The 72,089-nt window shown below is 36.6% G+C and overlaps 2 protein-coding genes across 4 annotated transcripts in view; both read right to left on the bottom strand.

Moving 5' to 3' along the window:
- Window positions 1–14,377: 14,377 nt before the first annotated feature.
- Window positions 14,378–58,986, bottom strand: LOC122014778 (serine/threonine-protein kinase BLUS1-like). Of its 3 annotated transcripts, none has more exons than XM_042571199.1 (22): window positions 58,353–58,986; window positions 58,198–58,278; window positions 57,931–57,993; window positions 52,359–52,566; window positions 42,068–42,322; window positions 40,991–41,115; window positions 40,808–40,852; window positions 40,624–40,705; window positions 40,478–40,546; window positions 40,222–40,392; window positions 40,110–40,151; window positions 29,174–29,242; window positions 28,931–29,065; window positions 28,769–28,845; window positions 27,803–28,063; window positions 26,024–26,112; window positions 25,782–25,864; window positions 23,479–23,574; window positions 23,295–23,393; window positions 15,361–15,530; window positions 15,234–15,285; window positions 14,378–14,767 (listed from the first exon to the last, which is right to left on the bottom strand). In XM_042571199.1, exons 4-22 carry the CDS (start codon window positions 52,524–52,526, stop codon window positions 14,708–14,710), a joined length of 2,148 nt encoding a protein of 715 aa, XP_042427133.1. In that variant the 5' UTR covers window positions 52,527–52,566; window positions 57,931–57,993; window positions 58,198–58,278; window positions 58,353–58,986; the 3' UTR covers window positions 14,378–14,707. The 3 variants fall into 3 exon arrangements, with proteins under 3 accessions (XP_042427133.1, XP_042427132.1, XP_042427134.1); XM_042571198.1 differs by having other exon boundaries at window positions 58,400–58,986; XM_042571200.1 differs by having other exon boundaries at window positions 15,361–15,422; window positions 58,400–58,985.
- Window positions 58,987–65,570: 6,584 nt separating this feature from the next.
- Window positions 65,571–72,089, bottom strand: part of LOC122017100 (structural maintenance of chromosomes protein 3) — a 60,855-nt gene continuing 54,336 nt past the window's right edge. The window contains exons 25-30 of the mRNA XM_042574598.1: window positions 71,755–71,923; window positions 71,524–71,670; window positions 67,076–67,162; window positions 66,383–66,557; window positions 66,078–66,271; window positions 65,571–66,009 (exon numbers count right to left, since the gene is read on the bottom strand). Of these exons, the coding sequence (XP_042430532.1) occupies window positions 66,081–66,271; window positions 66,383–66,557; window positions 67,076–67,162; window positions 71,524–71,670; window positions 71,755–71,923 (769 nt within the window). The 3' untranslated portion in view covers window positions 65,571–66,009; window positions 66,078–66,080. The remainder of the gene's footprint in view (window positions 66,010–66,077; window positions 66,272–66,382; window positions 66,558–67,075; window positions 67,163–71,523; window positions 71,671–71,754; window positions 71,924–72,089) is intronic.

Raw genomic sequence — 72,089 nt, 5'->3', positions numbered from 1 at the left:
TATGCGGTAAGTCTTGGCGGGTCGAACCTTCAGGCAAAAATCCTAAGGGGTGGTAACCCTAGGTTAAAATCCTGGTGTCGCGAACCGGGTAGAAGTCTGGAAGGGTCGAGGACCAGACGTCCAGCATGAAGACCGGAAGCAACGGGCGCTGAGCAAAAGTCCAGTCGATTTAGAGGACCGAACTGGCAAAAGGTAAATCTCCTGAGTGGAGTAGGTGAGGACGCGTTCCCCGTAGAGGGAACAGTAGGCGTCGGGTCGACCTAGGATTTCCGGAGGGAAACCCGAAGTTAGACTCGGACAGTCCGGAGACTGTCAAACTTTCACTTTTATACTATCACTTATGTGTTATGAGCTAACTTTGTGCTGCAGGGTATTTTTGTGTTTAACATATCTTGCAGGGACCAAAGTGCAAAATTGGCCTCGAATGAACAGTACCGAGGCGCCTCCATGGAGCTTGGAGGCGCCTCGGGTGCAAAACCTGAGCTGGCTGCGAAGCAAGCTTGGAGGCGCCTTGAAGGAAGCCAAGGCGCCTTGGACAACTTGATGAAGGTGCCTTGGAGAGGCTGAAGGCGTCTTGAACCTGATAAGGTTCGACCAGTTCAACCCTTATCTCCGCGGCTGACTCGGCTCATTCAAGGCGCCTTGGTGAATAGTAGAAGACGCCTTGAACACCCTTTATAAGGGGTCTCGACCTGCAGCTCATGACAGAGAAATTCCAAGCAAACTTTCTGCTACAAGCTGCCTACGAGACGATCCCGAAGTGCTGCAATGACACCCCAACAACCCGGAGCTTCATATTTAGTCTTTTGTTGTCGGTATAATCTTTTTACTGCTTTGAATTGTAATTAGTTTGTAATAGTTTTTACGAGCTTATAGTTGTTGCCCACGGAAAGCGATCAAGGATCGCGGGCCTTCGAGTAGGAGTCGATCAAGGCTCCGAACGAAGTAAATCCTCCTGTCTCTGTGTGCTTGTTTTCTTTATTTCGTTGTATTTTTACTCGAGTGTTTTACGAATCGAACGAAATAGCCGTGAGCGCTATTCACCCCTCTCTAGCGCTTCTCGATCCAACAGTATCTAATGTGTACTAAAACACATACAAGTCACCTTATAGTTCTTTGTGAGATGTCAATTTTGATTTTACCCTAAACTAAGGGATCATGCATATCTATCTAGGCATTATAAACCTTATGATCATCCACCTAGGATGTCATTTTGTATAATCCCACTTGTAGAGATATTTACCATTTATATTAAATGCCTTTTGTTCTTAATGATAAGGAAGTTAACATTATGCATGATGCTACATGGCATACATCAAAATAAGTAATTTTCAAAAGAAAAGCATGCTATAGCTAGATGATATATGTATGACATGACATAGTATTTTTGTATTTTTTATAATAAAAATGAATGTAACACATGATGTCATGACATATGATAGGCAATCAATCATGACATTTTAGCATAAACAAAATATACCTAGATAATCTAACTAAGTATTCTTAATCCTTAGCTAAGCCTTAAATTTAATCCTAGATTGCCTATGCCTCCCTTAAGAGAATGTCAAAACCCAACTTGACATTTCTTTCCTTTCTCTATATGTGCCAATTTTAAAATTAAAATTGAATCCTCGAATTTTACTTGGCACATTTTACTACTTTTAAGGATTAATCTTTGAGACTCAATTTTGCTCTTACATCCTTAAGAACATATTGAGATCTCAACTAGCCATTCCTTATCCTTCTTCCAAGTGTGCCAACTTACATTAAATGTGATTCCTCAAAGTTTGGCATAACCTACTCTTCCAAGGAGTAATTATTTAGAATTAAGGCTTAAACATATCGTAATTCCCTTAAGAAGATACCAAAATCCTAACTTGGTATTCCTTCTCCTTTTTCCATATGTGCCAATTTAGACTAACATCAATTCCTCAAACTTGGGCACATTTTACTCTTTCTAAGAGTAACAATTTTGGATTAAGGCTTATATTTTCCTTAATTCCATGAGAAAATGTCAAATTCCCAATTTGACCTTTCTTTTGCTTCTCCAAGTGTGCCAATTAATTTCTAATTTCAATTCTCAATACTTGACACCTTTTTGCTCTTTAAGGCTTAATTGCACTTGATTAAGGCTTGGGTCTTCTCCTCATTTCTTAAGAAAGTGTCAAAATTCTAACTTGATTTTTCTTATGACTTTCTTAAGTGTGCCAATTTAGATTAAGTTCATCTTTTCAAGTTTTGGCACATATACTACTCTTTCCAAGAGTAACCCAATAATCCTTTTCATTTTCAAAGGTTAACAATAGCCTTGAAAATGTTCTTAAGTGTCAACTTTAATAAGGTTGGGTTAACTACCCTTCCAACCTGAGTTGACACTTTCTAAACCCATCTAGGGTGTAGAGAATATGCTCCTAGGAACTCAAAATCTATTGATGCTCCTTGGGTGCTCTAGGTACTCACTAGGGATGACTTCCCTAGATACCTTCCTAAGGACCTTTCTAGGCTTCTTAAAAGCCTTGGTCACTTTTACTAGGTCACTTCTAGGGATAACTTCCCTTGTAACCTTGTTTGTGACTTTGTTTGGCCTTTTTGAAGCCTTAGTCGCTTTTGCTAGGTCAACCTTAGGGATAGCCTCCCTTGTGACCTTCTTTGTGACTTTGTTAGACTTCTTAGAAGTCTTAGTCATATTTGTCTTGCCAAGGATACTTTTAGGGATTCCTTCCCTAGAGTTTTTGGCTTGACCTCTAAACCTAGGGTTGACCCCATAACTATATGGAACTCTATGAAAAGAAGTCACATCCTTCGTGGCTTTAGGTTTGTATCCCAAACCTCTATAGCCATTGGATGACTCTTGTCTAGCTTTTCCTAGGTTATGCTCATTTTGACCATTTAGAAGATTTTCCATTCTTGCTAGGGTTCTTTCAAAGTTATCAAGTCTTGACCTCAAGACTTGGTTTTCCACTCTTAAATCCATAGATTTGGATTTTTCTTGATTCTTATGAGCATTCCTAATTTTAGGCATGTATCTAACGTCCTTTATGTTACTATCTACCTTCCTAAACTTAGTTGTGGTAGTTCTAGCATGAGGAGGAATGTATTTTTCCTTAACACTATCATGCTTCCTACTTTCATGATAATTTACATTAAAATGATGAGTGCTATTCCTAACATGCATTTCATCATGACTAAAAGGAATTGCACTATTAAAGGTTACCTTGGGTTTGCTTTTAGAAGCTCCCCCTTGATTTGTGCTTCCTCCTTTAACTTTGATTGACTTCTTCCCTTTAGGACATTGACTTCTATAATGTCCTCTTTGATTGCACAAGAAACACACAATGTGTTCCTTGCTTCTCTTTGTTGTGGGAATTGTCTCTTTGGGCTTCTCCATGCCCTTAGATATTACTTGGCCCTTCTTCTTGACCAATTTGGGGCACTTACTCTTGTAGTGCCCATGCTCCCTTGAGGTCGGAGGCATTTACCCTTCTTGTCCTTTGGAACTTCAAATGGGTCTTCCAAGACCACCCATTGGTTCCAATCCATTTGGAACCAAGTCTCCAACCGATTCCTCCAAAAATTGAATTCTTCTTTGTCGTATGGAGGTGGAATCCGGATATCCCATCCAAGTGGACCTCCCAAGTCCATCTTCTTCCTCTAGCTTCTTGCTCTCTTGGCGGTTAGTCCGTAGAAGAGCGACCTTGCTCTGATACCAATTGTAGGGACCTTTGTGTCCGCTAGAGGGGGGGGGTGAATAGCGTTTCATCGCGCTTGCTCGTTCTTGCTTCGTCTTGATAATGTGTAGTGGAATACAAAGACATAACAAAACAAAACACTCACAACGCTAACACCTAGGATTTACTTGATATCCACCTCAAGATGAGGTGACTAATCCAAGGATCCACACGACACGCCTATCTCCACTATGAAAACCTCCTTCTCGATCGCAGCCGGAGGCGGAGAAGCCTTGTACAACACTCACACACAACACAACACAGATACAACAAGAAGAAACAAAAATACAACTCAATACACTCTTCTTCTTGCTTACTTGTTGCTTGTGGTGGTCTCTTGAACCTTGGGGATGCATCCCAAGAGCCTTCAAGAACTGGCGGAGAAGCTCGAAGAAAATCGCTGTAGATCGCAGTAAGCGCGCGCAAGAAAGTTCGCAAAGAACTACTGAGAAAACGCTCCGCAACGACTATATACAGTGCCTCTAATCGATCCAAAACAGCTCCAATCGATTGCCACGTTAGCTCCGCACAATCCTAGCCGTCCATCGCCTACAACCTACGCAACGGTCGAATTCCCAATTGATCGACAGATCGATTAAGACCATCTGAATCGATCGGCCGATCGATTCAGACCCATTCTGTGCTCTCTGGAAATGGCTGGATCGATCGGTCGATCGATCCAGTTGTTCTCGCGACTCCTCGCACGAGAACTCTAGGTCCCAATCGATCCACCGATCGATTAGGACTCCCAATCGATCCCCCGATCGATTGGGATGCCTTCTGTTCTCGCAAGTGATGCTTCCAATCGATCGACCGATCGATTGGAGCCATTCTACACTCGCAACACACTCCAATCGATCGACCGATCGATTGGAGCCTTGTTCAATCGATCGCCCGATCGATTGAACAACCTGGACTTGACTCAAACTCAAGTCCAAACTCTCCAACCCAACTCTCGGTCAACCGTGACCTGTTGGGTCTTCATGCCTAACATTTTTCCACACCCGACCAACCTCGAACTAGCCTTCTAGCCTCCTCCATCAGCCTTGCATCTCTCGGATATCTCCCATCCTTGACGCCTTGCCTTCAGGAGCTTCCTTCGACCTCATCCTAGTTGTCGGATTATACACCACACTCAATCAACCTCGAACTAGCCTTCTAGCCTCCTCCATCAGCCTTGCGTCCCTCGGATATCTACCCATCCTTCACGCCTTACCTTTGGGAGCTTCCTTCAGCCTCATCCTAGTTATCGAGTTCTCCTTGCCAAGTCACACTAAGACTTACCTTGCCAAGACCACATGCTTGTACTTCCCAATTGCCTAGCTCCTTACCAGGGCTTTCTCCTTTGCCAAGATCACACTTGGACTTTCAACCTGTGTCAAGATCACACTTGAACTTTCCAAATGCCTGGCTCCTCACCAGAACTTTCCTTTTGCCAAGATCACACTTGGACTTTCCAATTGCCTGACTCCTCACCAGGACTTTCCCTTTGCCTAGCCATACTAGGACTTTCCAATTGCCTAATCTCACTTATCAGGACTTTCACCACAAAGTCTGGTCAACACTGACCTACTTGGATTTTCACTCTTGCCAACCTTCCTGTTGGACTTACCTTTGCCTAATCTCCAATTACGACTTTCCCAGTCAAGTCTCCTGTCAACCTTAACCTACTTGACTTCTCTCTTGCCTAACCTCCAGTTAGGACTTTCCCATTGCCTAAACTCCAGTTAGGACTTACCCGGTCAAGTCTCCGGTCAACACTAACTCACTTGACTTGTCTTCTCATCAACCTGGTCAATCCCTTAACCATCTCCATAATCGGACGATTGCTCCAGCAATCTCCATATATTGTCAAACGAACGATTGCCCTAGCAATCTCCATATATTGTTAAACATCAAAACTCAAATTCTGACTCAAGCTTGACCCAACTCAAGGTTAGTCAAACTGGTCAAACTTAACCTAGGGAAATTGTCCCAACAAATTATTCATCAAAAAAGGTTTGACATTGAGAATGAGACATTAATGATTCTCCCAGTTAACGATGAGGAATCTAAAACGATTGAGGAAACAATGAGATGTTCAGTAAGAGAAAAATGAAAAAATATAATGGATAAGGAAATAAAGTCTATAAGAAAGAATCAAGTTTGAGATTTAGTCAATCTTTCTTGAGCTGAAGGGATATTGAAAATAAGTGGATTCTCAAAATTAAGAAGAAAGCAGATAGATCAATTAATTGACACAAAGATCAACTAGTTTCAAAAGGATATAACCAAATAGAGAGTATTGATTTTGAAGAGACATTCTCTGCAATTATGAAGTTTGTGTCAATACGCGTTATCCTAACTATAGTAGCATATTTTGACATTGCATTACATCAAATGGATGTAAAAAATGACTTTCTTTAATGATATTCTTGATGAGGAAATCTATATAACACAGTTAGAAGATTACATTGTTGAAGGCCAAGAGAATAGAGTATGTAGACTTAGAAAGTTTATATATGGGCTAAAGCAAGCGGCAAGACAATAAAACATAAAATTTAATTTCGAAAAGATCAATGAGGATCATTATATTTACCTAGGAAAAGAAAAAAAGAAAAGTTTGTCATTTTATCATTATATGTTGATGATATGCTAATAGCTGGAAGTGACATAAATTTATAATAGAAGTCAAATCATTGCTTTCATCACAATTTGACATAATAGATATGGGAGAAGCTGAGTACATTTTGGAAGTAAAGATCATTAGAGATCGATCAAAAAGCCTTTTGGGTTTGTCTTGAAAGACTTATGTCACTAAGATGCTACAACACTATAATATGTCAAATTATAACATTGAATAAACACCTACAATGAGAGATACTGTTCTAAGCAAGAGTATATATCTCAAGACTCTTAAAGAAATAATTGAAATAAAGAAAAAAAAATCATATGCTAGTGTGATTGGTAGTCTAATGTACATTATATTGTGTACTTGTCCTAATATAAGCTATGTTGTTGACTTAGTTAGTTATTTCTAATCAAACTTAAGATCAAGACACTGAAAGCAGTAAAGAGGATATTAGATATCTCAAAAAGATATAGATAATTGTCTCTATTTTTAAGGATCAAATATGAGTTTGAAGGGCTACATAGATACAGATTGGGTGGGAGACCTTGATGATAAAAAATCCACATCTGACTATACCGTCTTGTTGAATGGTGGCATTATCTCATGGAACAACAAGAAACATGTTTGTGTAGTGCTTCAATAATGGAAACTGAGTATGTGGCTTGTGCAGCGACTGTAGAAGAAGCTGTCTGGTTGAGAAGATTCTTGAAGTATCTAAAGATTGTTGAGGACAATGAGAGTTCTATTATAGTGTACTATGACAGTCAAACTGCTATAACTATTTCTAAGGATTCTAAATATCATAGCAAGGGCAAGCATAAAGAAATTAAGTATAATTTTATAAGAAATATTATTAACAAGAAAAAATTAATTCTTGAGTATATCCCTATACGTGCTATGTTTGTAGATTCTTTTACTAAGTCATTGACTAAAGAGTCATTTTAAAAATATATGAAGTCTTTGGGACTTCGTAAAATGTAATATATTATTAATGTCATAATATATTCAGTGTATATATTCTTGTTACATTTTGGATAAAAATCTCGGTGAGCATGTTGGCAGATTAGATTAATCTATTCATATAGACAACATCTATATTTGTTAAGTATAAATAGAGACAGGACTATTATTTATGGGACAACTTATGTAATTGTAAATAGAGATATACCCATAAGTTGGGGTCAACTTGATAATTATGTTAAGATGAGATCATTTATATATGTTGGAGTACATGAACCCACTATTTATTGAATTTGCTAAAGGTCATATTGGAATTTATAAGTTAAATTTAGGATGAGATATTAGGTATGTCTAGATCAAATTCTGTACAATGTTAAATTTTGAGAAAAATATGCACTCTTTATTGGTAAAGAGAAAAATATCATAACATGTTATTCATACCGCATATACTATGATGACAATAAGGGTAGTAGGAGAATATATTCTTGCTTCTCTACTATGTGAAACCTTTGAGATTATAAGTTAATTTCAATTTTATGCTAAGTAACTATTTAGTTGTCTACTTAAAATTCTAATAATGTCTGCTAATTTATCATATATCCTATTAACTATGGATGATTCATTTTTTGGAGCATAACTAGGAAAATGACTTATTAGAATGAATAGATTCTAATTAAAAATGGAAATTAAAATTGATTTATACCTTTGACATTTATTCACTAGTCGACCAGTTATATTTTTTATTGAGTACTTAAAATGTGATTGTGAATAATTGTATTGATTAAAGATAATTAATATGCTCTCGACATACTAGTCACTATGAGGGATTAGAGATGCTCATATTGATGTAAATAATTTAATCTGGGGTAACGATAAGTTATTGATGTCTCTGATTCATTTGATAGAGCAGCTAAGTTAAGTGTAACAACTTTCTTAACAGTAATTGTTCAGTGTGCTTACTGTTGTATGAATAATTTTTCCTAAATTATGAATTGAATGTTCTTACATGGTCTTTATGACTAAATGACCTTTATACATTAACTTGAATGAATGAGAGATGTTGGGTGTTATTCATCGAGTGGGTGTTACTTGCCCACTCATCTTCCTCTATTAAGAAGGTATGAAAAGAGACCATTTTCTCATCTTCCTCTATTAAGAAGGTTGGGGAAGAGACCATCTTCTACTCCTATAAGTTCGTCCAAGGAATTTATAGAAGGGTGGTGAAAAGAACATCAAGAAGACATTAGGGATTTGGTTCGTGACCATTGAAGAACTGATTGATTATGTGATTGCTCTTCTGATAACAAGTAAGAAGAACAAGATCTGTTATATATCGATCACGGTAAGTGTTTACTATTTTGATCTTGTTAATGTTGGTCCCTTGATGGCTGGCAAGAGGGGGTCCGGGCACTCGGACCCACAAAGTCAACATGGTTGACTTTTTTGATCCGGGCCCTCTGCTCCGGTTCTGCTCGCCTTGGTCCGAGTCTTTCATTCTGGTTCAGCTTGCTTGGGTGATTTTGGACATCCGGAATATGGCTCACCCGAACCCAACTCCCGGCCTTCTCGAGCAACCTTACGCTCTGGCTCCTCGTCCCTTGGAAACGTCGCGCGCCTCCATCTCGCTCGCCCGCGTACTCTTCTGCAGCACCTCGTCCCTTAGACGCACCGAGCTCGTCAGCTCTCTCCCGTGTCGTCTTTCACGCTAGCTACGTCTTTTGCTCGAATTTTTGTACTTCTAAGTTCCGACACACTTAGACACAAGATATCAAACAACAACAGGACCTAACTTGACTCGGTTGATCATATCAAAACCTCCACGGGGTACTTATAATCTCCTCCTTTTTGATGTGAATCAACCCTAGTTAAGTTAAAGTAAAATAAGATATGAAATTAAAGACATGAAATAAATATTCAAATTTTAAGACTTTTAGATATAAATATGTAATAGTTTGAAAAATATACCTCCCTCTTAAACTTAACTTCTAATTCTCCCCCTTTGATCATATTCAAAATAGGGGTAAGCTTAAAATGATTAAGAAAATTTACAAGAAAGTCATAGTTGGTGAAAAATTCAATTAATTATGAGAATGATTAATCAGAGTCATTCAAACATAGAGATAAAATTTGCACGAGAACATAAAATAAATTTAAGTGGTAAAAAAAACTTGGAGGTTTAAATAAATTTTTAGGTAAAAAAATTAAGTTAAATTAATTTTTAAGTTAAAATAAATTTAAGTAGTCGTGCAGAAAAATTAAACTTTCAGAAGCTTAGTGATCGAGAATTTTAAAAATTAAAAATTGGCATGGGTATAAATAATTCACAAAATTTTGCAATTATTTTTCTTGGAACAAAAACAATGAATTTTGCAAAAGAAAAATATTTTTAAATTAAAAAAATTGTTTTTTTTTAGAAATTCATAGAAAAAGTAAACAAAAACAACTTTAACTTTTGTTGATGCTGTGTAATGAAATCTTATTTCTCAGAAAGTTAAATTCTAACAGAACACATGCTAAGAAATTTATTTGACACTATTAAAAAAAATTAGAGCATGCGAATAATTTAATTTAGGCATAATTTCAGAACCCAATATAGGTTTCTACCTACTTGGTTAATTAAGTATTTTCTAGGGATATAAGTTTTTGTCACTTTTCTGATTTGACCTTTGTGAAATCTATAGTACCAGTTTAATCCTTTATAGTTTCTAGCATTTAAAACAAAAACATTTGAACATGCAGAATTTTTTAAGTTTTCTATTTGTTCCTTTAATTTAGCATTTTCAAGTTTTACTTTTTCAAAATCTTCTATTAGACATGATTTTGCTAAAATTCTTTTTATTTCTAAGTTTTCATTTTTACTTTTTAACTTGCACATTAATTTTACCATAGATTTAATACCAAAATAGAGTTGATCGGGAGGTAAGAGGCATACCTCACTTACCATATTAGACTTGAAGCATGACTCTCCCCCTGCTTCGTTGTATTCATCTGAAGTCGCTCCCCCTTTATCGATGCTGGCTTCTGAGGTTGCTTTGTTCTTCATGGCTCATGGCTCGCCATCAGTGCTACTCCGACATATTCTTCTATTTCTGACTCAGATGATGAGCTTTCATTCTTGCCTTTTTTTCCTTTTTGAGTTCTATACAGTCCTCTTTTATGTGTCCTTCTTTTTGACACTGGTAGCATCGAATCCTTCTTCTATTTCTTTGATTTTTTCTATTCTGCATTTCTTTAAATTTGTTAGATCTAAAAAATTTCCTGAATTTCCTTACCATGTAAGCTTCTTGATCTTCTTCTGAGTCCGACAAGGGTTCATCCTTCTTGGTTGCATTTAGCGCTAGAATCTGTCTTGACTCTTTTATTGTACCTGCACATCTGGTTTCATGTAATTCTAAAGTAGACAAAAGTTCTTCTAGGGTACTTACCTCTAGGTCATTTGAGATGTAGTAGGTGTCGATTATCGATGTTCATTCTGGAGTCCTGGGAAAGACATTGAGTGCGTAGCGTATCGAGTCCTGATTGGTTACCATTTCACCGAAGTTTTCGAGTCCGGTGATTAGTTCTTTTACCTTCGTGTGTAGGTCGGCTACCTTCGCACCTCTTTCCAGATGAATATTCGTTAGTTTGTTCCAAAATATGTCTCATCTTATGAGTTTGGCTTTGGATGTGCCTTCGTGGAGTTCTAGGAATTTTTCCCAGAGTTCTTTAGCCGACGTGTAGCTCCCGATTCAGTTGACTTCTTGAGGCGGCATCACACTCAGCAAGTGATATTCCGCTCTGTTATTTGCTACGGAATCATTTTATTCTTTCTTCGTCCAATGACTCTCCTCCTCTCCATTTTGATTCATAGGAACTACAAAACCATACTTGATTATTAAACGAATCTCAAAGTCAATTTTTAGAAATACCTCCATTCGACATTTCCAGTGTACGAATTCTCTCTCGAATTTTGGTGGAACGATGCTTGGTCCGACCATTTCTTCTTTTGCTTCGGTCGTCGGTTAGTCCTTCTGAAGCGCCCTCACTCTGATACCAATTGTTGGTCCCTTGATGACCGACAAGAGGGAGGATGGGGGTGAATTGTTTTGCACAAACAAACTCAACCCTTTCTCGACTTATAGCTTAATTATGAACACTTGTATTAAAAAATAAGAGACTAATTAAAAAGACAGAGACACAAAGAGAATTACTTGATTTGCAATCAGAAGATTGCTAATCCAAAAAAAATGAAGCACACTTATGAAGATCTCCTTCAGGCGGAGTAGTCTCTTACAACATTAATAGCTCACAATCAAAAGTAGAACAGAAAGAGAATGATTTACAAGTTGTTGTCTAAAGTACTGAAATCAAGGTTATATTTATAGCTGTTCCAGGCGCCTGGAAGGATTTCAGGCGCCTAGAGTGGGATAGAATTCTATCCCTGTCGCATCGGTCAATGTCTAAATTGATCATGATAAGATTCGGGTTCCTGGCGCTCAGACTCCGGGCGCTCGGAATGGGTCTGGGCGCCCGGACCCACAAAGTCAACATGGTTGACTTTTTTGGTTCGGACCCTCTGCTCCGGTTTTGCTCGCTTCGGCCTAGGTCTTCAGCTCCAACTCCGCTCCCTTGGGTGATTTTAGTCATCCGGAATAGGGCTCACCCGAACCCAACTTCCGACCTTCTCGAGCAACCTTCCGCTCCGGCTCCTCGTCCCTTGGGAACGCCGCACGTCTCCTTCTCGTCCGTCCGTGTACTCTTCTGCAGCACCTCGTCCCTCAGACGCACCGAGCCCGTCGGCTCTCTCCCGTGCCGTCTTTCACGCTAGCTGCGTCTTTTACTCGACTTCTTGTGCTCCTAAGTTCCTGCACACTTAGACACAAGGCATCAAACAACAATAGAACCTAACTTGTCTTGGTTGATCATATCAAAACCTCCACGGGGTACTTACAATTAGGAGCTTCCTTCTTGAGTCAGCTCTTATCCGATTGGTAGTTAACTGGGTTCGATGAGTGATTAGACTGCTTTTGGGTTGGGCAATGAGAACCAAGAGATGTTCGTTCTAAATTAGGGCGGAGAAGGATGGCCGCTAAAGATAATGTCTAGCTTCGGTTAAGATCAACGAAAATGGCCACCTCTTGGCACTAAATCCAAAACTTTCCCTATAACGGACGAATAAGCAAGGATGCTGCAATCACCAAATAGTTAAAAGGGAGGCTAAGATGGACCTTGTAGAAATCCCTTCAATTCTCAAGTCAGACACAGAGAAGAAGAACAATAGAATGAAGTAGCTAGCTAGTAGAAAAAAAAAATATTGCATGCCTATGCCTACCTATACGGACATTCTTTTGTATAGGCACTTGAGGGAGAGTGGGAGGCCTTACTGTGCACTTCGTGCACTCTTTACATATCAGTCTATGCCCTTAGAATGTTTCCACACCATTTCTCCTACTCGCACACAGTCGACCTCCCCTTGCAAGGGTGGAGGGAGGTATTAGCCTACCTGGGCTTTAGCTCGGAGACCCATTTAATATTTTTTTTATATACGCAGTTGTTCATTTGACTAGTCATAAATCATTAAACAAAATTCTGATGAGCTCGGGGTCCTATATCCTCAACCAAAATCCTTCAATCAATCCAAATAGATTATAATTTCTATCTCCACTACTGCCCCCTCGTGCTCATTTCAGATTGGACCTTAGTTATTTGACTTAGATCTCCTCCTACCATGTGGTCCTTGCTATTTCCATCACATCATATTATATATATCTTCAAATTTGAATTTGATTCGCATTGTTCAAACCTTAATTTGACTAGAACCAAATTATACTTCGAAATGACTTAACTTCGAGTTCGATTTAAATTATTCAGATCTTAAATTAAACATATTTAAATTAAAATTATGTAAAAATAACTAGAGTTCTATTCTAGTTCGGCTTATGAGTAATCAAATAAAATATTATGAGCTTGAATCCGACTTAAAAAAATTATCAAAAATATTCAAATTTAGCTTGAATTCAATAATTTGTAAGACGATCAAATATTTTTTCAAATTAGCTCAAAAAGTTTGCAAATAAATTTGATTCATTTACCTCCGTACTTTGATATTACTAAGCAAGGTGGACTTGTGCCCAATGTAGAAAGAAGTCTCAAAGATATGGGATCTCTTAGCGCGAAAAAAAAAATCAATTTTAGAAAGATTGAAATTAGAATATCAAGTAATTGGTGGTTGTAATCGCACTTAAGTCAGGAAAAAGTCAAATTTAAATAAAAGTCAACTATGAATACTATGAGCTCCATCAAATAGTTGACTGGACATTCAGCGTTAACAGTTGAATTAGGTCAAAATGAAGTTAAACAAAAAGCTTTATGCTCGATTAGTACAGTTGACTCAATTTACGTTGAAATAAGAAGCTATTAGGGCATATGATTTAAGGATGAATATAATTAATTTGCTTTGACGGAATTTGAGCTCTAAGAGACGCGCAAAAAAAAAAAAGAAAAGAAAAGAAAAAAAAAGACAAGACTTAAAAAGACAGGTAGGCTAAGGAACCAATCCGATGAATTAAATCAAATGATAAAATAATCAAAATTTTAATTCATATTTTGCTTAATAATATTTTATATAAATTACTTGACTATAAGGCTGCATGTGAATTAAGAAACAAAATTGGTCAAATTGAATCAAAGTTCTACATTGGCATGAGATGGAAAAGACTCGATCTCTTCCTCCAAAGAAATTGGGGAAACAATAGGAACAAAGACCATTGACATCGGAAAAAAGAGAACCCTCTAAAGTAAACAAAGATGAGTGTCCACTTCCACTGGAATAGTGGAAACTTCTATGGGATTAAATCCATCACCTTCAAAATTAATCACCATAAGCTGTATCTCATTTCATTGTATCTAATGTCAACTAAAAAATACATCCACTCCATCCTCTAATCATAAGAAATAAGGGTGTCAGTCAAAATATCAAGGTTGTAACCCCCAAAGATACAAGTTTCAATTATTAAAAAGAATCATATTTTCTTTATAAAAATTTAAAAGCATTTTCCAGAAGATTGTTGGAAAAGTCGGAGAGATCCCTAATACCAAATTAAAGAGTCAAATCAAATTATAAGTTTACAAACATTAATGCTTTTCTACTACACCAATTGAACCGCCAATTTAGTCCCTCGTATCATAGAAGAAACCATAAAATTGAGGACAATGGGTACTTAAACATTGTTTGCTCTATTGTGGTATGCATGCCTAATTACGAGAATGAAATTGGGAATCGTGTGTATCGACTAATTTACAAGAAATTACAGGAAAATAATGATGAAACAGTTGGCGTCCAATAAATATCACCCACATTCGATGAGAAACTACCCCTTCTGCAATAGTAAAATAACAAAATAGAACAAAAGAACTCTTGTCCCCTTCATTACTTCACAATCTTTTCGTCTTTCCTTGCACTTGACAATGAATTTATCTGTTGTTTCAACTGCAAGCATACAGATTAACCAAATCAAAAGGGAGTTCAAGAAACATATGAAACACTTACTATGATGCTAAAAAAAGGTCCTCAGTTCGTGATAGTTAATTAAGAATTTTATATCATCTCACATCTGCATAATTTTGCAGAGTATTGGAACTTCGATCAAACATAGTTTAGCCAAAATTCATATTTCATGTCAAATTTGACAAAATGTATCCAATCTTGGAACACTGGCGTGCATTTCGTGAGCTACAAATCTGCATATTCCTGGACAATGAAGTGCTATTTTAGCCTAATAGTTTTATAGATCATCTTTACTGATTCATCATAAATGCCGTCTTGATCAAAAGAGGAAAATTCTGTTATCGGGGAACTGTTTTTTCAATGCCAAATAAGCAAATAGAAAGATCATGATAAGTTGTCATATGTAGAATACAAAAGAAGAGCAATAAAATGCAAGCATGATACCTACATGAAAATTTTTCAGTTTTAACTCCTGCACTTCTTCACTATACCTTGAAACACTGAAAAAAGAAAATTTTCAGGGAAGTGTCAACATGATTATCTGAAAATGAACAGCCATTAAACAAATATGAAACCTGTTTTGCAGAGTAGTTATGTAAGCTTGCAAAATCCTCTCACTTGCTGAAGCCAGGGACAACTGTTTTAAAAACAGATTACAGTTAGTGAATTGGCCGTATCTTCGTACCTGGATGGAATAGGGCACTTGATTTTCCCACATTATCATAGATGAGGGGGATGAAATATTCTGTTGAATGTCAATTGGAAACCATTACATCATATGCATAGGACTAAACCATAATATCATATCTTATGTGTAAGAAAAGACTAAGTACGTTGGAAAGGACTAAAAGATTATAACTTGTTTGAGTTGTTTTTGACACAATTTAATGTATGTCAAAGTGTATCTGGTGTCAACACAAATGATATCCAAAACTAATACCATTCTGGCCACACAACAAAACTCTTCCAGAACGATAATTTGAACCCAACTAGTATGCAACCATTGTTTATGTAGAGAGCCTCCAATATGAGACCTATTAGTGTGTGGTAAGACTAGTTATCTATAGCAGAAATAGTTTAGTTTTTGTATGTTTATAAATCATTTTTAAAATATTTAAAATCCAACCTTTTGGTGCCATATTTTGGCAATCCCAGCAGATCATTTTACCATATTGTTGATCACCTGTCCAATTTGAGCTATCGTTGCAAAACCAAGCTTGATGCAATGTAATGAATCTATGCATGTTTAAAATTTCATCAGTAGAAACTATAAGAATTGTAGAGAAGGTCCAGATAGAGGGCGAATACATGGTGAGCCCAAAACCAAATTCTCATACACAAGTTACTCAATTGTTAGTAGAATGTGAGCATGCTCATGAGTGCAATTATCGTGTCAAATATGTATATACAACATAAATAATACAATGCAAAAAACAACACTAACACATAAATATAGCATAGTTCGGAGAATCCGCTCCTATTTCATAGCTTATGACACATTCAGCTCGCCCGGTCGGCCAATCTCTTTGACAACCCGACCTGTCTGCTTCACTCGGCCTGTCTGCTCGACCCGGTCGACCTCTATACAGCCCGACTTATCTGCTTCGATCGGCCTGTCTGCTGACCAGTCTGTCTACTCGACCCGGCCGACCTCTCTGACAGCCCGACCTTTCTGCCGCCCGGTCTGTCTGCTCGACCCGACCGACCTCTCTTGCTCGGCATGTCTGCCTCGTCCGACCGGCCTCTCCTGTTAGGCCTGTCTGTCTCGTCGACTGACCTCTTTGCTCGGACTCTGCTCACTCAGTCACTTTGAGGTTGACACTTGAATAAAAATCAGCCCCTGCTGGCAGCCTGAGATCATCTGCACAGGTCAACTCAACTGTAAGTTGAATTTATATTCTGTGTAATTTTTAAATTCAACTAAGTCCCCTAAAAATCTCTGGCAACAGATTGTTTGTATTCCAACAATCTTGAAACAGATTCGCTTCTGTTGAGATGACCACGGAACGAAATGTTGAGGTGCAACAGACTCAACACGTGTAAGACCCCTCCGCCCCAATTTGAACTATGCCAATCAGTCATGGGAAAAAGCCAGTTTAGTGGACTAAACTTCAAGAGGTGGCAGTAGAAGATGCTCTTCTACCTAACCACGCTCAATCTGGCTTGGTTCTTGACCGAGGACCCTCCTAAGCGTGCTGAGGATGCTGATGCGCAAACCATCAGTACAGTGGTTTTTGCCGAAACTATATCCTCAACTGCCTTACCGACTCGTTGTACGCTGTGTATAGCATGAAGAGAACGACTAAGGAGTTGTGGGAGTCCTGGACAAGAAATACAAGACGGAGGATGCAGGTGCAAAGAAGTTCATCGTGAGCCGATTCTTGGACTACAAGATGGTTGACTCCAAGACGGTGATCAGTCAAGTCCAGGAGCTTCAGGTGATCTTGCACGAGATCCACTCAGAAGGGATGATTCTGAGTGAAACCTTCCAAGTGACTGCTATCATTGAAAAGCTACCTCCCGGCTGGAAGGACTTCAAGAACTACTTGAAGCACAAGCGGAAGGAGATGAATATGGAAGAACTCATTGTTCGACTTCGCATCGAAGAAGACAACAAGAGTTCGGAGAGAAAGCTGTTCTCTCAGGTTACTGTGAAAGCCAATGTCGTCGAGCATGGTCAAAGCTCGAAACGGAAGAACCCCAAATCTTCCAAGATGGAACCAGAGGAGGCATCAACAAGAAGACGTTCTCTGGGAAGTGCTTCAACTGTGACAAAGTGGGTCACAAATCTTCGGAGTGCAGAAAGCCGAAGAAGAAGCAAAAGGCCAACCTGAACGAGGGACCAGAAATGGATGACCTCTGTGTAGTGGTCTCTGAGTTGAACCTGATCGGTTCAAACCCGCAGCAATGGTGGATCGATACTGGAGCCACCAGACATGTGTGCTACAACAAGGAGCTGCTTCACAACTTCGATGAAGTCACTGGAGACAAACTGTTCATGGGGAACTCAGCAACCTCGGACATCATGGGCCAAGGAAAGGTGGTGCTGAAGATGACATCGGGCAAGGATCTCACTCTGAACAATGTGCTGTATGTTCCGGAGATTCGAAAGAATCTAGTATCCGGATTACTGTTAAGCAAGCATGACTTTTGCATTATTTTTGAGTTGGGCAGAGTTGTATTGTCCAAGAATGAAATGTTTGTAGGAAGGGGCTATGCATCTGATGGGCTATTCAAGCTCAATGTAATGGCCATTAGGCCCAAGATAAATAAAAATGAAAGTTGTTCTACTTATATGCTTGAGTCTTCGTGTTTGTGGCATGGTAGACTAGGACATGTTAACTACGATGTGTTGCGTAGATTAATAAACATGCAAAGCATACATACATTCCACCTTGACGCAAAACACAAGTGTGAGATTTGTGTTGAAGCAAAAATGACAAGGTCATCCTTTCAACATATTGAAAGAAGTAACGAACCACTTGACCTAATCCACAATAATGTGTGTGACCTAAAAGGAACGCCAACACGTGGTGGTAATAAATACTTCATCACTTTTGTTGATGATAATACAAAATACTGTTATGTGTATCTTCTCAAAAGTAAGGATGAAGCTATAGAGAAATTTGCTCTCTATAAGAATGAGGTTAAAAACCAGTTTAATAGAAAAATTAAGGTGGTTCAAAGTGACCGAGGCAGTGAATATGTGTCACCGTTTGCTGAGTTATGTGCTGAACATGGGATTAGACAAGAAACAACAACTCCTTATACTCCTCAGCAAAATGGAGTTGCTGAGCGAAAGAATCGAATTCTAAAGGAGATGATGAATGCTCTTCTATTGAGCTCTGGATTGCCAGATTCCATGTGGGGGGAAGCTGTGTTAACAGCTAATTACCTTTTAAATAAGGTGTCCCGGAAGAAAATAGATAAGAGCCCTTATGAGTTGTGGAATGGAAGACAACCGTCCTATAAATATTTACGAATGTGGGGGTGTCTTGCCAAAGTGTTGGTGCCTAATCTGAAAATGATTAAGATAGGATCAAAGACTGTTGATTGTATATTTATTGGATATGCACATAACAGCAGTGCTTATCGATTTTGTGTGTATGAGTCACACATACCGGAGATACACAAGAACTCGATAATCGAATCGAGAAATACCTCGTTCTTTGAGCATGTATTTCCGTATAAGACCCGAGAGGATGCTAACTCCTCAAAACGGTCATATGAAACACAAGGCGAAGAAGATGATGTTGAACCAGTTGAGGTTGAGCTTAGACGGAGTAAAAGAGCTCGGGTAGAAAAATCTTAAGGATAAGATTTTATCACTTTCATGCTGGAATGTGAGCCCCGGAGTTACTCAGAAGCAGTAAGCTCGTCTGATGGACCTCACTGGAAAGAGGCAATTGCATCTGAGATAGAATCTATCTTACAAAATTACACATGGGAACTCGTGGATCTTCCTCCGGGAAGTAAACCACTAGGTTGCAAGTGGATCTTCAAGAAGAAAATGAAATCAGATGGCACAATCGATAAATACAAGGCCAGATTGGTAATCAAAGGATACCGACAACGAGAAGACCTTGATTACTTTGATACATACTCTCCGGTGTCGAGAATAACTTCCATTAGAGTATTGCTGGCGATTGCTGCTCTATAGAATCTCGAAATACATCAAATGGATGTAAAAACAGTCTTTCTAAACGGGGGTTTAGAAGAGGAAATCTACATGGATCAACATGAGGGGTTTTCTGTGCCAGGATAGAAAAACAAGATCTGTAGATTGGTGAAGTCATTATATGGCTTGAAACAAGCACCAAAACAGTGGCATGAGAAATTTGATAATGCCATGAATGAATGTGAATTCAAGATCAATGAATGTGATAAATGTGTCTACATGAGAGCCACAGAGAGTGACTATGTCATCTTGTGCCTCTATGTAGATGACATACTTACCATTGGGAGTAATGATAAGATAATCAAATCCACTAAAGATATGTTGAACTCAAGATTTGATATGAAAGACATGGGCCTAGCTGATGTAATTCTAGGAATCAAAATTTTTAGAACGGCAGAAGGACTTGTTCTTAGTCAGTCCCATTACGCAGACAAGATTCTTGAGAAATTCACCAATGGTGATACTGTGTTGGCACGAACGCCGATAGATACGAGTCAACATCTATCGAAAAATCGAGGTGAAAGTATCTCGCAAATAAAATACTCTCGAGTGATTGGAAGTCTGATGTACTTGATGAGTTGTACACGACCAGACTTGGCCTACGCAGTAAGCAAACTGAGTAGATACACGAGTAATCCCGATATTGAGCATTAGAAAGGGATAACAAGAGTACTGAGGTACTTGAGGTATATTTGTGAATATGGACTGCATTATACAAGATATCCTGCTGTGATCGAAGGATACAGCGATGCAAGTTGGATATCTAATATAAAAGACTCTAAGTCTACGACTGGGTATGTCTTCACTCTAGCAGGTGCAGTCATTTCCTGGAAATCTTCTAAGCAAACCGTAATAACCAGATCCACGATGGAATCTGAGTTTGTAGCTCTTGATAAATGTGGTGAAGAGGCTGAATGACTACGGCAATTCTTAAAAGATATTCCACGATGGTCGAAACCTATGCCGACAATTTGCATACATTGCGATAGTCAATCAACAATCGGTCGAGCAGAGCCATCTGTATAATGGTAAGTCTAGACATATACGTCGTAGACATAATACCATTAGACAACTACTCTCAATTGGAGTTATCACAGTTGACTATGTGAAGTCAAAAGATAACCTAGCGGATCCGCTAACCAAGGGGTTAAATCGAGAGTTAGTTGCAAGCTCATCACGAGGAATGAGTTTAATGTCGTTGTCAGCGATCAGTGCAGAGGACACTCAACCTATGCTGACTAGAGATCCCAAGAACTAGGTTTAAAGGGACAACTAATCTGCACTGACTAGACACGCTATGGGGAATAACCCAATAAAACAGTGATTAGACCAGGTAAGCTGATGAGCTTTTAATGATCAAGAAGAGTAGATGACAACTTTTGAGGGATCACCTATGTGAGAAAGAAGTGGAGCCGATTTGAAGAGAATTGGAGGCACAATTCTTAGATCTTCTTACAGAACCAGGCATGTTCATGGCCAAGAACGAACACACTCATGAGAACTGAGTTGTATCAGGGAGAGTCTTGGGTGAGATTTGTCACTGCTTACACAGACGACAGTATAGTTCAAGGACATCGTATCTACTATCAGCCAGTAAGCAACCAAATCTTCACAAGGGAAGGTTCAAAGGGTAAAACTTACCTATCCTATACTTGACTCAACTCCTGAATGCTATCACTTACCCTATCTCCATTCATGTGGGGGATTGTTGAATAAGTGAATGGAGAAGAAATGGAAGAGGAAAGGGGCTCCATTGTGAATAAGACTTTAGTTCCACATTAGAAGTTTCAAGGCATTTTTGTTGGTTTATATTGATTCACATACATTGAGGATGTGAACAAATGCATGGGGAGAGACTCTCTCACGCGTGGGTGCGCAGGGGGGTGCAAATCCAGGACCCGGATTGCATTGAACCAAGTTGACTCGTGTGCGAGTGCGACCTGCGCACATGAATGCCGGACCGGTCAGGGCAAAATTTGCCCAAGTGGAACAACCAACATTTTGCCACGTAGATCTTTTGCTGTTGTGAAACGGATGCATTAAATTCGAGATTAATGTAGAATAAAACCAGCAGAGTAATAATGAGTGAAACGGTGGTCGTTTCATTGCTCGGCTAATAATGACCATTAAGATCATTAACTCTGACTATTGATCCGAGCTCCTATATAAGGAGGCTCCGATCATAGGCAGAGAGCACACAACAAGCAAAGCAAAGGCTCTCCATTTTTCTTCCTCCTCTGTCGTGCATCTCCTGTCGGCGGAGTGCCCGTGGTAGTATTTGGGTACCACTCAGCTCGCCGTGACCACCAGTGCTTGGTCGGATTCACGATCGGTCGTTGTATACTGGGAAACAGACGACCCTTGTAAGCCTCGAAGCACAGTCGGAGGTGGCCGAATCTGTTTCAAGGAAACTGCGACTCGTAGAACTCGGTCAGCTCGTCCGGTCGGTCTCTTTGTCAGACCGACAGGCTTCTCTGCTCGTTCGGGATCTTCGCTCGACCTGTCAGCTTGCCCGATCGACCAGTCTCTTTGATAGCCCGACCTATCTGCTTCACTCAGCTTGTCTACTCGACCCGACCGATCTCTCTCCCGACCTGTCTGCCGACCGATCTGTCTGCTCGACCCGGCCGACCTGTCTGCCGACCGGTCTGTCTGCTCGACCCGGCCGACCTCTCTGACAACCCGACTTGTCTGCCGCCCGATCTGCCTTGCTCGACCTGTCTGCCTCGTCCAACCGACCTCTCCTATTAGGCCTGTCTGCCTCGTCGACCGGCCTCTTTGCTCGGACGCTCTGCTCACTCAGTCACTCTGAGGTTGACACTTGGAGAAAAACCAGCCCCTGCTGGCAGCCTGAGATCATCTGCTCAGGTCAGCTCAACTGTAAGTTGAATTTAAATTCTGTGTAATTTTTAAATTCAACTAAGTCTCCTAAAAATCTCCGACAACAGATTATTTGTATTCCAACAACTAGAACTTAGATGGTCCCTCGCTTACCACCACCATAAGCCTACAAATGCTTGGGACAACCTAGGACATCAGTATCTAGGCTGAAGACCTCACAACGTGGCCTCAGATATAGTCTACTCTACATAGCAAATAAGCACATCATTATAATGATGATGCCCAAAGTAAAGGCCCAAGATTGCATCCACTCAAATAATCTCTTATGCTTTAGGTATTCAACTCTATCAATCAGATTATGTTAAGCCATCTAGTGCATTGAGCTCTTCAAGCTTGCTCTATGTCACTCGACCAACACTCTACAATTTAGTCTTCAACCCTCTTGATCCCAGCCACGAAGCTATCAAGTGCACTAAACTCCATGAGTTCACTCCATGCCGCTCAACCAACGTTGCAAGCCATCAAGTCTCCCAAGCAGATCCCAAGCTCTATGATAACTCCTTTCATTCAATTGAGTCATCGAGCACACGACAACCATTAGCCAAATCCACAATCCAATCCCATTGAGTCAGCACCATGAGAACTATACAATTCCTTACATATCAAAGATAAAAAAATCATCTAACTTAAACCATATTACCAGCACATCAAAACAACGTTGTCTACTCCAATGTTGTTTAGTCCAACCACAAGGCAGGAGATATTTTTCAAATAGAAACTTTATGCTTGGTTAGATTATTGGCACATTTCCTCCTCTCCTTGACAAATTCCTATAATTGATAATTCCTTATCTTCAACAGAGTATTAAAAAAAGGGAAAGTAGCTGTTAAGAAACTCTATATGTTTTCTCTTGACAAACTGTGCAGGAATATCTATGAAGAACACATTCTTCAACCGAATGATCAAAAATATTTAATTTTCTACAGGTACCTGTGAATCACCAGTGTTATAATCAGAAACTTCTGTATGGTTACCTCCAGATATGATAGATGTTTGCTCCAAACACTTGATCAATTTAATCAGAAGTTCCTGTCAAAAAAGTAATAATAATAATTTGTAGTTGAATACCTAGACAACAAATATAGACAAAGGATAAAAGCTCCATGCAGCTGACCTTTTGCATGGCATTTTGATGCCATAAAAATTGCAAGGATGGAATGAGTGCAGCAGCGTTCACAGCAGATGTTAATAAGTTCACTGAAGAAGCTACCTAAGAAACAGTATACGACAGTTAAAACAGTTAATCACACTAGTTGTACCAAACTGATTGGTTGTGCACGTCCAAAATCCCAGTAATGCAATCAGGGGAAATTTGAGCTTTACACACCATTAAAATATCAGATGGCTCATCCCAATTCCTATCTAATAACATAAAGCAAACTTAGTTCTATATGTCACAAGCATGAATTAGAACTTCTACCAGTAGCATTATGGATATGGGACAGTGTACAGAACCTGTTTATCAGATAAAGAATACAAAAAACTGCTGCAGCTTGGGTGTACTCAGTCAATCGCCAAAGGAGTTGACTTTGTGTATTGAACAAATATAAACAAGCTCTTACTAAGCCAAATGCCAGCTTGCTCATGAACATTTGGTCATTTACAGCCCTATTAAAATCACACCTTGAACTCCCTTCACATTTAAAAAAACACAGATCCAAATTATCTTGCTGGGAATCTAGAGCTGGCTCACCCTACTGCAAATAACATATCCAGTCTAGCAATACACAAGTTAGTTTTTTCCAACTAATACTCCATACATATATGATATGCCGAATAGAAAAAGTTTAATCTTCTTTTGGATTATTGTTACTTCAGATAATTTAGACCCTATCATTCCAATTTAAAATCTTCCTTGACTGAATAACTTCAATCTTAAGTAAACACTATGCTTTTCCAAAATCTCAACTATTTAATCAACTCTTTCCTTTGATAATTCGTTGATGACATACATGGACTTCATCATGATTAATAATATACATATCATTTACATGAACCACCAAAAAAAAAATGCATTTCCATATGAAAAGAGCATGCAAAAAATCCGAAATAGTGAACTCCACATTGTTGTGTGACATAAATTACCCAAGCAACTCTAGATCTTTCAAACCATGCGCAGGGCAATATTTGGAATGTTCAATACCATACAAGGACTTTTAAAGTTGCATTCTTTCCCTACTCTCAAGGAACAGATTAAGGTGGCTGTTGCATGCAGATCTCCATGGAACAATGATGGGCTTTTACATCAAATTGCAATGGCACTTACACTAGCGAAGGAACTTATCCTAAAGAGATTAATTATAAAAATTATGGAAAAAGATATCACTAAAACTCCAATAATAGTGTATCATTACAATAAAACAATGTCAACCAACCATATTTTAAAGATTGGATATTCACAGGTGCAGAAATGTCAACGTTGGGAAGCTAGCCGACTAGGATTGTTAGTCTAACATAATAGAATTGCCAATCAACTATACATTTAAGGTTGAATATTCACAGATGCAGCATGTCAAAGTGGAAAGCTTGCCAACCAGGATCACAGATCTAATGTTGTGAACAACCTTTTATATTTAACTTTGTAATTATACTTCTAATAGATAAAATGTATATGAAATATGCAGAGAAGTGCCTAATTGATGCAGTAGAAAGATTAGTAGCTAATACAAGAAAGACTAAAGGATTGACAAATTACAGGTTGAAAGGGGAAGGATACAAGGGTTGTAGGGCTAGTTCCCTTATTGAGGTGGGAAGGCAACACCTTCTAGATTATAAGTCTAAGCAGGTCAACTTGATTTTCCTGGCTTGAATTGATTATAGTATTTGTTCGAGACTCCATACACAACCTATCTATTCTGTTAGCGTCAAGAGGCAAAATGGATGAAATGCTCACCTAATGCCCAAGAGGCACAGCTTTTTCTAGTTCTCATGATTCAGTCTTACCAATTTACCTAGTGGAACAAGACAAGAAAAAATTCAAAATGGACATGTTGACCACTCGTAATGAATCTAGGTAGATTTCAGCAACCTAATGACCTTTCAATTGTGATCACAAGGACATGTAGAGACCTTGACAATGCACAGTTAACAGACTTGATAACGCAAAACTATTATTCATCACTACAGCTATGATGTGACTATAGACATACTTGCAGTAGAAATCCAAGGTAGTTTCAATTTACACTCAGATCACCATCTATGAGCCTCAAATCCCTCATTTATATAGTAGGTGTATGTCCTCTAGATAGTAAAGTTGAGATCAAGAATGCAAATAATGTAAAAACAACTATATTCAATTTTCAGCTACCACCAACTAGCATTCTACTGCATAGCTAAAGAAGTAAAGCAGTTCCAGATCCTCAAGTTTTTGTAGTCTCTTCATGTGCATTCTTAATGCCATTAAAGAAATCAAGGTACCTTTGGGCTAGAATTCGGAAATGTTATCTGGAAACGTCCTTTACGCTGGATAACTTTTCCTTCTAATGGCTCTTCATGTACCACTGCACATAAGTCAAGCATATTTTCCATGATTAAACAAAGAAAATCAACAACAAACCACTTAAAGACCCATATGATTGTGCTTGTTTCTAGAGCACAGGAATGAAATATCAATTTTTGACGGAAAGATTTCAATATCACAAATGACATGGATATTATACCAGATGTAACATTTGGCAAATCTTTTATTTGATGGAACAAGGAACCACTGTGACTTCTTTCACGCTGACAACTCCATTTTATGCAGTCTCTTTGATAGAATATCAGAAAGATTAAAGAATTAGCAACAAACTAATATATGCCGAACTATTTGATCTACATGTAGAAAAGGAAACAAAATGAGCAACTACACTAATAGAACTGACGCACTAAGCAAAAACAAAATACATTGACAAAAAGGAAATGTATGAAGGTGAATAAATGAAATGAATACAAAGGGACTATTGATAACAACAATACTCATACAATACAGGAACCTAGTAGTGAATAAATATGCAACAAAAACATAGTCATAGTAAACGTTAGAGCCTTGTTATACAATAGAAGAAACAAAATAGAATACATAGAATAAAATAGATTAAAAAGAGGCAAGCTTCAATGCTGTCAGCATAATTTGCAATTGGAATTAGTGTTGGGAACAGCCAGACAAAAAACACATACCCCAGATAGATAAGGAACTTCCATATAAATAAACTTTAGAAAATAAAGAAAAATGCATGAACTTAGGAAAATAATAGAATTTTCAAATTAAACACAGATTATTCATTTTTCACATCATTTGTTTAAGACAATCATCATTATCATCATCTTGAAATGCTTGTCCTGACTATCTCATGTGAGTCATATGGATATCTTTCATTCAGCTCTATGAGAATACATACACTACAAATAAATGTTGGTTGATTGCAATTGTCTCAACTTATTTTATTTCACTTTAAGATATTTTAAAGCTGATTCTAAAGTTACTAATTTAGCTTTATATGTTAGATAAGGTTTACAAATATCATTAATGCCCTTCTATTGAAGATTTAAATTAAAATCTCATGTTCGAGCTTTGTTCTCGGACCGAAATGATTGGTGAAAGTCAGCACATGTAGCAACTTCAAAGCATGTTGAGAACACCTAACCTGAATTTAATCTTATAATACTTTTTATTTAGCTTGTTAAGCTCCAAATATAAACATAACAATTATAAAAAACAGAAATAATATTTCAGAGCAACAACTAAAAAATATAACAGCTGTCTCACTAATACCAAAACAAATTTTGTGAATTGCTGATAGCATTAGTTCTAGTAACATCTTAGTGAAATTAACCTTACAATTTTCTAATTCAGATTAAATAATGCACCCAAGTCATCTAGGAACTTGTTTCTCCACATGTTCATAAGCATCTCTTAATAATCATTAAGAGTTGGCATCTCATAACTTGAATGGGGAAGATGCAAGTCTAAGGTATCCAATATATCTGAATTTCTGACTCTAGCATCAATTCTAATCTTTAGTGTTGGTGTTCCTCTCTCCTCACTTTTTTTCTAGCATTACATCACCTCCCCATGATAGACGGGAACGAATTATAACACAAATCTTGTTTGATTGTGGATAATACCAAGGCAACACGATGATGTCTCCTCTGTTGACACATTATCATTATTGATCTACGTCTGAAACAATATGTTTGAACTATAGCCAACTAACATCGATCAACACTTGAAACCATACTATATTCCAAACATTGTTCCTTTATATTAGTTTATTCCTACTACATTATCTAATGCAAAAAGGCATAAAGAAGTACAAAGAGCTAGGATTAGATGGCACAGAAACATCCAAGCAAACATCAGATGGCAATTTTGTGAAGCAGTAGTAAAATTCATAAAGGGTTTACTGCATAAGCAAAATGAACTTTGTGATATTGTAGATTCCAGTTATTACAATTACCTCTCTGTGTCTGTGTCAACATTCCTATGTGAAGAAAGAATGCGCTCAAGAAGAAGAGAATCAACTGAGAATTTTTGGCATACATGGCTATCCGTGTTCAAAGATACAGAAGGGTTTACCACATCTGCCCCATTATCCATATCAAATTTATAGTTCTTCATTTCTGATGCTTGAAGTCGTGAAGTAACAGTGTCTAATTGTGACTGGATCACCTGAGTAGAAGTTGTAGCGCTCACGTCCTCAGAAACATCAAAACAAGCTCTGCAACAAATTTGAATGTTTAAAAATTAACACAGTTAGTCACATGCACAATTCATCAATAGCTTACGTGAAACGTATATAAACTTAAACTGTTACTAACAAATACTTTTTGACTAGCTAATTTGAATGACTGAAATAGACAAATTGTTCAGTTCAGTTTGAGAAATACACATATTATAGTCGCATTTGTGAAGTACACATGTTATAGTTGTTTTAACAATCCATAGTAGAGATATCTAGAAGATAACCATGACAGATAACTTTCTATTGTCCTATAATTTCCCCTATTTCAGCAATAAGTCATTAGCTCTATACACTTGTAAGCACATGTTATAATACACTAAGTTTTAATTGCAAGTCATTCCCAATGTCATCAGCTCTGGAAAAGATCAGATAATTGAATCCAAAACCTGAACAAGATTCTAAGTTCATTAAAGAGCTGGATGATTGTCTTTCTAAACTAGATCTCAAATAAACAGAACCACTGCTATTCTTTCTGTTGCTGCTTCTCTCTCATACTGACATCTTTTTGCAATATGGCCATTGGCCACCAGCACAAAACAGGTTCTTAACTTTTTTTTTTAATGTAATTGTGGTCATGACCATTACTATGTTATCCCTAAAAAAGAGAAACATCTGTTTTCCTTTATCTAAAAATGAGAATCCAAAAAGAAACTCATTATTATAAATATTTAGTTTACATACTTGAGTGCCTCAAGAGGGCGGCTTGAAAATGCAGATGCAAGTGGACCCTCCAAATCTTGGATATCTTGCAGAAGATCCTAATAAACTTAAAAATTTACTTAGATACACCTCAAGAAACACAAAATGGATTAGGCAAGAAACAACAAATAAGAATAATAATACCTCCCTAGAAGCTTCATTGTTGGCAAAATTATCTTTCTCATCATGCCTTGAAGAACCAATATTGCCATAACCTTTCTTAAGGTTAGTCTTGACATCTAGATTTTCAGTGCAATGAACATCATCCAAGGAGCATATCTGGAGACAAACACATAAAAGGAAAAACATAGCCATGTTAGTTTCTTATAACCAGTCAGAATAGGTAACACCATGTGATATGAGAAATCAAAAGACAAATATCCATACAAGAGCCGCTTGGGATTTCAAGTCCTCCAGATTGAAATTCCACCCACTTATTCCTGTCATGTATTCTTGCTGCAATAAGAGATTAAGATTATAAGTGATATTATTAACAGCAACCAGCAGTATAATCTGAAATACTTGATTAAATATAACAATCTACATATCACAAAAAAATAGTAGAAAAGTAAAAAAAACCATCAATAGTATAACAAGAAGAAAACAAGCTCCATGCCTAACTATTTAAGGACATGCAATTGGGGAAGGATTCATTTAAAACTAGAATGGCTTAAAAAGGTTAGTGTTAGGGCCCACGAGTTTTAAATTAAATTGAAGGATTCATTAGGTCATAGCCTTAAAAAATACTGTACCAGTGCCATTTGTCTTTAGTTGGGAAATTTTTTTAAGGTGTGGGATCCCTTAGGCCTCCTATATTGATATATATTATCACAATAGCATTTTATATTTACACAACTCCCTCATGTAGGCACATTTACTATTTGAATCTATTCTGTTTACAATTTGTTCCCCTACACTTCCCCACTATTCAAAAATATTGCAAACTCTCAACTTGTAACACAGTAGAATATTCTAGGACCTCTCAAAAACTTAAGCCTCATTTCCTTAAGTTGAAAAATATAAGGAAACAAGTGGTTCGGAAAAATGAGGAAAATTAGCCACTTTCTGTTGTTTGTTTGAGGGAAAAAATTCCAGGAAATACCTTGATTGTAGGGATATAATTTACCTTGGTTGTAGGAATTTGATTAAGTCTATATCTCAATTAACTGTTCGTTTGATTTTTTTTAATATAGATTATTTTTCATTTATTTTGACCTAGAGATATGGGAACCAAGTTCTTTCCTTTCTCCTCCACGACACAACATACAACATTACTACAAACGAACGGCCGAAAGATGGTCTCCTAAAGCAAGAGCAACTTCAGCCCTTTCGGCTAGAGCTTACAGAGCCGCTCTCACCACGGCCTAAAGAAGCGAGGCCTAAGCACACAACTCTTCCAACCAACAAGGCCAAGACAACAACTCTTACACCCAACAAGCCCAGTACAATGAAGCCCAGGGAACCAGTGCTACTCCATCAATGGATTCTATAGGTGAACAAAACATTGAGAACATGCTAGAACCCTAAGCGTCCCACACACCACTGCTACTCTGAAACACTTTACAGCTCCATTCTCTCTTATCCTCTCCAAAAATGGCCCCCTTCCACCTTCTTTCTAGCCTCCAGATGTCTCCACTCAGAAAATGGCCCCCTTTCACCTTCTTTCTATCCTCCAAATGCCTTATGCACTCCACTCCGAAAATAACCCCTTTCCTTCATTCTCCACAACTATTTTCCCTCGATAAAAGCCCTTCTAGTCTCAACCCAAAGCGCAAGAGCATCCCAAAACATGCAAGTAGTCTCCCCGCGAATTTATGTAAGTCTGTTGTTTCATTCCTAAGTCCATGTAAAGTCCACATGTCTCCATCTGTTTATACCACCTTTATGTAAACCCATGTCTCCATTTGTTGATACCACCTCTATGTAATTAACTGCTGGTTTTATGGTTTTGTAAAATTTCTATGTTTAATAAAGTTATTTCTATGAAGACCTAAACAAAGTAGGGGCTTTACCTTGATTTTCTAAACTAATAATTACTCTCATAAAACTTCTTCAGTCTTTATCTCAATAACCACAAGGTGAACAGTAACTATATCAGGAATAACAAAAGTTTTGACCGGATAAGTCCTATACAGGCTAAGTAAGGAAGGCATACTGCCTATATTGCTAAAATAGCCAGGGCAACAATTCGGTTACGAGGTCCTGAATAGGTGAGGCTCATTGGAAGTAAAAGAGAGAAAAAAAATTAGAGAAGAAAAACAGGACAAATTGTTCATAATTACTATTTGCAAATCACGGTTCACTTTTGCCGTTTATAATTACTATTACTGATTATTGTTCACTTTTACTGTACATAATTACTTTTCACTTTACTACTCATAATTACTGTTTACAAATCCCTCTCCACAATTACTGTTCACAAATCCAAAATTTTTGGTACGTAAAAATTTTGGTACCCAAGTTCACAAACCCAAAATTTTTGGTATGTAAAAATTTTGGTATCACAAACCCAAAACTTATGATACGTAAAATTTTTGTATCAGAGCCTAAAGACTCCAAAAGGACCTAAACACTTTATGAACAAAATACAGTTCCAAAATACTTATTACGAAGAAACCCTTGATTTCTCTCAACAATTCGCTAAAACAAAAGATGCTGGTTATTGTAACTCTTCTCTATTAAGCCAAGGAGATCAACTATTGGTTCAACAAAATAACACCATATTAGCCCTGCTAACATCTTTACATTATAGGTTTACAGTATTAGAAACTCAGTTTATTACCCTTGAAAGCCACATTCACAAAAATAATCAAGCAAACGATCTAAAAGAAGCATTAGGAAACTTAAACAAAGATCTGAGTAAACTTTCTCTTGGAATAATAATTCCCAAGCAGTCACCTACTACCTATAAATTTCTCACATACACAACCCAAGCAAAAGACCTCTCTTCTAATGGATCTACGAACACGAACTGAATCTTTTACAGGATTATCACAAACTTTAAGACAACCAAATAACACTTTATTTATGATACCCAGGAGATTATCAACCAATACAACTTCTTATCAACTAGAAACTAGAAGAACTTATAGATATTAAATAAAATTTAGACACTTTTTCAAATGAACAATTAAATACCCTAAATCCTAGAAGGATATACAATCAAGGATTGTTATCCTTTTCTACCGCGCTTTATATACATCACATAACACAACCACTTCATCTACCAGATGGAGGTGAAGAACGTTTTACACTTATGACTGAAGAATCAGTAAGAACACTTCTACAACATAAACATAATTATATCCATTTAGGACTAATTGTATTTGGTCTTAAAGGACTTACTAGAAAAAGCATCGAAGCTAAAGTATTTTTAAACCTCCTAACGATTTTCTGATAATGATAAAATTATTATTGGACTCATTGAAGTCGACATGAATAGCAATTTGGGAATTACTTATTTCTGTCCAAATTTTAAGATGACTATCCCAAATTTTATAGAACATATTAAGATCTCAGTCCAAGCAAGAAGCTATGGAGATTTTCAATTACATAATATCCAAATAGACATAATATTTCTAGGAAAAACCATGACTAATATTAATAATAATTTTAAGTCCAAATAAACAATATTATTGAAACACTTACTACAAAAGGAATTCATTTTCTCAAACCTAAAGATTTTTCATCCAATTTACTTGCCGGATTAGACTAGACCCTTAATCTAGAATTAAATAATAAACTCCAAACTTTACCACCAATGAAATCTATTATTTATGAAGATAGACATGATATTTCAATTACTTAATATGTTCTATATAACGTCTGGGATAGGCATATTAAAATTTGGACAGAAATAAGTAATTTCTAAATTGCTATTCATGTCGACTTCAATGAGTCCAATAATAACTTTATCATTATCAGAAAATTGTGAGTCATAAAGGACTAAAAATACTTTAGCTCTGATACTTTTTCTAGTAATTCCTCTATGGCCAAATACAATTAGTCCTAAATGGATGTAATTATGTTTACGTTGTAGAAGTGTTTTTGCTGATTCTTCAGTTATAAATGTAAAACGTTCTTCACCTTCATCTAGTAAATGAAGTGGTTGTGTCCTGTGATGTCTATAAAGTGCTTTAGAAAAGGATAACAATCCTTGATTGTATATCCTTCTAGGGTTTAGGGTATTTAATTGTTCATTTAAAAAAGTGTCTAAATTTTGTTCAATATCTATAAATTCTTCCAGTTGATAAGTAGTTGTATTGGTTGATAATCTCTTGGGTATCATAGATAAAGTTCTATTTGGTTGTCTTAAAGTTTATGATAATCCCGTAAAAGATTCAATTTGTGTTCGTGTTCGTAGATCCATTAGAAGAGAGCTCTTTTGATTGGGTTGTGTATGTGAGAAATTTATAGGCAATAGTTTTCCAAGAGAAAGTTTACTCAGATCTTTATTTAAGTTGCCTAATGCTTCTTTTAGATTGTTTGTTTGATTATTTTTGTGAATATGGTTTTTAAGGATAATAAACTGAGTTTCTAATACTATAAACCTATAATGTAAAGATGTTAGCAGGGCTAATATAGTGTTATTTTGATCTCCTTAGCTTAATAGAGCAGAGTTACAATAACCAACATCTTTTATTTTAGCAAATTGTTGAGAGAAATCAAGGACTTCTTCATAATAAGTATTTTGGAACTGTATTTTGTTCATAAAGTGTTTAGGTCCTCTTGGAGTCTTCAGGCTCTAACACTAAAATTTTACGTAGCCAAAATTTTGGGCTTGTGATACCAAAATTTTTACGTACCAAAAATTTTGGGTTTATAAATAGGAATTGTGGACAGTGATTTGTAAACAGTAATTATGAACATAAAAGCGAATAGTAATTATGAGTGCACAATAATTATGAACATAAAAGCGAATAGTAATTATGAGTGCACAATAATTATGAATCATAAAAGTGAACAGTAATTATGTACAATTAAAGTGAACAATAATCAGTAACGGTAATTATAATCAGCAAAAGTGAACAGTAATTGTGAACGATGAATTGTAAACTGTAATTATGAACAGTTTGTCCTGTTTTTCTTCCCTAATTTTCTTCTCTTTTACTTCCAATAAGCCTCACCTATCAGGACCTCACAGCCAAACTGTTGCCCTAGCTATTTTAGGAATAGGCAGTATGCCTTCCTTAGCCTGTACAGAACTTATCCGGTCAAAACTTCTATTATTCCTGATATAGTTATTGTTCACCTCGTGGTTACTGAGATAAGGACCGAGGAAGTTTTATGAGAGTAATTATTAGTTTAGAAAATCAAGACAAAGCCCCTACTTTGTTTAGTTCTTCATAGAAATAGCTTTATTAAACATAGAAATTTTACAAAACTATAAAACCAACAGTTAATTACATAGAGGTGGTATAAACAGATGGAGACATGTGTTTACATAGAGGTGGTATAAATAGATGGAGAAATGTGGACTTTACATGGACTTAGAAACAAAACAACAAACTTACAGAAACTTGCAGAGACTACTTGCACGTTTGGGGCTCTCTTGCGCTTTGGATTGAGACTAGAAGGGCTTTTATAGAGGAAGAGAGAGAAGAGAGGGAAGAGAGCTGTTGAGAAGGAAAGGGGTCATTTTCTGAGTGGAGTGCATAAGGCATCTGGAGGATAGAAAGAAGGTGAAAGGGGGCTATTTTCGGAGTGGAGACATCTAGAGGCTAGAAAGGTGGAAGGGGGCCATTTTTGGAGTGGAACATCTAGAGGATAAGAGAGAATAGAGCTGTAAAGTAAGTGTGTTAGAGTAGTAGTGGTGTGTGGGACCCTTAGGGTTCTAGCATGTTCTCAATGTTTTGTTCACCTATAGAATCCATTGATGGAGTAGCACTGGTTCCCTTAGCTTCATTGTAATGTTGGGTGTAAGAGTTGTTGTCTTGGCCTTGTTGGTTGGAAGAGCTGTGTGCTTGGGCCTTGCTTCTTTGGGTCATGGCGAGAGCGGCTCACTCTCTAGCAGAAAGGGCTGAAGTTGCTCTTGTTTTATGAGACCATCTTTCGGCCTTTCGTTTGTAGTGTTATAGTAATGTTGTATGTTGTGTTGTGAAGGAAAAGGAAAGAACCTAGATCCCATATCTCTAAGCCAATAAATTTTTTCAGTGTATGTTTCTCCGACTAGGAGGTACGGTCTTCTTATCGATCCCATATCTAGTTGGATCCTTGGACCGAGGCTCTCCAGTGTTTGACTTGATCTATTAATGAAGGGAAAGCATCCCATTCAGTATCAAAATCAGAATATAGTCATCAAATTCTGGTTGTCGTCCATTAAGCTCATCAAAAAGATCTAATACACGCTTACCAGCCAAATGAGTAGTTTTTCCTGATCCTGATATTTAGAAAGAGCTAGAGCACAGGTTTAGCTATTAGGCTCACCTGACTGTTCGCAAGCATGTTTAGTAGAATATTGACAAGAAATACTATCATTAGGGGATAATATTTCTAAGACTGGTTTGTTAGTTAAATGATGAACAATAGATGGATAGTCTAATACTACGGATGAGGAAAAAAAAAGAGCATAATCTTTTGTTAGAAGGAAAGCTCTATCAGGTGCCAAAAGAAAATTTAGTCCCGAATATTCAGATGTAATAATGGTTTAATCCAAAGTTTAGAGAGTGGAAGGGGTGTGCTATATTGACCACAATTATAGTAAAACCTTATATGTATATTAGTAACAAATTGTGCACAAGTTAACTGTTGGCCATCAAACTATCAGTTTCAGTTTTTAGTATCCAATCATGTAGACAGTTAATTTCTTCTGTAGTTTTAGCACAAAGTTGTTTTAGCATTAAATTTGTATTATTTGGAAAGTCTTCCCATAATTCTTCTAGATTATTTAAAGGCACGTAATCCTGTGTTTCAAGGTTATGAGGGTAAGAAGGATATAAGAAAGAATTCACGAGGCTGTAATAAGAAGAGGACAGTATTTCTTCCACATCATCTACTGAAACAATAGAGTATATTGAAGATGAATCAAATGTCATATTGAAGATGTATCAGAGACATCTGATTGTACTTCTACTAAGTTAAAATTGATAAAAATAATGATGTTATAGAGATTTGAACCTAGATCTCGAGTGAAAGTTAAATGTCCTATCCATATGATCTATATCATATTGACATATTTGATTGTTAGTTAATTATTTAATAACTAATGTTTTCTTTTTCCATATAAAAAGAAGAGTAATAGATAAATAATGATAATTTATAAATTATTAGTTAAATAAGAGAATTTTGCTAGTTAATTTATAAATTTTAATTTTAACATATAATAATAATCTTAATCATGGTGAACCATGCACGAATCATGAACTGCCAGTTTCGAATCGTAATCGTCTTGAATGGTTAAGGTTAAGCATCAACCCCTGGAACCATCGAACTGGAGATTCTAAACCGTCGAGCTGATAGTTCTGAACCATCGAATCGGCAGTCCCGAATCGTGGTCAAGTATATATGAAATTGATGAATAAAAATAATAATATTTTTTTAATTCCTCTAAAATTTCTTAACATGGTATCAAAGCAAATCTTAACCCTCATTCCAAAGTCTCACTGTCATTCCAAACTCTAGCCTCCTCTTCTCTTTCATTATTCATCAATGCTAACAACTCTTGTTTTTTCCATTAGCTGTTGCTGGCCTAAGAGGAACTATCAATCGTCGATCAATCATTGCCCAAATTCCAATCATCAAGATCGGTGCAGGAGCCACACACACCATTACAACTTTTCTAGTCCAATAACACGTGTCGACGGGTGAAAGCGCATTCATAACAAGAAATCTCTTTAGTTGTCACTATTCCATTCACCTTGCTCCGTACAACACCTCCACATACCTAGTTGAGTCAACATCTGTTCACGTGTGAGACTTTTTTTGTACAACAGGTTTAGAGTCTCTTTGATCTTTCGTATTTCATTCTTTGTTTTCTTTTGTTTTTGCTACTCTTTGGTAATATGGTTGAGAAAATGTTTGTCATGATCTCTGATAATGAATATACCAAATTCTCTTAGTACCAAGAATCGTTAAAGTCTTCATTCACACCAATTACTACTATTATTGAGTCAGCTAAACCAAAAACATTTCCTGTTTCCTCATCCTCCAAATGAATCATAATTTTGGTATCATATTTCTACTTCTACAATTACTTTAACTGATGGATCAACCTCTTATGTTTGGATCTATCATAGTTATTCCAACTCCTTCAATTCCATGACACCGTCTTTAATCTTACCTCAGTGTCTTTTAATTTAATTGATGTAACCAAACTCACCCGTACCCTTAATGGTTGTTTCATTCTTTCTCTATTATTCTTTTTCAATATCTTACGACGATGAATATAGAAAATAAAGGACATGAGTCTAGGGCCTCTACATCCTTGATGCACAGGTAGCTAAGTTCATCACTTGTTCAGGAATAACCCCCCTGTTCGAAACACATTGTTAGTTGGTTTATCATTCTCTCTTAGTATTTAAGAAACTTAGCCCTAATTTTATAGTCTATTATCATTAGATTGTGAGTCATGTCACTTTGCTAAACACCATTGTTTTAGTCCAAGTCCAAGAGTTAACAAACGAGCTAGTGCTCCTTTGGGGACCTTATCCTATTGTCTGCGAGTTTAGGTATTTTATTATTTTTATTGATGATTATTCTTATGATATGGTTATACTTGATGAAAAGTCATTCTAAGTTATTCTTTCATTTCTCTATCTTTTTTTGCCGAGATTAAAACTCAATTTAATATTCTGTACAAATATTGCAAAGTAATAATGTTAAGGAATGCTTATTGAAATATTTTCAAACTTACATGACTCAACATGGCATTCCCCATCAGAACTCTTGTGTAGACATACCATCTCAAAATAGAATTGTTGAGAGAAAGAATAGACACTTTCTTGAAACTGCAAGAGCTTTATTTTTTTAAATGCAGGTTCCTAAAAGGTTTTGGGCTGATGCAGTTTTCAGAGCTTATTTTTTAATTAATCGTATCCCATAGTCCGTCTTCATGGTGAGACTCCCCTTTCCAAATAAGTCGTCGTTTCTTATTGAACCTAGACCATTTAGCTGTACCTATTTTGCTCGAGATATTTGTTCTTAAATCTAAAAACTTGATCCAAAATCTCTAAAGTGTGTATTGCTTGGATATTCTCGAGTTCAAAAAAGAAGGGGCCTGGCGCAACTACAAAATTGTTGTCGTGTGACCTCAGGGGTTCAAGTCGTGAAAACTGCCACTTACAATGCAAGGTAAAACTATGTACAATAGACCCAATGTGGTCTGACACTTTCCTTGGACCTCACATTAGCGGGAGCTTCGTGCACCGAACTGTCTTGTATTCTCGAGTTCAAATATTATCACATTCTCTATTTTTTATTTTACTAAATTTCTTGTTAAGCCTCACGCTTAATCTAGGTGATATATTCCTCCTCATCTATGTCATGTGCTAGCTTCTTCTTCAGCAGATCCAAGTTCAAGTGATGATCTACCAATTGCCCTTCACAAAAATAAGCATCAATGTACTTATCCAATATCTTCCTTTGCGTCTGATAATCACTACCATCATCTACTTGTTCCTTTATTGCATCTCTTGATTTATATCCCATCCTATAACTGTTCATGAAGCATTATTTCATCGTGGTTGACGTAATGCTGTGACTGAAGAGATGAATATTTTTGATGACAATGGTACTTGGACCCTAGTCAAATTACGGGAAAAAGATAATTGGATACAAATGGGTGTTTACAATTTAGTCAATCCTAAAGGGTCTATTGCTTGACTAATAGCCCATTATGTTTCTAAAAGGTATGCCCAAAATTATGGAGTGATTATTCTAATACTTTTCCTGCTATTACTAAACTTACTTTTATCCGATTATTTATTTTCTGGCATTCACTCATAATTGACGCTTACATCAGTTATACAATAAAAATGCTTTTCTCCATTACGACCTTCAAGAGGAAGTCTATATGGAACAACCGCTAAGTTTTATTACTCACGGGGAGTATCAAAAAGCATGACGTCTTCGTAAATCCTTATATGATTTGAAACAAATTCACCGTGTCTGGATTGACAAATTAAATCAAATGATTAAAAAGTTTAGAATGATGAAATATAAATCTAGTCATTATGTGTTCTATCATTTTATTGGTTGTATACGTGGACAATTTGTTACTACAGAAAATGATATCGCAGATAGTCTTATCTCTTAAATCCTTTTTTCACAATCAATTTCATACAAAGGATTTAAGGATTTTAAAATACTTCTTGGGAGTTAAGGTAACAAGAAATGAATCTTTTTATGTCAGCGGAAATATGTACTTGACTTATTGCATGAGACAGGAAATTAAAGTTTAACTATATAGTACTCTAATGACTCCTAATCTGCAACTCACAAAAGATGGTGAATTATTTGAGAATCCTAAGCAGTATGAAAGATTGGTTAGAAAGCTAAATCATCTACTGACTCAAGTCACATATTGCATATTTAGTCACTCAATATATGATCTCAAATAGTTAATTATTAGGCAACTGTAGAACAAATTTTGTACTATTTGAAATGAACACTAAGATGAGGTATCGTGTATAACAATCAAGGCCATACTAAGGTTGAGTGTTTTTTAATGCTAACTGGGCAAGATCGAAAGATGATCAAAAATCCAAATCAAGTTATTGTGTCTTTGTTGGGGAAATCTAGTTTCATAGAAAAGTATGAAACAAAATGTTGTCTCACATTCGAGTACAGAATATAGAACTATGACATGTGTGAGATATTGTGAATATTTTAGGTTCTAATTGCAGTCTTAAAACTTATACCAATCAAATTGTAGTGTGATAACCAAGTGGCTCTATATATTACTTCCAATCCCGTATTTCATGAGCAAACTGAGTATACTCAGATTGAATGTCACTTTGTCTATCAAAAGATCTCTAGAAGGAATGTGACAATTGGAGAACTGGAAAATATTTTCACACAAGCTTTAAATGGGGTTCAACTCAATTATCTTTATAACAAGTGGGCATGATCAATATTTATTCTCTAGCATAAGGGAGAGTGTTACAGATTATATAAATAAAAAAATAAAAAATATAGAGATATGGTTTACCTTGATATAATTTTCATTGTAAGGATTTGATTAACTATACTCTGTATATATATGAATGAGATTGATGGATAAAAATAATAACATATTTTTTAATGCCTTTATAAAGTTTCTTAGCAATAATATAGCAATATGAACTAATATTTCAAGAGCAATGATACAAACTTTTATTTATGTTACCTGTTCACCATTTTGCTGCAACAAAATATTTGCCTCTCTTCCCTGAAAGAAAGTCCTATAATAACTTTAACAATAATTTCAACATATCAAAGATACAATAATAATGTGATACCTTGAGTGCCTTAAAACGTTCACCAAGAGGAGGAAGGCCCTCAAGGATAGTTTGTATTGAATACTCATTTGTGCGAGCATGTTTGAAGAAAGGGTGCTTCAAAAGTTTTTCTGAAGTTGGGCGTCTCTTTGGATCCTTTACTAGGCAAGTGGCCAGCATCTCTTTAAAAGACTATAAAAAAGGTCACACATCTAACATAAAGGTCATGAGACATATTTTGCTAAAAAAGTTTCCTTTTTTTTTAAAAAAAATTAACCTTTGAGAATCTCTTGTCTCTTTCATAATCAAGACCTGGTGGTGCATTTTGTAAGGTCATAAGCAACACCTATCATATATAACAATTTTTTAGTATTGTACAACAAAAGCAAAGGCATGCAAAAGACATTTTGATTTCAAATAGACCTTCATAGGCGGATACTTTGAAAATGGAGCATGGCCATGCGCAAGTTCTAATGCAGTTATACCAAATGACCAAATGTCAGCTCTGTTCATTACCAAAACTATCAAGGTTAAATTATTACCAATAATAAAAAAAATTATTTCAAGTTAATAGGATAAAATGTCATAATCAGAAGTCACCACCGACTTAAAATCATATCCATGTAGCTGTTGCATTACTTCCGGAGCCATCCTGAGAAATAGATGCAAATTTTTAAACAAGCCATTCTTTATATGGGGAAACAAATAAACAATCCGATACATCAAACAACTACAAAATCAACACGTTCATCGACACCAAATGTCAAAAGACATAGTAGGCAGACTTTACCAGCATGGGGTACCAACAAATGTATTTCTTGCTCGTTGTCTATCTCCAGTATCGAACATACAAGCTGAGACTCCAAAATCAGCTAATTTAACAGCTCCCTTAGCATCAATTAGGATATTCCCAGCCTGCAAATCAAATTCTTTGATAAAGAAACATGTAGGAAAGGTTGAAGCACTAGGGTGACACAAAATCTTTTTTTTTTTTTGATAGGTAGGGCAACACAAAATCTTGTTAACATGGCAAGAGGTTCATATACCTTGAGCACAAGCAATGGAATCATAAATCAGTCAAATGAAATCCAATTTATGAAATAATTTTTTTTTTTTTTGGATAGGTAGGGCAACACAAAATCTTGTTAACATGGCAAGAGGTTCATATACCTTGAGCACAAGCAATGGAATCATAAATTAGTCAAATGAAATCCAATTTATGAAATAATTTGATCTATGGACAGCATTGTAATAAAGGTCATAATGCCTACACATCATGATTGTCAAAATTGATATCAGTATCAAATGCAGGTTTGAAAATGTCAATTTTTAGCCGTGCCAGAATTTTGGTTTATGACTAGAATGATACGATTTTTTTAACATACATATTGTATCGGAATGGTTTCAACACTTATATACTTCTAAGTGTAAATCTAGAGGAATAAAAAAAGTCATTTGCCTTAATAATTGGATGGAAACAAAATGAGGTGAAACAAAGACACCAAGGTAACTGGGGAAAGCAACGCCTAGGAAACATTTACCCAAGCCTTTTCTTTCAGTTAATCCTTTTGCCGTATAAACTAGCTATGTTCCTAAACACAGTGTCTGAGGAAATAACATTGCAACCAACTATTGTTAACAAGAGTAATATAGATGCAAAAACAGGGTTCAAGAATTCTATTAAATAATAAATAAAAGCAAGAAAAGTCTTGCCATGTTTTGTATAAACAGGATAGTGATGTTGGCTGATCGACAAGTTCTTTGATATGGAGAGAACTTTCAAAGCATGAATAATCAGCAAAACTGAAGAAACAAGTTACTTGAAAAATACGCCTGTGTACAAAAACCTAACATATAATCAACATACCTTTACATCTCTATGAATATGTCCCTGAGCATGGAGATATGCAAGAGCTTTAAGAACTTCATACAAGAGAGTTGCAATAACCGGCTCTTCAAAGCCTTCTGGATAAGCATATTTCATTATGTGAAGGGCAGAACCCCCAGCCATGTAAGGCATCACGACCCAAAGGTTGTGGCCTACTGTAAAAGAGCAATAAGCACGTAGTGTGTTAGGATGATCAATCAAACTCATTGTTTGTACTTCTCGTCTTATCCCATCCTGAGATCAAGGAAAAGGTCAGATACTGCAATATCATTATCAATCAAGTTATTATCAGAACCATTTGATAGATCTAAGAGAACTTATATCATGGTATTCTGAATCAGGAAATCCTTCAAATGAAATAAGATGCTTGGAATGATTGAAACACAAAGCAAACAAAAATTCAGACAAGATCATGGATGCACTCATAATCATGCAAGCTAAAAGCCTAATAAGGCATGCTTAGAATCATTCCTCTAAGACTACCAAAGAACAACCTAGTACCTTGGTGTAATTACAAGAGAATAATAAATTACACACAAAGCTGACAACAAATCTAACATTTGCTACACTTGCTGGTATTTCTCAATGATAACCTGAAGAATTTGCATTGTGAGCAATCCTAGTTAGCCTTGAACATATAGTATTTGATATCGTAATCATACCCTAAGTAGTAGAGTTTGACAAGGCTGTCTTGATGCGATTGACAAAGGATTTAAGTTAAATTTACTAGTGTTTGAAATTTCAAGCCGTGCCAATGTTTTGGTATTTGCCTAGAATAATATTATTTTGGTATTGTGCTGATATTTCGATGTATGATGTCGGTGATAAATTGGGAGGAGGAAAGAGATGAAAAAGAATAAGAAAAGATAAGCCAACTATATAGTTAAGCTCAATATTTGTTTTTCATCCAAAATTTACAATTTGAACATTTTGTATGGAGACATTAAAAAAAAAATAACATCTCAACTTTAGCATTCCGAGGAGTATCGACTATTAACATGAAATGATACTCGTTGACACGATTGATACCACAATACAAGAGATATTGTTATCGAATTTTGGTAATTTATCCGATTACGATCGTTTTACCTAGCAAGGTACGAGATTCAAACCATGAGGTTTATGTCACATCTATTAATGTGTTTGTCAAGTGTGCAAGTGCAAAAAAGTTGACAAACCTTAGCAAGTGCAGAGATGGCTCAACATGTGTTGAGGTTGGAAAAGTCCAAGGAACTTTAGGTTAAAAAAATTTAGCAAGTGCAGAAGTACAACATGTGTCAGTAGATGAAGAAGTTCAAGAGGATCTCGACAGATGAAAAAATTCAACACACTTTGGCAGAAAGAGAAGTTCATCAAGCATTGACTAAGGATAAAGTCCAAGAGAACCTTAGCAAATGGAGAAGATCAACATGTGTTGACAAGATGCTTGAGCGCATTAAGAGCAAATGAGGAAGACTCAAAAGCAAGGTCTCTTAGCATCAGAAGAACTGGGGGCGAGCCCTTTTGGAATACGAGGAACACTAAGAGGCGAGGTCTCATGATAAAGAAAGACCCGAAAGCAAGGGCTCTTGGTAGATGAAGACTGAGACTTACGAGATTGCAAGCAACTTATAGCTTTGATTTTAAGTAGATTTTTACCTAGGCGTACACCCAACTAATGAAGCATGTATTTAACGAGCAAATTCTAAAAGTTAAGTTTACTCAACTGAGCAGTTGAATCTGAGAGTTAAGTCAACTCAACAATGGACTCAGATATTATATTTGCAAACAGGAGGTTTCAGTTTCAACTTGAGTTAATTAAACGACAATCCAGTAGAGTGATTTGAGTCAACAAGGTTGTTGACTATTCAAAATAGTTTGCTCTATGTTAAAATTGATTTGATTGAAAAGGTCATTGAATCGACTGACGAGAGTATCCATTGAAGTCTAAGGATTGCAACAACAATCATCTGAGTCAACTAATAGGTGTTGAATCAATCATATTGAATTTGAATCGACTAAATATGATTTGAGAAGATCGAAATCACAACTGGCTAGAACATGAGCTTGTGATTTTATCTAATTGAGTCGGGCTCACAGATGTTGAATCAACTAGAATAGATTTAAAGGGCAGCCCGGTGCACGAAGATCCCGCCATGCGGGGTCCTGGGGAAGGATCCATTGTACGCAGCCTTACCCTGCTTTTTGCAAGAGGTTGTTTCCAAGATTCGAACCCGTGACCTTTTGGTCACATGGCAACAACTTTATCGTTGTGCCAAGGCTCCCCTCCAACTAGAATAGATTTAAGATGACTGAAAATGTATTAGCTCAATTGAAGACAATGTTGGTGCTAGAAGCACCAGATAATCAAACCTGATTTTGATATTGGTAAAGGGTTCAAAATTAAGTTATGTTGTGATCTAACGAGCTTAACTAAGTGTACAGGAAAGTCCTAGTTGAGGCTAGGCAAAGAAGTCCTGATCGAGTGTACTAGGCAAGAAAGTCCTAGTCGAGTGGACCGGGCAAAGTAGTCCTAGTCGAGTGGACTAGGAAGAAGTCTTGGCAAATCGAGGACGTTAGATAGAAGTCCTAAGAGTCGAGGAGACTAGGTGGAAAGCTCGAGGTCGAGGACACCAGGCAGAAGTCTAGGCAGGTCAAGGACCGAACGTCTAGCGGGAAGTCCCAAAGGTCAAGATCGGATACTGAGCAAAAGTTCAAACAAGAAGGTAAACTCTCCTCAAGGAGTAGGTGAGGATGCTCCTCGTTGAGGGAACAGTAGGTGTCAGTTTGACCTAGGTTTTCAACGAAATCCAAAGTCAGGTCAGATGGTCTAAAGACTGTCAAACTATTTTATTTCCTATTATTATTGTGTTTTATGTGCTAATGAAGAAATCAAAAAGCTTGGAATGGATCCAGGCGCCCTGTTCACCTTGGCTCGCGACATGATAGGTGTTAACCTCTAACTGATGAGCGCACGTCGGCAACCAGGCGCCTGGAAGGGACTCAACCATGATAAAGCTTCGACGAGGTGTTGCCAGGTCAACAGTTCAGGCGCTCGGAAGTGATCCAAGCACCAGAAGTGGATAAGTTGGCAACGAAGGTGGATCGAATAGTTCTCAGAGAAGGAGCCTGAAAGGGATCCAAGTGCCTGAAATGACCTATAAAGGAGCCTTCGACCAACAGCTCTAAACACCATTCTTCTACGCTCAAACAATGCTCCGAACCTCCGCTATGACACCGAAACGCTACTCCGACAACAACGTCCAAGTCTATATTCTTTCCGAGTTTTCGATAAAATTGTTCATTTATTATTAGTTGCATTTCATCATTTGTAATCGGAGTTTCTTGTACTTGACGAATCTATTAGTGAATTACACAACAAAAGCACTCCGTGAGTGCAAGCCTTGAACTAGCCGTTGTCAGGTTGTGAACCAAGTAAAAACAAAATGTCTTAGCATTGTTTCTATTTTCTTTTAATTCCCTACATTATCTCTCGTGTTTTCCAAAAGATGTGAAAAAGTGACAAGCGCTATTCACCTAGTGCTTTCTTTCGATTCTACAGGCAAAAGCTAGCAAATAAAGCTTCCATGATTAATATTTTAGTCCAATAACAAAGATTTCAACTGACTTCAATAAATGAATGGTATGAAGCTTATCCATGCTCAGTTTGAAGGCTATAAATAGAGGGGCTCGTTTTATTTTTTTTATAGCATTAACTATTATTGTAGAACTCTAGAGCTTAAAATTTTTATTCTTCGATCCTACAATATTCCCAAAGCCTTTTTCATATAGCTTTATAAATATATAGCCATCAATCCATTACAGGACTATTGATAGGATCCTCATATTCATTATCACACAAACCCATTCCTGAAAATATGGCTTTTAGGAACACTATCTTATGCCTGATAAAATCAACACGCTGATGAGGGAAAAACTTGAGCGTCACTACTATCTTGGTCAAGAATTCAAAAGGATATTACCCTCTTAAGATCATGGTAAAGGAAGGTCTATATTGCCCTCTCTCCAGACTCAGTAATTGAAATGTTATTGCTAAGATATGCCACTCAACACATGACATAATGAAACACTCAGCAAAGACCAACACGTGTAATCGTGTTTAGTTTAGAATTGTAAATCTCATATATTTGGAACGATGAATCAAATACAATTTTTCAACTGTTAGTTGTTTCGCAGAGTGGCACAAAATTACCATTTTAAAGGTAACATCTAAACATCACATTATTTACCAATACTATACTGCATGTTACCCCTGTTTCTTGTAACAGAAGGAAAAAAAAATTACAAAATGCTAAGGGGATTTACCAATGCTGACTACCCTTATAACTACTCACTTTTGATAAAAGGCAACCCGTGCATGAAGATCCCACCAATGTGAGGTCACGGGGAAGGGTCAAAACTATATTGGGTTATTGTATACATCCTTACCCTGCATTGCAAAAGGCTGTTTTTGCAACTTGAACCCGTGACCACAAGGTTGTACGACAACAATTTTCGTGTTGTGCCAAAACTCCCCTTCAATTTTCGTGTTGTGCCAAAATAATTTACACTTTGTTTTGAGAAAAAAATGTAGCCCAAGAGATCAGGCTAAACCTTTGAGAGATCCTAGAATGAATAAGTATATTTATTATAAGCTTAAATTTAACAATATTTTTAAGCAAACTTAAGCAATGTTGAAAACCTAATTAGAATTAGAATAGAATTTAAGCATAAAAATATAAAATAATAGTGATAATTTCTATATTAAAGCAAGGATTACTTAGGGAAAAGAACAATAATAATTTTGCACATTCAACATTTTTATTTTAACATTTCAATTGCTTACAAAGAGAATGACATTTTGTTATATTCTCAATCTTATCTTGAGTTCAAAATTTTAAATTTAGATATATCTTCCAACAACTATATATGGATTTTTTAAACCTTAAAAGATAATTTATTTCTAAAGAGCATTTTAGGGCAATATCCCATCTTTCATTAAACCATTTCTAAGGTATCGATCATCCAAAAGTAGTTGAGCTGAAGAGTCATTGGACCAAACTCTGCCAATTGTTTCCTTAACCAATCTTTCATTTACTTTAATGTTCTCTTCTTAGTCTATTTTGATTAAACAAGGTTGTAAATGCTCCAAGAAATAGTATGTGCAGTTTATTTACTGGTTTTGCATCATATATAACTGTAATTCCTTTCAAGAAGTGGGATACCATGTGATTGTGTATTTTTAATTTGAGGAATAAAAAAAATTACGAAAGATTGCTAGAGGCTGAACCAACTATAAATTTCATGTTTACATTCTTTATCATTGTGCCTTGTTTATCATTTAGATTAAATTATTTTCATTCCATTTTTACAAAAAACTATGTTCTTGTAGAAAAAGTCTATACATACATAATTCACATTTCATTCCTTTTATCTCAATGTCACTATATTTAGTAGAATTAGCATGTAGAATTTCTACCTAAACTACGGCCACCAATGCAGGATCAATGCAGGGAGTTGTTCACTAGTCGATTCATTTCATGCCCATCATTTTCTAATGGTACGGAATTACACATTAGAAGTGTTGAATGCATCTTCCTTTAATCTCTTGGATCAGATATTTACACTCCCAACATCCTCTTGGAGCACAATCTGGAGCCATAACACTAGCACTAATGTATAGAAAACTTGACATATGTTTGAGGTTACTTGAGAGAACTTCTCAAGTAAAAAAGAATTTACATGTTAACTGATAAGATGTAGACAAGATTTATTTATGAACGAACTAATCTTTCTTGATAATCTTAAGGACAAAAAATTAGTAAGAAAAATTCCCAAGACAACAAAAACAAGAGAAGGATTTAACCATGTTAAAATGAATGAGATAATGGATCCCTGATGATGTAAGAAGAAAACAACGAAGGCAAGTTGTAAAATACCATAATCCAATAATAAGGTTAAATGGACGAAATACCTTAACGAAATTTTTCGGAGTTTTTAGAGATTTTCTGGGAATTTTTCGGAGTTCGTATGAGTAGTTTGCGGGGATTAATTAATAGGCAGGGGAAAAACCTGTTTAGAAATACCCAAAGATAAGAGTTGATTTAAGAAAATACTTAGGGTTTGATTAAACCAAACCTAGGTTTCCTAAATTAATTTATTTTTCTTTTCTTATTTGTTTTCCCGTGCCTATTTCTTCTCCTCCCTCACCGAACTCTTCTTCCCAATTCATCGCCGCTTCCTCTTCGTTGAGCTCACGACGCCCAGCCCTTTCTAATCCTTTCCTCACCGAAAGCCTTCTTCTCCTTTCTTCCTCCTCTCTTCTGGCCGACACCGCCGAGCTCTTCCCTCTGTTCATCCTGGTGCTCTTCCTCGATCCACCGATGCCGGAGCACGAGAGCCTTCTGAGCCGCACACCGCCGCCTAACGCCGCCACCCTCTCCGATCACCGTCCAGCGCCGGCGCCCTAGCTTGAACCCGAGCACCCCAAGTCCATTGTCCTGTGCCCTAGCTGTTGGTCGATTCTCTCCTCCCTCCCCCTCTCGCAACTCTGCCCTAGATCGCCGACCGCCGTCCTCTGCGTGCCACGGCTCCAACTAGCAGATCTCTCCCTCTTGCTTCATTGCAACGCTGAGAGCGCTAGCCGGCAACAGGGGTAGGTTTCTTGATGTCCTTTCTCTTAAATTTCTTCAATTTGTGCCCTAGCGCCGAGCCTTTACTGTTGTTGCCGGATCACTGCAGCTGTCAATCTCCTCCCGTGCCCTGTTTCCTCATCAGAACAGACACGTCGCTGGATTGTCGTTGCATCGCCTACCTCCCATCGCTGCTCTTTGCCGTGAACAGCCTACACCGATGTCCTAACTCCTCTGTTCGCTGTTCTCGTGAGCAACCAGATTTAAGGTAGGTTATGTTTGAGGATCAGTGATTATTTGGGTTGTTGAGAGGTTTTCTTATTGATTTCTGGATCTACTTCTTGATCAGGGCAGTGAGGTGATTTCCAACAACTTCTTCATCCGATAGCAACATATTTGGCTAAGGATCAAGAGCAGTGACTTGGAGTTGAGGTAAGGAGTAGAGAACTGTATCTTTGTTGTAGATTATGTCTTGATTGGAATATTGTGATGTGTAGATTTATTTAGGTGTAGAATTAATCTAATGGAATGATTAGGGTTCAGGCAACTAACCCTAGTTAACCATTGGATTGAATCTAGGTAGTGTTAATGTTATGTTGATTAGGGTTTTCCCTAAATTAGCTTGGAGATTTTATTTAGTTATTTAATTCCTATGAATTTAGATAAATAAAATATATATATATATATATATATATATATATATATATATATATATATATATATATATATATATATTGATGCACGACTCTGATTCGAGACCAGCGTCACGACGTCGAATTTAGCTTGATTGGATCTTCTATTTGAGGCGGGTACTTCTGACTTATCTCTTGATATAGTCATGTTAGATATGCATAATAGTATATTTCTAGTCGTAATGATTATATTTGCATCTGCTTTGATATGTCACTATCTGGTTCTTGTTGTCTGCCTATATTCCTATCTGTTATGCATTCCTACTTATATTTTCCTTAATTGTCGTCATGTGTATCCCTGTTCATAGGAATAGTGACTTATATTGCCTACTGTGTAGTAGTCTTGTTGTTGGTCATATCCGATTTGTGTACTTAGGTTTTGATACCTAGACCATCGTACGATTTACTTCCTTTTTGTGCATTTTATATAGAGGGTATATTGCCTGTATCTACATGTTTAGTGTCATGCATCATCTTGCATGATTGCATGCTGGCGATGGTCAGCTCCATTATTGTTGAGCGCATAGCCAGCTACATGATCTGCACACACAACCACTCATGAGTTAGTGGTACATCAGGTAGGGTGTGTGCAGCTTGCTCTGTCAGGGCTCCGCTGGTCCGCTCCTGGGTAGCGATGATTGTAGTGTGTAGCGGGCAGGGATCCCTCCCCTATGATACAGGGAGATGAGAGCTTAGGCTCCCCCACTATGTTTGGGGTAGGAGGATAGGTGTACTCTGGCAGCATCCTGTCCACTCGGTCACTCAATAGCAGTGATGGCAGAGTGCACAGTTGTCATAGCCCTACCCACTCGGTCTCACCATCGCGTGTGAGATGGCTGACTGGCGTCAGGGGTGACACATGTCATTTTTGCACCATATGCATAGATTGCATTTATTGTATTGCTGCATTTTGGATGCTGCATTTGTTTGGGTTGCATATGTTTGGCATGCATACAGGTGATATTTTGTATCTAGTTTGACGACCCTTATATTCAGATAGGAGGTCCTGATGAGTACAGTTTTCTTCAGCCTTTTCAATTTGCATTTCCTATGTTTGTTCAGAAAACTGTACCACATGATGATTACCGTTAGTTATATCTTATTATGCATGTCTATCTAGTATCCGCTGAGTTGTTGAACTCACCCCGTTGATTATTCTTATTTCAGGTTGAAGCTGTCAGGAGATTCCAGTTGCTAGTCCCCTTGTCACAGAAGTATACGTTTTAGTCTTTTGGTTTTCCATTTATTTGCCTTGAAACTAGGATCTAGACTTGGATTGGTTTGTACTCTGGATTTTGTGTGGTTTTTCTTTACGTAATGTATTGGTTGAGTTTACGTTTGCTTGGTGGTTTTATTTGGTGTTTTGCTGCACGCCTGCCGATCGACAGAAGAGGTAAGTTTGGATAATATTTTCGTTTTCTTTTGTATTGTGTTGACAGCCGGAGGCTGTTTTATTATAATTGCGTGGATGATTTTATTTTTGTTTGTTAAATATATACCAGCCGTGTTAGCTGATGAGTGTGAGCCCTTAGGGGAATGTAGAAATGTTTCAGATTGTCATCCGTACAGGGAGATGCTACCGAAATTTCTTCTGGCAGTGACTACCTGGGGTGTGACACATGTGAACTTCTATGTAGGATTATTCAAGTGAAGATAGCAAAAAATGAAATTTGTATTATATAGTAAGAAAATTCAGAAGATTCACAAAAGTTATTAAACCAGCTGGAGACAAAAAAGAGTGAATCATTTTGCTTTATGTGCAATAATCAAGGTGTATAAAAGTGATTGCACACTTCTTAATAATTTGAAAGAAAACAAAGGCTTAAAGCTGTCTTTAAAGATGAAAGTAAACCCCTATTCTCAGCATCATCAACCAATGAATCAAGTGAGAAAAACAACCTTTGATTCGTCGCAGCTAATGTCATAAGTAAATTCCACTTTATAAAAAAGGATGAATTATTTTCTCAACCATCAGTTTTGAAAAATGGAAACATAAACTCTTAGACAAAAAAAACTAAAATTTTATAATAAATCTGCAAATATAGCTCGTCAAAAGCTAAAATTACTACCTTAATGAAAGGTCACATTAATTTCAAAAATAGTAAAAGAGTTTTAAGTTCTGATGGTATTAAAAATATTTTTTTATTTTGTAATAAATATAGTTTTGGATGTGGTAAATAGGTCACCCAGTTCAAGTATGCTTTAGTAAAAGGGGATCCAAAATATAACATTCAAGGATGCAAATCAACTTTAGATACCAAAGCTATCTTCTATAAGTTGAAATCCACCTCCTCTTACTAAATGCAATTGGATATTTAATAGTCGCTGTTCAGAACATGTGATGGAAAACATACAAAAATCCTTTGGAAAGCATAAATCTATTCACAACCCTATCAAGCAAGGTCGCAGAATCACCTACGGAACAATGTCAAAGATAAGGTTAGTAAATTTGATAGTTTAAATGTTCTAAACTTCAATCAAGCCTAATTAGATTATATATTTCATAATTTTGATGTAATTGGGTCTTTTGCTATTCCAGACACCACATGATTTATATGATGCTTGTTAATTTTTTTCATAAACACATATATATTTAACACTTTTGACTTTTCAAGAATGTCAAAAAGAGGGAGAATAGTATATTATAGTTGTTTTTTTATTAGAATTTTTAATGCTCAAGTAGAAAAATGTAAAAGAAAAAGCAATGTCCATGTTAACATTGTGGTGATAAAATACTATCTTTGCCTTCTATTTTCATATATATCATTTCGACACTTCCTTTATATTATGTCCTCTCAAATAAAAAAAAAGGTTTCATGGTTTACAAGGTTTCAGTAATAGAACAAAAAATGAAGGAAATTAACTGATGTGAAGCAAATATTGCATTAATTTGAGAAACTGATGCACAGTTATTATCATTTAGCTACTGTGTTACTCTTGAGCTTACTAAAAAACCAGTGAGCGTACCAGGTCATTATTACACTTCTCAAGATCAAGAACCTTAATACCAACAATCTGATTAAGAGGAATGCAGAGAGCTCTGTAGACTGTAGCACTGACACCTTCACCTACTTCTTCATACAACTTATAGTCATTAGGATTTGTTGGAAATCTCTTCTCTAATCCATGTTCCATGTTTGTTTCTCAGAGAACACCATAAGCAACCTTCAGATTCCTACATTTCCAGGATGCCACATAAGTTGAAGATAAATGTATTAATAAGGGTCTAAGACTGAACAAGAACTCATTCTGATACATTCAAAAAGTCCTCTGATATTTATTAAGCATTGGACGAGTGAAGACAGATGTTAATCTTATCAGTAGGCATTCCAAACACTAGCATGAACCATTTAAATGTTAGAATAGATTATTCATATGACTTAGATGACTATTTGTTATTCAATAGGTCAATGCTAAGAATAAATCCTAATGAATAACATTTCTACAACATCATGTCATCATAGACCCTATTGAACTTTATGTAACATGTGAGTCTAGATCTTTGAAAGTTTGGAATAGACACGATAATTTCAAAATGCTTTGAATATAGTTATGTGGTTAGGTTAGAGAAGAAGCTCCTCCAAAGCTTTAGTGAAAAATCTATTCTAATTGAAAAGGATGATAAATTATTGATGGCAAGGACACTCTTTACGAGTTCATATTTGTTTAAATATACATATTGTTTTAATTATTTTTGCCTAATATGGTAACATTCTAAGATGTGCTTGGTCTATTTATACATTGTTCCACATAACTAAATTGTTCCCATAGAATATTTCATGTTTTACCTTCATTGTTTTAGATGACTATTTTTTTTTCTTTTGTGACATTGATTACTAGATTCGGTGATAAATGAAGATGACAAGAATACCAGTTTCCACATTTTACTTTTCGAGGTACAAGGATGGTAGTTGTCAAAACTAACAAATATTAGTGGCAGTTACTTATGTTTCTTAAACTAATCTAGGTAGGCTTTTGTATGCCAAAAATATCCTTATCTTAGCTATTTTCCAAATGTTCTAATGTTGAATTTCATTGTATGCCACAAGCTACTTTGTTAAAATGCACTTGGTATAGTTTAAGTTATGGTAGTTAGATATTCTCTCATGTTCAATTTTTCTTTCTGTGTGATTGATTTTACATCTATGGCCTTCTTATGATTCAAACTCACAATTGTTAATCAAAGGAGGTCAATATCTCTTTCAATAAAAGTATAAAACTACATATCCAATTAGTTGCATCCTTCCTCATAGCTATCACTTTTAAAAGTTTAGTTAAGCTCTATGCTTATGGAATTGAGGAGAGAATGAGAAGTAAATTTATTCCATGATAAAGATACACGCTCCAGCAGATATTCATAAAATTGCATATACTTCAATCACTATTCATTTTTCTCTTTTTTTTTACTAGTGAAGTAGTATATCAAAAAAACTATAGATCTTCAGAAAAAATAAAGCTTGCCTAATCACCCTTTCTCTTGCATAAAAACTCCTTTTTATCCTGTCCTCTTTTTTTCACAACCTTTTTTCTTCTTCCATTCTCATTTTGTTGCTCAAACTCCTTTTTTTGTCCTTTTTCTTTTTTCCATTCTCTTTTTTCTTTTCTTTTCATTTATTCACTCTCATTTTTAAGTCTTATTTGATCTCCGTGTATTTGTCTCAAAGTCAAAGGTACAAGAGTTAAATTTTTGTGCCAAGGTCTTCCCACAAGTGGCCAACATGCATTGGCATTATATCACACAATATTTTATCATGATATCTTCTAGCTTGTTGACTTTGACTTATCTATATTTATTCAACAATTGGAGCTTATGTGGTCAGGGGTGCTTAATGGTAAGTAGATTCAGGTGTCCAACCAACCAGAACAGCACTAGGCTACTTGATACAATAATGTAGCTTCCTCCATTAATAATTAAAATGCAAACATTGTTTTTAATATGGCAGTAGGTGTGGAAGATGTTGTCCAGTTGTTCTTTATCCTCCTTCAATTGTATATTCTAGAAATGCCTAATAATAAGTGCTTCACCATTTACGAGGTATTCATCTCCCTTGCTTTCCTACAAATGAGGCAAGGTACTTTCTTCCTTGTTCTCCGTTTCAGTCTCAATTTCACATTGTCCTTCAAGATCATCACTCTTCTGTTTGGGGATTGTGATGTGATATGCCCCCTACCCAAGCACCTAAAACACTCAATATCTTGGTTACATAAGGTTTGGGTAGATTCTTTACCCTTGTCTGCAGAGGAGGGAGTTTACTTCTTAGCCTTTAGATCATTAGTCCTTCCCCCTTAATCAGTACTTCTCTTGTTCCAGCTGGATCTCCAAATTGAGTGTACCAGAATTTTGTCCGTGCTTGGTCGACCCCTTCCCTTTAAGCTGCATCTCACCCCTAGTTAGCCCCTTCCTTTTGAGCTGCCTCTCATCCTGCATGGTCACGTGCAATATATCCTCCATCTCCATATAGCGTTGCAACTCCACTATGTTTGCAATCTCGAGGTTCAATCCTTGCAAAAACAAGCCATAGTCGCATCTCGGTCCTCCTCCACGTTGGCTGGCCCAAATCATAGCAATCTCCATTTCTTGTAGTACTCCTCCACACTCTTGGATCCTTGTGTTAATCCTTTTAGCTGTTGAAACAAGTCCTGGTAGTGACAGTAATGAGAAGGCACGAACCTTTTCCGCATGATAGCATTCATCTTCTGTCAAGTATCAATTAGCCTTTCTCCATTGCTTCCCCTATTTAGCACCATGTTGTCCCACTGAACAATGGATGTCTATAAATTCTAGGTGGCAACTTTTACCTTCTTTTTCTCAATGTAGTGTTGGCAATCAAATACCAGCTCTACCTTTTTTTTCCTATTCCAAATATACTTCCAGATCATTTTTACCTTGGAATGAAGGGATTCTTATCCTAATGCCTTTTAAGTTTCTGTCAACACGATCTTCTACCTTCTCTTTCGAGCAACTTCCTTGTGATCGTCAAATCTACTGCTAGAAGTTCTATAATCATATCCATCATCTTCTTTAGACTCATTTCGGCTTACCTGTCTAGCTTTGCCTTGGTGTATGTAGAACCTCATTGATTCAGTATCTTTGCAATCTAGCAATGGTGACATTTTGCTTCTCAAATCTATCTATGTTCGAACCTGATCTCTATGCACTTTAAGTGATGTTGCCGCAGCTGTGGATTATCTCCTGATCTGGCTTCTTATCCACTTGTAACCATTTAGAGTAAGTGGCGGTCACTCAAGTCACTCAATCTCACTTAAGTCAAATCTTTAAAGAACTTAGAATTAAAAACAATCCCTATAATCATTTAATCAACTAATCAAAAAATCCAGAGTGGATTGAATAATAAGGAAAAGATGAAAAAGAAAATGCAACTGAGCAGAGGACAATGATATAACCTAAGATAAGGGCAAAAAAGAAAAGGACAAATTTTAACATAGAACTGAATTGAAACATAAAGAAATGGATAGAATGAAAAGATAAATGACTGATAACTGAAAAAAAAAATGCAGTAGAATGAATAATTAGCAGCAACCAATAACTGAATAGAAAAAGTAAGAACAGTTTTGAATTGAAAGAGTAATTGCAATAGAAATGAGATGAAAGTAATGACAAAACAGAAATGAAATAATTTTACTTCTTTTTTTCAATCTTTAGGCTTCCTTTTGTTTTGTCTTTTTCTTTTAGAATTTGGTCAGTTCTCTATGTTTTTTTTTAATTTCAGGCTCCTTGTTTCCTTTTTTATTTTTATTTTTTTGCTAGTTGATACAGCAAACAACTTATTAAAACGAGGCAAATATAATTTCAGTATAGAGCCTCTTTTTTCTGTTTGTTGGAAGGATAGAAAGATAAAATAACTGCATCCGTTTTTAGCCCTCCTCTTTTCTGTGCTTGAGATGTGTAAGAATATAAATCAGCAAATGAACAGCAAGGCAATTGGACCAAGCATTAATACAAACAAAAGGAAAGCAAAACGAAGATATCTAAGCTAAGAACAGATTTTGAAAAATTCAGCACACTGAAACAAATTTTAATTCAACAAGCTGAAAACAGATTTCGAACAACAAAAGTCAATAGATAACCAGTCGGTATAGCAGAAACCCAAGACTGATAGTGAAATCTGATGTGAACTCAGGTGAGAATAAAGTCTCAGAAACTCACAGAAAGGAGGGGAAAAAACTGGACCAACTGCTGAACCGAAAGAGAAACAAGAGAAATAGGTGGCCCGCAGCATAAATGGGAACCGTCTGTATAACTTAGATGATGCCACAACCAGCGAGGAGAAAAGATTGACGAGTCAATGAACAACTCAAGGATTGTCTTGATAAGCCCAAAGTTCCATTCAATGAAAAACTTTGTGCACTCTGATTTAATTGTTTTTGTGTTCTTTATTTTATTTCCACTACATATTTTGTTTTAAAATGACTAACATCACAGAAAGTGGTATTCACCCCCCTCTGCCTCACCTACCACCACACCAACACGATCCAACAAACTGATGTTGCTCATTTCAAAAGCTTTGATTGTGCAACCCTAGGAGTGATCATGGGAATAGATGGGAGCTTCATAGAGGACTTTGTGCACATGTCAAGCGCAACCTTCATGGTTGATGAAAAATTTCATGCAATAGGGTTGGGGCTTCAACGACTTTGGAACTAAGGCATTGGATCAATCATGATCGAAACAATAGCCTTTTACATGTGAGCTTCTGAACAAGAGAAGTTTGGCACAGTCAGCTGGCTTGGAACATGATGGATGCATTCAAATACCAATAGTTAGAGGGGTTGAGAGGTTTATGTTTCACATCTTAATGAGAAGAACAAACAATTGGCAGATAGATTAGTACAAGAAGCATTATTTAATAAACTTATTCATATGTATTTTACCTTTGTTCCTGTGTTTGTCATTGATCATATTAGTGCAACGGCCGCTAGCCGCAAGCAGCTCCAGTAGTGCAAGTTTTAATATTACATTTTTTCAATAAAGATTTTTAAAGAACCATTCAACCAAAAAAAAACTTATAAAAGTAGTGCCATGAAAAAAACACATTGAACACACTTATCATACCTAAAAGTATCAATTTGGTGTCCCTGCACCCGTGACTAATGTCACTTGAATTGACAATTTTATTCTACAAAGTAGATAATATTTGCAATAAACTATGTTTTGTAGCTAAAAGTTTTTCAATGCACTTGAAAAACTTATGCTACCACCACATGCAAGATTACTTGCAAGTCTATAACCTCAAAATCCTACCATCAAACTGTGAAAAAAAAAACACCTAACTGACATTGAATTAACATACTTGAGATCAAGAATAGACAAAGAGAATAAACATGATCAACCCAGCATAAAGAAACTATAATCAACAAAATGGTCATGCTTAAAGAATTAAAAAGAGCAAGGGATAAGTTGCATAAATGAGAGAAAAGAACCTAGGTGAATGAAGTTACAAATAAATAGCAATATAAGAAAAGGCATAGCAAAAAAAAAAAAAAAACTAAAGCAACACAATTGAAAAGAGAAATTTACCTAGGGCCAAAACTTTCTTGGCTGCTTCAACTTCTAACTAACCTTCAGGTTTCGCTTCACATCCTGGCCAACAGAAAACAAAGATATGTGACGAAATCAAAACTGCAAATCTTTGTCATGAACCATGAGAATTCTGAAGGTAACTATAAATGATAACAAAACTTCACTAACCTTTACAATTGACTAAATATCCTACCAACAACAAAACAAAGAATCACAATAAATGCACCAAAAGCTAAAAAGAGGTGGTAAATTAAAAGAGCAAACCTTAAAAGAGGCAAGTTTCCTCAGTAGCACTGTACTACAGCTTTGGTAATTGTCTTCACTCAAACTGTTTCACATGCTAACCTACATAATAAGAAAAAAATGTAAAGAACAAACAGAAACAGATGAGAATACCAACTTATGGGGACAGGGGATACACTATAAGACAAGCTCGAAAGTGACGATCAGAAGTTGATGATAGAACCTGTAGCACTTTGGCAGGAGAACGTGGTGGCATCCAAAAGAATAAGAAGTTTTTTTCTTTGTAGTGGTTTCGCCTCATGTCACTAAGTCGAAGACAATGCTGATGATGCTGTAGCTTGGGATCGGAGAGGTAGAGCTGAAAGCGAAGGGGTTAGAAGGCATGGAGTGGCGTCCATGCTGGGGTTGCAAACCAAAAAAAAAGAAGGGGATGCACTCTAGGGTTGCTTAGGCATAACAATGGAAGCCGACAAGGACCATTCGCCGAACTCTGAGAGAAGGCAGCGGTGAATCGACCCCGCTTTACTTTGGAAAAAGCGTCGAAGAGGGTGATCCACGGTAGGATGGGAGGGCGACAAATCGAGAGATCGCCTATTGGTCCTCTTTGCGTCGCTTGATCATGGAGGTTCTGAAGCAAAGAGCGGCCGGAGGAAAGGGCAACTCTGGAATTCGACGGCCGAAAAGGGGGAAGGCGATGTACGGGGAGATCAGTAGCGAACAGAAGCGAAGCGAGGTACAGCGAGGTACAGCGAGGGCGATGGCAGTGGCGTTGGCGGTGGTGGGGGTGGGGGAGACGTCCCACACGATAGAAGAGAAGCCCGAGAAACCGACTGGAAAACACGTGAGGGAGTGATTCGAAAACACCAGGACTGTCGATCATTCATAATCAACGGCTAGATTAGAACGGAGAAAAGCTTTTTTTATATTAATAAATTTCTAAAATAATATATTAAAAAAAACCCCATTTAAACTAAAATATATAATTTTGTGGAGGATAATTTCCGAGATAGTGAACTAAAAAGGATAAGTCAATCGACTAAAGGCAAAGTTAGTAGACAAATGAAATCAAAAGATAAGTCATACAAGGCTAGCCAACTAAAGTTGGTTGGTTATTTGACTGCGAATCTAATCATCATGTGGCCAGGAGGACGGAACTCATATTTACGGAATTGAACAGACTTTTTTGGTAATGGTCAAATAATTACGGTCACATATGAGAGAGAAGGGATAGTCTGGACGGTGTTAAGATGATAAATTTTATCTTTTATAAAATATATTTAGGAGGGGTTATTTTCAGGATATAATTATTATATGATAGATTTATAGAATTGAGTAAGGGAATTTTAATAAAATCTGAGAAGTTATCCTCTTATATAATGGTTATTTTTAATTTCCTGATTTATTTTTTCTCAATGATAGATAAAATAATCATAGAAGGTCGCTAGGATGACGGATTTCATATTTTACAGAAATGTGACCAAGAGGGATACTTTGTTGGTTTGAAAATGATAAATTTATTATAATAGGTAGAGATCAAATCTCAGCGGGCACATACTCTTAGGAAAAAATGTCTTCCACCTCTTAGTCACTTGAACTATAAGCTAATATCATGATTTATCCATCTTCATATAACTTTAGATGGACTGGAACATCTAAGATAAGCGTAATCATATTTTACTATAATTTTACTACAATATGATGTGGCTAGGAGTCTTCAAGACAATGGTGCAATAGTAGAGTGTCCTTTTAATTTTCTAGGCATCTAAAGATCGAAATATAATTTCTAATTTCTAATTTCTAATTTCTGTGAATTAATGGATGAATTTTTCTTAATAGGTGGTTGATTAAGAAGGGTTGAACCCATTACATCTAGAATTAATCGACGTCAACTAAATATTTAGTACTAACTTAACTTACAAAATATATGATGGGCCAGGAGATACAATTTCAACAATAAATTGAGTATCAAAATTTATCTAGACTAGTGACTAAACTCTATATGTTGCTCGACTAAAAGATTATCTATAAAAGAGGACTCAATGTAGATTGACTAATCATCAATAAGCTTTTATTCCTCCTTGGTTCACTCTATGAATGATCTTTATTTAAGTTATTTCTTATATTGTTGTTAATTTTTTTTTTCATTTTTCGCCAGGTATCTAGTGCATATGCATTGACTAATCCCGAGATAAACGGTCCAACTCCACATTCCGTCCACTTAATAAATTCGAGAAATGAGTCGGCCTATAGCCTAGCAGCCCAACATACCAAGTTTTTGAGCACCACAAGCATCCGAAAGTACAGTGTTGGAGAATTGAACCCTAAAGAATGCTGCTAGAAATTGAATCCTAATAATTGAACTTTAGCTTTGATGAATGACAAATAATTAAAGTTAGATTCCATGTAATCTAATACTCTTACCATGTGTGCAGGAATTGACTGTTGGCACATTCAGAGCTAGAGGAAGCGAATAGCTCATCTCGCTTAGTTGATGATGATTGTGCAGCAGAAAAACTGAAGCGAAACTCCACCAATGCTAACACAAGAATTTACTTAGTATTCACCTCAAAATGAGGTGACTAATCTAAGGATCCACACAGAGTACGCTCTCCACTATGAAATACACTCCTTCTCGGAATAATCCAGAAGTGGAGAAACTTCGTACAACTCAACAATAAAGATAAAACTCGAAGCAAGAGTAAATACAAGAATTCAAATGAAAATCTCTTCTTGCTTAATCTCTTGTTGATGAAGATGCATTTGGACTAGTTAGAAAGTGCAGCAACACTTGTCTTCTAAGCTCAAAGTCCTGCCAACAATAGTGGAAAAGAATTGTGTAAGCATTTTTGTGTTTGAACCTCGCCAATGGGTTTATCCATCTTTGCGATCTAGAGCTTCCAATCGAATGGGCTTACTCCCCAATCGATTGTCACGTAAGATTTAAGCATTACCAGTCGTCCAATCTCGTAATCTTTGCAACTATCGTAATCCAATCGATTAGAGTAGCTAGATCGATCAGCTAATCGATCCAGAGTGCCTCTATGCTCTCGTGGAAAACCTCGGAATCGATTGACTAATCAATTACGCATGCCTTGCGACATTGCCATAAAACCAGCTCCAATCGATCCACTGATCGATTGGAATAGCCCAATCGATCAACTTTGGGTTTCATCTGAATCGGTCAGTTGATCGATTCACTATGCCTCTTCGCCATGACACTCCCAATCTATCCACTGATCGATTGGTTCAACCCTAACTCAAGTCTAGGGTTCCCTTGTCCAACATCCGGTCAACCATGACTTATTGAGACTTCCTTGTGCCTAGCATCTGGTCAACCTTAATCTGCTGGGACTTCATCACCAAGTGTCTTATCACTCCTTTGATCAACTTGGACTTTTCTCCTCGTGCTAAGTATCCAGTCAACTTTGAACCACTTGGACTTATCGTCTCGTGACAAGTGTCCAGTCCTCCACGACTCACTTGGACTTCCAAATACTGGATGTTCAGTCACTAGGATTCTCATTGTCTGGCTTCACTCACTAGAACTTCCTCACTGCCCAGCTTCACTCACCAGCACTTTCCACACAACTTAGCTTCACTCACTAGAGTTTTTCACCTGCCTTCACTCATCAAGATTTTCATCTGCCTAACTTTACTTATTAGGACTTTTCACCTACCTTCACTCATCAAGATTTCCATTTGCCTAACTTCACTCACTAGGACTTTTCACCTGACTTCACTCATCAAGACTTTTCCCACTGCCTAGCTTCAGTCGCTAGGATTTTTCACATAATTTCACTCACCAAAAATTTTCAACTGTCTAACTTCACTCACTAGGGCTTTTTACATAGCTTCAATCATCAAGACTTTTCTCATTGCCTAGCTTCACTCACTAGGACTTTCCAACTGTCTGGTTTTACTCCCCAAGACTTTTCAGCTGTCTGACTTCACTTACTAGGACTTTCCAATCTGTCTGGCTTCACTCACCAGGATTTCTAATACCAAGTGTCCATTTAACACTGATCCGCTTGGATTTCCTTCTTCTACTAGCCTTCCAGTTAGTCTTACCATTGCCTAACCTCCAATTAAGACTTTCTCAGTCAAGTATCTGGTCAACCTTGATCTACTTGACCCTTCTAGTCAACCTTTGACCGACAATTTCCTATATGGACAATTGCACCAGTAATTTCCATATATTGTCAAATATTGAAACTCAAGCATCAAGACTCAAGCTTGGGCCAACTCAAGCTTAGTCAACCTGGTCAACCTTAACCTAGGAAAAAATGCACCAACATTGACGGGTCTAAAGGATCTAGCACTAGGCTGAAGCCTAGTTAAATCTGATGACTTGATAACGGACACAAAATCTAGATAAGTTAAGGCGTGACCCGATATCTAGTAGAAAGTCCAGCTAAGTCTCCAGGACCTGACAGCTGACTAAAATCCAGTTGAGTCTACAAACATAACAACTGACAGGAAGAGCTAGTGGGTCAAGAGGCAAGTCAAGTGACTACAAATGGTAAGTAAAGGTAAGTCACTAAAGGAGAGTAATTCAGTGAGAACGAGTCCCAGAGAGACTATAGGCACTAGTCCACCTTAGAGTTATTTTGAAAGTCTAAACTGAAACCATGATTAGATGTTGGTCTTAGTAAGACAAAATCTAATTAATAATCTCTATTTTATATTGTGCTAATTCTATTTTCAAGTTATACTTGGTTGTACTAATCTTGTGTTGTATGAAATCAGATGACTAAAAAAAGGGCTCTAAGCACCTGGACACAATCCGAGCGCCCAGAGGTCCAAGCATCTGGAGTTTGTCCAGGTGCTCAGAATTGGTATGAGCACCTAGAAAGGGGCCAAACTAGGTGACTAGCTAGTTGAGGTGGCACATTCTAATTGGTCGGCATACGTTAGAGTCCATACACCTAGACCGGTCCTAGTGCCTGTAAATGGATGAAGTTTCAGAGATAGAGTTTCGACGAGGTGCAGACACATCAACAGTCCGGGCGCTCGGACCGAGTCAAGCACCCGAACATGGATAAGTCATCAAAATCCCAGGATCGGATAGGCCTCGTTGGAGGCGCCTGAAGGTAGTCCAGACGCTTGGAAAAAGCCTATAAAAAGGACTTCAACCAGAAGCTTCAATACATCCTTCCCTCTGACTTTTGTACTCACACGCTGCTCTAAGAAGACTCCTATGAGATTAAAAGGCTATTCCGACAACCAACACGTTCAAGCAATTATTCTTCCTGTTGTCGGTATCATTAGTTAATTATTCTTGTACTTAAATTTTGTAAACTTATTCGAGTTCATAACAAGTGCGGACCTTGGATTAGGAGTTGTTGAAGACTCCGAATCAAGTAAAACGAACTTATGTTAGTGTTATATTTTTTCTTGTTTCTTTTTTCCATTGTGCACTCTCATGATTTTTGAAAACGTAAAAAAGCGACTCGCACTATTTACTCCCCTCTTATGCTTTACAGTCCTATAGTGCCCCGGGCTATATTATTGTTATCTTGTACTTTAACTTCTGTGATTTCATTCTCATGGCAAAAGATTTTTTTGGGAGATTTATTTAGGCAACGTTTGGTTTGGGGGCTTGGGAATGAAGGAAAGAATTCATTCCCAAATCTTATGTTTGGTTGATGGGATCATGGGAATGAAATTAAAATTTTAGAATGAAATCCAAAAACTTGGGTATTGATGAAATCCACCTTCTCCCTTGGGTTTTGATAGGAATGAGAATAAGAATTAAGTTTTGGATGAAAATACCCTTAATATATTTGTTCAATTTTTCTTTCATATCACTTTCTCTCTCATCACACTTTCTTTCTCCTCAATCTCTTTCATCATACACTTTCTCTCTTCATTTTCTTTCATCACAGTTTCTCTCTCATCACACTTTCTCTCTCATCATCCTTTTTATCTCCTCATCTTCTCTTACCATGTTTTCTCTTCCATCATGACTCCACGAGTCATCTGAGATGGTAAGTGGTGACATACTTGTCACATGAGGTCGCGGGGTCGAATCGCAAGACTGTCGGGGCGTAAATCGCCGGACCATGTGCAACTTACCCCACCACCACTTGCCCTCTCGGCTGCCGTGATTTACCTCCCTCGTGATGGCCTGCGTTCGGGTGCGGCGAAGCCGCTGGGGGCGAGCGATTTCACCTTTTGCCACATGTTTTCTCTTCTATCACACTCTCTTTCCTCACTTTCTCTCTTATTATATTTTCTTTTTTTTTTCATTTTCTCCCATCACACACTCTCTCTTCTTATTTTCTCTCAGCACACTTTCTCTCTCTTCTTTCTCTCCCGTCACATTTTCTCTCTCCTCATTCTCTCTCATCATGCTCTCTCCCATCACACTCTCTTTTCTTTTTTTTTTCTCATCATATTTTCCCTCTTTTCATTCTTTCTATCACATTTTCTTTCTCATTATATTTTTCTCTCGCATTTAATTTTCTCTCACATCTATTTTTTCTCTTATTTTTATGTAAGGATAAAAAAAAAATTTGATTTATTCCGATAAAAAATATTCAACTAACTAAATATTATTTTTAGAATGATATCCATGTTCGCAATACTCTAATTCTCATTTCTATTATAAGAAAGAACCAAACTTCATCATACTATTGTCTTACTTTGATTTGTTAAGCATTCTCGACCTTAGGAAAGATTTTTCATTCTTATGGCAAAAGAACAAAAAAATAATGGATTTTTATAAAATGGGTTACGAAATAAGTCAGGCCATGAAGTAAAAACATGCTGTTTTTAATCGCATCAAGTATTTTTGTTCTCTTCATCCTTGTTTACCTTACTACATTAATTATAAGCATAGTTTTCAAAAAACTGAATCAATTTCAAAGTTAACATCGAAACTACGAAAAAGTGTTTGTCTATTTGCAATTGCAGTACTTGTTAACTCTTATCTTAGAACATAATTCAATTGATTTTTGAAAGTTTGTTATAAGTTTTTAAAATTTAAAAATATTATTCACACTCCCTCCACCTCGTACACAACTTCTTCCCTCTAGCTCGTACACAATCACTTCTGCGAGGACCAAAGATGGAGAAAACGAACTGTTTATGTGAATTTTCTATCAGATTGGTCCTAACTAGGAAAATCTCGAGCTCAACATCTCTCTAATTTGATTCGATGTATTAAATTGTTAATTTGCATTATTTAAAATCACAAAAAATATTAGATTTTCTTTTTCATTCTATTGTTGATTGAAAACAAGAAACAAAAACAAAATCTTACAATATTCTCATTACTCGTACCCTTCATACATCAGCAGCATTGTTCACGGCCGAAGTGACATTAGTGGCTTACCTTATTGATGTAACATTTTCGGTGAAAACCTTATTTGATTTTTCTTGTCCGGAAGAAAAGATCAAAATGCTAGAGTGAATCAGCTAGCAATCATTTATAGTGGCAAAACTAGAAAGTTTAACCTTTGCTACATGATCCGGAACCTCAAGCCTTCAGTAAAGACCAAACACTAGTGGAAATCTTGTTCGAATAAGAAATCACTCAGGCAGCTTAAGGAAACCGGCAATTTACCACCGACCATCAACAATGCACAGATATAAGAATCTCGGTCTGTCGCAGAGTTTTACGAGACTCAAGTTGTGTAACAGCTTAAGTATATGGTAGCAGAAGTTAGTTAGCTGTGTGACACTTGACATTCATACAAGTACAACAAACATCTAGGCCTAGGTAAATGGGGCTGACTGCATCTGATACATGTTTCCTAATTAATGCATTTAATTTGGTTCCACTATTTTAGATTAGTTGAGCTTGTGGCTTTGCTCCCATCATATCGCAATCTGTAATCAAAAGAGAACGTGGTTACTCTCACAACACAGATAAAGAAGACTAGGGAGCGAGAATATACACTTCACTCGGGATTTTGAGTTTGGTCTTGCTCAATAAAATCAAGAGCCTCGTCCTTTGTGACCACGTTAACATGGCTGACTCTGTTCTTGTGTGTGACACCGTAGATCTTGTCAGCAACTTTCACGAGCTCTGGACGGAATGTGGTAGTTATAAACTGAGTGCTTGCATTGTGAGAAAGACGTTGTATCATATCTTTATTCAAAGAGTTAAGAATCATTAACGCAACCCCAATCAAATAATACGAATAAAAGCAGCCAAATGTGTTCATGCAAGTTGGATGAAGAACATGCATTTCAAGGATACTTCCAACGGAAGTTCTGTATTGTGGATCTAATGCTGCGTCAATCTCATCAAACAAATAAAATGGAGCAGGATCACACCGCTGGATGGCAAAGATTAATGTCAAAGCAACTACAGTTTTCTGACCACCAGAAAGTTGCTTCATAGACTGGGTCTCGCCTTGGCCAGTGAAGGAAACCTAGTTAAGGAAAAGCCAGATCAGTGGGATTATGCAACATCCAAAGCCTTAATATCAAAATCATGCCAAGAGAGATTAGAATAGAACGGTGAAGGAGATCAATCATGTTGTACACAAAACAAGGTAGACAACAATAAGTCATCAATGCACCTTAATATATATCGTGTTAATCATATCACAAATTGTCATTTTGTGCCAATAAAAATTCTAAAATGATATATGACTAGTTATTTTTTTAAGGAAAAAAAGTATGATGTCAAATTAGTCATTCTTCTAGTCAAAATGGATAAAATAACGTTGCTAATTTTTTTTTAAAGAAAACGAAGATATTTGACCAATAGGTATCGTCTTTATCCTACTTTCATATTTGCAACATGTTATGTGACTTCAAGATTATGTCTCTGTAATTGGAGTCTTGTTGTGTCAATGTTTATTAGGTTGTCGCCAAAATACCAGCCAAAGAAGTGACAAAGAAAACGTGTGAAAATGCTCAAAATAAGCATCAAAGGGATTCATACCTTCACTTTGACACCAATATATTTCTCTACTCGCCCCTCTGGATCAGGTCCATCCTCACCAACATCATCGTCACCAGGATCACCATCCTTCAAAAGATGTAAAAAGTGAAATACACAAGCTTTGCACCGCATTAAAGAGAGAGTAAGAGCAAAGATTATCAAAATAATACAAAAGAAATTTTCCTTGATGCTTATCAACTTGAAAAAGCAATACAGCAGTAGCTTGACAAACATCACCAGCAAACAGCTTAGTGAGGAAAAGGTCATCCTCAGTGTATAAGCACACAGAATTTGTTTACACTATTACCAACATTTGACCAATACGGCAACAGAAGCAGCTAGAACTACAGGATCACATGTTAAGATATTTCAGTACCAGGTGTCCAATTATTTATCACCTAAATCCAATAGGTAAAACAAATTATATAGACATTACAATGTCGAAAAGAACAAAATTACACCAAGCATCCAGTCAAAATTTGTTTTCTGATATGCCACAAAAATAAAGCAAGAAGCAAAATTACTTCACAAAAAGAACTGCAATCATCATTTCTAGTCACTAAGCAAAAGACAAGATGATGCTTAACTGTGATGATTTAGGAATAACTGATAAAAGCATATTTTTTTTGTGAAGCTGGCAGAATAGAATAAATGCTTTTAGCATTTTTTTTCCTGGAAGCTGGTTAGTCCACAACCAATGTTCAATATATTTACTGAAATCATTAGATATTATTTCATAAGCCAAGCTCGCCCAAAGAAAGCAAAATCCTAAGTTATCTTAACATGGATAAAATTAGTCTTGCAAAAATGAGACAGATAGACTTATCAAGATAACACAGCCTAAGACATTCCACAATGACAACTAGATCCATATAGAACATGCCCTACAATCAGAGACCAATGCACAGTCTACAACCAAGCTTTAGGTAGAATACCTCAGAAAACTAGGCATAAATTAGAGACATTCTACTAAATGCACTGCCATGCATGTTAGTGCTAATGTTAATTGGCTAATCACTTATCATAAGGAGAAAGCTACGGAAAGAGAGAGTACTTGGGAAATATTTTTCATTCAACTGCTTCCTTGGAGGGAAGGAAAGATGGAAACTTCAAATTTTCAAAACTGTGTTAAAAGTATAAATACCATTAACAAAATATAGATTTGAAAAGAATAAAATAATCTTAAGTTATTTAAGATCAAATTTAAGCTTCAATATGAAAGTGAGTTTTCCACCTAGATTGGGTAGCAATATAGATAAAACTTGAAAAAATGTTTTCCCTAATCTTTTTTTTTTCTCTCCTTTTTTTACTGCAAAAGAAAGATTTCCGTCTTGGTTTCCTTCTCTCATAGGAAATCCATCCAAAAGTTCGAGCTTATAGATAATGAACCAATTTATATTTCTAATACTCACCATTCATGTATAGATACCCTTGATTAGCTTAAACCTAACACATAAAGGGAGTTTTTCTTAGGAAAGGTTCGAAGCTTTTAAGATTGATAATCAATCAACTTTAAAATAGATTAATGAATGAAATTAAAAGTAGGGATAACTTAGAAACCTTCTATAAAAAATTCTTAATTTTTTTTTTATTTTAAGGATGTTTTACCAAAACTCCCTCTAAATTAAACTTTATTAAGTCATCAGGGTATTTTGTTCAAAATAGAAAAAGTCAAAGTCAGCCTATTTGCATTGTACCTAGCACAACACGTGTCATGTCCGGCATGTGGATTGTGCATGGCATGTGGGTCATGCCCTACATGGCCAACTAGGCACAAAACTAGGTAACGGACGGACCTGAGTTGCAACCCCTCTTCCTAGCACAAAACCATGACAGTTGAGCACATGGCCAATCTGATCTGGACAAATACTGAGCGTGTTGGATGAAAAGCGAGTGGCTCAACCCATTTGACACCTCTACATATATAAGAATATTTATTATTTTTTAGAATAAAAGTTATTACATTAAGAAATTGTATTATTTTATTATACCATAATTGATGTTGTATTAATTATTACAACTATTAAATTATATCATATCAATATTATATCAAATATGCATTTATAACGTCATGACACAATGTGTTAAGTACTTAATTTATCTTTGAAAGACATTTCCCCTGAGCTCTTCTATAAAGAATGCCCACTTCATATTCATAGTAATCTAAATCATCTTTTGGTAGGAATCCTTCCTATATTTCATAGAAAATAATTAGTGGTGATGCATGGTTGGTAATTTTACAAGATGTTAACCCATGTCATTATAATGTGGTAATGTGGCATTCTCATGTTACATTCATGGAAATATTTTCCCACTACCACAAGCCAAATACATCACAAAGAAAATGATTGAAAATTGATTAAATGGAAATCGGAGAAAAGACAACTTAGATGTCAATTCTTACCAGGGATGTCAACTCTTAGTTTCTCACTCAGCTACCAACTTATACTGCAAGTTAGCAATCCTAAGAAAAAAAGAAAAAACATTATACATAAGCATCCTAAGATAACTAGGTTGGATTTTTAAAGTGAATTCAATGAGAACGTTTCCCTTGGATCACCCTCTACGAAAAAATTCAATCTGCTGCACAAAGATCCCTGTAGTAAATGCAGTCTCTACCAAACCTGGTTGATGAAATATGGAACAACTAAGTACCTCCAAAACATAGTTGTATTCCAAATCCTACCAGGGATTTGATAGATATAGGGTTTTGCAGCTGAACTGAGTTGTTTAAGAACTGATTTCATAGCTTCTGGTTCAAATTGGGGTTATTTTGGGGTTAGATGGGCTGGTTAACAGTGGGAACATATAATTTAGTTTCAGTTAGAGTTTGAATGGGATTAGATCCGAGGTTTATGGATGAATCTAATTTGGACCCAAATGAACTAAATTGGATGGATTCAGGTGGATTAGTGTTTGGGAATTTTAAAACCCCCAACATTCTTCCTTCTCTCAATCACACAATGCCACAGCAACCCCAGGAGCCTCTCTTTGCTTCCTTTCTCAGCACAACAGCAAGATTCCATAGCCCTTTCTCTTCATCCAATATCTACATAGCTCCTCTCTTAAGCTCCAGCCTCTCCCTTCACCTATTCTTGCTCATGAATCCAACCACACTACTGCTAGTGTTGTAGACACATCATCTACTACACATTGCCATGGTTTCACACAGAACTCACAGCACTACATGCAGCTCCATCATTGCTGTCTGTTGCTTGTTCATGGTGTCGCCCATGCACCTATTGTACAGATGGGGCCGCCTGTTATCGGTGATGCTGTTGTCATCCAATCTTCTATGCCACCTTCGAGCCATTCCTTTCCAGCGAGTGATAGGGAGCGAAATCCCTATCAGCAATGACTCCTTCCCTTTGCAACATTGGTTGGGTTGTCTGGCTTCCCTTCTTCTGCATCCACAAGTTTGCATCTATATTGGTGAGAATGTGTGTTAGTTTCCTGTAAGTTTAGGTTCTTGTGATAATATGAAATTCTTCCACACTAGTATCATTGTAATATTGTATTTTCATTGTTATTTCCTGCTCAACCCTCAAATGATCGAGTACCAACCAAAGCGGCAAGGGAGCATCCTTCACCCCGAGGATTGATTAAAAGAGACTCTGAGGATTGTTCCTAGAGTAATTTTGAAGATCTGTAGTTTTGTATGATGTGTTTTCTTTTATTTTAGTCGCTAGTAGGGTAGGGCTTTATGATTAAAATTAAAACTTGGATTTTGTTTATATTTTATTTTAATAGCTTTGCTAATGTTCTATATTGTATTTAATGAAAAAATTCAGTAAGTGCAAAGCATATTTTAAAATATATTTTTGCCCAAGTTTCTTTACAAAAGATGCACGTATCAAAATAATCTAAATCATCTCTTGGTTGGGATCATTGCTATATTTCATAGAAAAGTGATTACTAATAATGGAAGACGCTTGGTAATTTTACAATATAGCCTGAATCATTTTGGATGTGGTAATGTGGCATTCTTATGCTACATTCATGGATATACTTTCACATTAGCACGAGCCAAACACATTCTAGAAAATTGCTTACAAAATTATTTAACTAAAATTGGAGTAGGAGCACCTTAGAGGTCAATTCTTACTAGGGAAGTCATTTCTTACTCGCCTATCAACTTATAGTGCAAGTTACAATCCTAAGAAGAATAAAAAAAAATTCATATAAACATCTTAACATAACCACGCAATTGATTTTTTTTTAAAAATAAACCTAATGAGAATAGTTCCCTTGCATCACATAAGAAAAGATTCAATCAGTTGTGCAGAGACATGCGCAATCAAAACACTTTCTATATCAAACCTGATTGATGAAGTATGGAACAGCTAGTATCACAAATATATACATACTAGAAACAAGAAACTATAGAGCAAATGAAAACTCGTAGGAGATAGATTTTCCTAACGCATAAAGAAAAAACAACAATTAACCTTTTTTTTCATCATAACCAAGTATCCATGGCCACCTTGCACCAGCTCAGAAAAAACTTCTCTAAAATGTCTTGCTACACCTTTGAATGTCCTCTCTATTGATTCATCCTTTCGCTGATCCAGCACTGCAATTAGCTCCCGAATTTTCTGCAAATATCAAGAATGATAAATATTCAAATGCTGGTTGAACAAAAATCAACTCTACATAGTACGCATACTCAGACAAAATACCTGATCACCAGCATCAAGTTCAGCTCGTCTATTCTGTAGTTGTTCACGTTGCTCTGTGAAGTTTATATACTGGTCAAGTGCCTTCTTGTTGACATGGCTAAGCTGCTTTAATTGTTCATTACACGCATGAAGCAATTTCTGCAATTCTTTGATGTTTTTCTTCTTATATCTAAAACAAGGAGGGAAAAGTATGATAACATGGAGCGACTACATCAAGCTATTCAGTTATAGCCAGTCACAGAAGAGCATGGATGAATTAACAAAACAAACATGGGAACCTGATAGGTGCCCATATAGATCGCCTACTTAAAACTACACTTACTGATGAAGATGTT

The sequence above is a fragment of the Zingiber officinale genome, chromosome 8B (assembly GCF_018446385.1).
Source record: "Zingiber officinale cultivar Zhangliang chromosome 8B, Zo_v1.1, whole genome shotgun sequence".
NCBI lineage: Eukaryota > Viridiplantae > Streptophyta > Magnoliopsida > Zingiberales > Zingiberaceae > Zingiber > Zingiber officinale.
The sequence above is the reverse complement of the archived record's forward strand: the minus strand, read 5'-3'. Positions and strand labels throughout refer to the sequence as shown.

Excerpts from the sequence above, each read along its gene's own strand:
- LOC122014778 (XM_042571199.1), bottom strand. The coding sequence starts at position 52,526 with ATGGAACATGGATTAGAGAAGAGATTTCCAACAAATCCTAATGACTAT. Across the intron at positions 42,323-52,358 it reads AGAAGTGTAATAATGACCTG|GATGGGATAAGACGAGAAGT; the intron begins GTACGCTCACTG and ends CCTTGATCTCAG. Across the intron at positions 26,113-27,802 it reads GTTGACACAGACACAGAGAG|AGACTGCATAAAATGGAGTT; the intron begins GTAATTGTAATA and ends ATTCTATCAAAG.